This window comes from Peromyscus eremicus, chromosome 7, assembly GCF_949786415.1.
Source record: "Peromyscus eremicus chromosome 7, PerEre_H2_v1, whole genome shotgun sequence".
NCBI lineage: Eukaryota > Metazoa > Chordata > Mammalia > Rodentia > Cricetidae > Peromyscus > Peromyscus eremicus.
In genome coordinates, this window is record NC_081422.1 from 66,890,815 (window position 1) to 66,962,903 (window position 72,089).

A 72,089-nucleotide genomic window follows, 5' to 3' on the forward strand; every position below is an offset into this window, starting at 1 on the left:
GGAGGAAGCGGAGCAGAAGCTGCGGAAGCAGAGGGAGATGAAGCAAGACTTTGAGGACCAAATGGCACTGAAGGAAATAATACTCCAGGCTGCCAAAGAGGAGGAAGAGACCTTTAGAAAGGCCATGCTGGCTAAGTTTGCTGAGGATGACCGCATAGAGCTCATGAATGCCCAGAAACAACGGATGAAGCAGCTGGAGCACAGACGGGCGGTGGAGAAACTCATTGAAGAACGGCGCAGCCAGTTCCTTGCAGACAAAGTAAGGAAAGCCTTGGGGTCTGTGGGTCTCACTGAACAGCAACCAGCTCTTCTAGTCCTCAGTAAACGTTTGCTGAGCACAGCCTCCTTTGTGGCCCTCCCCTTCAGGTGAAGCAGGTCTCAGCAGTTCCACTGTAGGTGTCCTGGAGGCTGGCCCACCCGCAGCTTCCGGGGATTCTTTGATTGCTGCAGAACCGTTTTGTCAGAACCTGGAATTACACACACCTGACTTCACCTGAGCACTGGGGATATGAACTCAGGTCCTCGTGCTCGTGTGGCAAGCACTTTATCCACCGAGCCATTTACGTGTCATATAATGCTAGGTATTTGTTTACTAGTCTTACATGATCTGTAAGTTTACTGAGTGATCATTTATTAAGGCATCTAGAAACTGGTTATTGAGGCTTTTATATGCTGGTGCTGAGAACCAACATCTGTGCCATCCATGAATTTACAGTCTTGGTTGAGAAAAATTAAAAATCAAGTATATTTCATGTGTGATGACAAAGGTATGGAGGTGTTGGTATAGCGGGGAGGAATCACACATTGTGCTACTTTCGTACATTAAGAGGGTTTCCCCCGAGAGAAGTCACTGGAGAATCAGGAAGATTTCGTGTCAAGGTTGGCATGCAGAAGGATGACTCACGTGGCAGCATTGAGAGGAGATGTAGCAGGGCTGATACCGGATCCGGGGAGAGCAGTCAGCAATGTACTGGGTCTCAGTGAGAAGCGGTAGTATATGCAAACAGAGAAGGGTCCCACAGATGCCAGCCCCGCAGAACTGATGAGGAGGAGACCAGTTAGACCTGGAGAGGTGAGGACTGAAGGTGACTACTGATGACAAGTCCGGTCACTTCCCTCTTCAGTGAGAAGGGTGTGTCCTACAGATTATGTAGAGGGAAGAGCAGATTTTGAAGGAGTATGTATTCACATTGATTTTTGTGGCCAGAGGAGGTTGATTGTTAGAAATGTAGACTTAGAAGTTGTACAGGGAACAGAATGTAAGTTTGACATACTGACTTAAATATTTATGTTCCATTGACAAAATTGAGAGACTCCTCAGATGGTATGTGTCACTGAACGGATATGTTTGAGGAACCTAACATAGTCATGTGTGCATACTTTAAGAGATGAAGCTTCCTAGGCATACAGTCAGAGCTGTGCGTACCAGAAGTGGCAGTCCTAACCTACGGACTGTGAACAGCAGCAGTAGGAGGTGACAGAGAGAATGTGAATATTCTTTTTTTAAAAAAGTAAATAAAACTGTGTGGTCATTTCCCCTTTGCATATAGGGTGGAAAGAAGGAGTCAAAATAATCCAAAGGTTTCAAGTATGACGAACTCAAGGACACCTGTGCAGTTCCCTTTTAGAGGGAAGCTTGGGTTGTTTTGGTTTGTTTGTTGAAGAAGTGCTTACCTGGGATTAAGCAGCAGGAAGAGGTTTATGTGAGATGTTGGTCTAATAACGAGAAAGCATCCGGGGGTTTAGGATTGAGTTCTGGAGAGCACTGTAGCTTAAGATGAGGAGGAAGAAAAAACCAAAAACACGTTCCAAAAGCTAAAAGACTGGAAATGGCATAATCACAGAAAACCAAGAGCCCAGCAGGCTCTCCTGCTTCCTGCCATTTCTGCTTGGTCTCCTTGTAACTGGTCAGTCTGCCAGTCAGTGATTTTTATAACTCTCCTGTCCCTTTCACACTTAAGCCTCAGTGGACTCTTAATCAGATAAAAGCCTCCATTGCTTAGGCTTGGTGTAAATCAGTCTTGGCCTGGATGTAGCCTTGAAGGGAGATCATGACCTAGTGCAGTTTGCCTGACACGTGGTAAATATTTATAGATGTTGAGTTAATGAAGGCAATAGCTGTTAGCACAGTAATTAAGAAGGCAGACAAGGAAAACGCTTTGGAATTGCCTGGAAGGCCTTGAGTTCCCTCCTGTAAAAGGGTAGGACCAGTGATGGACCGGCATATCAAGGGTTACAGAAGCTGATCAGAACACTCATAGATAACCCAGCCAGACATGTCCGCATGGAAATCACTAAAGCCACCCAGTGACACACATATACAACTTAGGTTTGGAAACAGCAACAATTTTGTTTTGGCCCAGGGGCAGATGTAGATGTCTTAACTACAGAACTTAATAATTTATGACACTGTGTAGCCCTAAAAGCAGTAAACTGCTCATTTGTATTTTAGAGAGAGGCCTAAGTAGGTGTCTATAATCCTGTCTCCTCTAAGAATGTGTGTGTGGTTTAGACAACATCCTAACTACTCCCTAAGGCGTTTCTTACCACAATCTATTCAGACCTTGTCCCACACCTTTCTAAACCTCACGCACTAACTTACTGTAGAATTATTCAACAGAAGGATGAGCACTTAGTGTGGGGTAGCACACAAGAAAGGAAATCCTGTATTGTGCCGAAGTTAGAGAGGTTACACGGTCTGATAAAAATGTAGTAAGAGGGGCTGGGCTGGGCTCTGGGGAGAGTTCTTAGGTAGCCTGTGTGAAACCCAGGCTCCGTTCCCACCACCGCAGATCCCGCTCAGTAGTCCTTATTTGGGAAAGGCTTGTGTGTCCCGAAGGGCCCTAAGACTGTGCAGACAGCATCCCATCTGCATTGTATGGCTCAGGGTGTTCAAAGGTTCAGAATTCTCCAGAAAAGCACCAGAGCTCCTGTGCTGGGACTCTGACCTCTGCAGTGTGCTGCCCACCTGAATTCACAAAACTAGATCCTCAGACAACCCTGGTCTCTTTTGTGCATTAGGATTTTTTTATTTTTTTGTCTTACACTGTAAACTATTTTGAGTATCCTGGGTACCTGGTATATGGTGGGAACTCCATAAATGTTTGCTGAATTTATTAGGAAATTGCTCCTTTGAATACATTTTTTTCTTGAGATTGAAAGTTTTCCTAAAAATACATACTTGCCTCTTTAAAATTTGCTGTCATAAGGGCTAGGACTGTAGCTCAGTGGTAGAGTCTTGCCCAGCAGGTGCAGGGCCCTGGGCACGAACACCCGTTCTACTGAGTAAAGAAGAACAAAAATGTGGGCGGGACAATGATGATGACAATACAGGTGTGTTGTCCTTTCCTAAACAGAAATGGAGGAGGAGTGGATAGGGGTGGGAACAGAGGGTTGAGGGAGAGAGACTGGGAAGTGGGGGGGCAGGGACTGCAGCCAGGATGTAAAATAAATAAACATAAAAATAAAAGAATTCAATCTTTTTATTAAAAAACTACAGGTATGTATATTTATCTATGTAAAAGACATACACTCTTGTCTTCTAAACTTACAATTAGCCCATCAAGATTATCATTTAGTTCCCTGCAAGAACAGTTTCATGTGTAAACTTCCTAAGAGATTAATGTGTTTTGTGACAGTAAAGACACTTTGCTTTCTTTTCCAGCAACGCGAGCTGGAGGAATTGCAGCTCCAGCAGAGACGGCAGGGCTGCATCAATCAGATCATTGAAGAAGAAAGGCTGAGACTCCTCAAAGAGCATGCTACGAAACTGCTAGGCTACCTCCCCAAAGTGAGTGAGACTCCGTTAGTGTGTGATCCTCATGATGTATAATAATGGATGCTAGAATGTCAGAGGGTGTGCCTTCCTGTGCTTTCGTGCTGTTCTGAAGGAGCAGTGGGGTCCTGGCCAGTGCTGAAGCCCCGTAGTCCTTTGAAACACCTCTATAATAAGGGTTGGTCTTGGAACGTTATTAGCTATCTAAGCCAGAGTTATGGAACTTCTTTTGTTTCTTACTTACTTACTTGCTTACTTTTTGAGACAAGGTCTTTTGCAGCCTGGCCTGGAACTCCCTATGTAGCTGAGGATGACCTTGAACTTTTGGTCCTCCTGCTTCTACCTTCCGAGGGCTGGGACTACAGGCTTGTGCTACTTTGCTGAGCTTATTCGGTGCTGGGGATCTAGCCCAGAGCCTGCACACACTAGGGCTTTATCCAGTGAGCTGCATCCTCAGTCCCTGAGTGAACACTTTTACGGCCCTTTGTTCTCCTGGTGCATGGGGCATCTAAAAACAAACTACCCTAGAACGACTATATAAGGGCAAGCATGGGAGCCTGGGCATCGGGGATACGCATGCGTGTGTATAGACCTGAGTCAGAGATGAGCCCGCTCTGTTAGAGATCGTGCTGTAAGTAGGTACTGGGCAGCCTCCACTTTTGAGAGTAAGTCCGAAAAGCAGTGGATTTTCATGTGTATCTGAGACACAGTGACTGCCAATAATGAGCTTTCTAGTCCGTATAAACATGAAGATTCATAAAGCCATAGTCCTTCAAATATACAAGTCATTTTGTTTGAGGTCATTATTGACTGTGTAGAATCAAGTATGTGTTTTGTCTTCAGTCCCTAACCAATAAAAGGAGAAGAAAAATTACTCAAAGTTCTTGGCCACAGGGTCTTGCAGTCTAATTAGCTAGGTAGATTTAATACAAAATGATAAATTGATGTTAAAACCCACCATGACTGCTATATTTAATAAAACAGGCTGAATGCTAAGAGGACTTTTGGATTTCAACCTTTTAGTGAGAGAATACTTCTGTAGGGCAGACAGGACCTATTAGAGTTAAACTTAATGTCCCAAAATGAGCTTCGAACTGAAGCAAGAAGCATGTAGCCATGCAGTAATGTAGCCTAGGTCAGCCTGATCACGCTTCCCACCCCTCCGCATATACTACGACAGCTTGTCGGCTCGTTTAGACGAGGGTGGAGCAGAGCGGCCCTAAGCTCCCTCCTTCCAGGAAGTGTAGGCAGTCATAGTTGTGGATCTGTGCCCTTGCGCCCCCTCCACTCTGAAGGTGACAGTCAGGAGCTGAGGCAGCTCAGTGGAGCCATAGTCTTGGGAAACTAAGTTTCATTCACCTGTTGGATGGATTTCATTTATTAGCTTTGTGTCCATGCATGCTATCCCTAACACATTCAAAAGTAACCAACAAAATGCTTTTTTGCAGGGAGTGTTTAAAAGAGAGGACGATGTCGACATGCTTGGTGAAGAGTTTAGGAAAGCGTATCAGAAGAGGAATGAAGTTGGAGAGAAGTGATGATTGATCAGCAGGAGCTGATGGGACCTGGATTTTTCAGAGGCTACCACTAGATGTCAGTGTAACTGCTGTTTATAATTGGTGACAGGTCCCGGTGTCTGTCTGCATGTTCTACCTCCTGTTTCACCATTTATACACAGTTAGACAACAATTAAACACATCAGTACTCTAACTGCAGAATCAGTCACTTGTATTCATTGTGCATTCTTCGAGGCTGTCATGTTGCAGAATTCCATCGAACCACAGCAGCCAAACAGAAGTAACTGGTCAATGCTTCCAGTATTGTTCAGAGATTTTTCTGTATATTCATCCTTATGACAGTACAGATATCTCTTCAATACACTGCTTTTTTAAAATTTATATATTCCTGATAATGATTATTCTCATGAGAAACCCACATACTGGCTGTTTGCTATGACGTGTGTATACTCATTCCATTCCCACCAAGAGCCTGTAGTGGTTCCTTTTTCTCCATAGCCTCTCAAACAGCTGTTATCCTTTATTTTTATTTCGTGTTTATGGGGATTTGTCTGTATGTTTGTATGTACATCACATGTATGCAGTGCTTGAGGGAGGCCGGAAGAGGGTGTCAGATCTCCTAGAACTGGAGTTAGAGACAGCTGTGAGCTGCCACGTGGGTGTAGAGGATCTTCAAGAGCAGCCAGTGTTCAGAACTGCTGAGCCATCTCTCCGGTTCCTATCTCATATATGTGTGTGATATCATATATGTGATGTTATGTACTATACATGCATATATATGCTTATACACACACATTTAAAGCTGTTTTAATCTGGCTGAGGTGTTTGCTCATTGTAGTTTTACTGTTTATTTCCCTGAAAGGAATGTTAGTGGTTGGTTGTACGTCTTCAAGAAATGTCTATTTAGGTCTTTTTGCTCTCTTGATCTCTCTCCCTCTCCCTTGTCTTTGTCCCCCTCTCCCATGGTTCCCCTCTCCCTCTCTCCTTGCTATTGAGTTAGAATCCATACATGGTTGGTTTTCTGGGTTTTGTTTTGTTTTTCAGAGACAAGGTCTCTGTGTAGCTCTGGCCACCCTGGAACTCCCAAAGATCAGCCTGCCTCTGCCTCCCAGGTACTGGGATTAAAGGCATGCGCCACCATGCTAGGCTCACGCATGTTTTGGATTTTAACATTTTTAACCTATTCTGTGGTCTGTTCCCTCTCTCTCTCTTTCTCTCTCTCTCTGTTGTTTCCCTTGCTGTGCAGCTTTGTGATAACTGCTTTTGTGTGTCATATCTTAAAAAAACCAAACCAAACCAAAAAAACCCTGCCTGGTTCCACATGGTGGCGGGCGCTTCCTGCCCTTTTCTACCTCCATGGCTAACACCTCGTTAGTGCAGCGTCTTGTAGCTGGCTTTGAATTAGCTGGGGTTTGCCTATTGCTCGTATTCTCAAGGTCACTTTGGTGATGTGTGCTCTTGTAGTTCTGTGTGGCTTACATAATTGTTTTTCCTGTTTCTGAAGAAGGCTCTGGGTGTTGCCACAGGGACTGCATTAATTATAGACCTCTCTGGGCAGTCTGTATAAAGACTATTTATTGTCTCTAGTTTCCTTCATCAATATTTTATAGTTTTCAATACAGACATCTTCAATCTCATTGGTTAAATTTAGTCTTAAATGTTTTTGTTAGATATTACAAATGGGATTACTGTAAATTTTCTTTCACACTTGGCCATCTGGGCATGAAAATGCCACGTCTTTCCCTTGTGTGTGTTATGCTAGGGCTTGAGCCTGGGGTCTCTTATGTGCTCTGTATGTGCTCTACCACTGAGCTATAGCTCAAGCTGTGATTTTTGCTACTGTTGCTTCTGAGTCTTATGTGTTGGTTTTATATCGTGTAACTTTACTCAGTTGATTTGATCTGAAAGATTTTTTTTTTTTTTTTTTTTTTTTTTTTTTTTGGTTTTTTGAGACAGGGTCTCTCTGTGTAGCTTTGCGCCTTTCCTGGAACTCGCTTTGGAGACCAGGCTGGCCTCGAACTCACAGAAATCCGCCTGGCTCTGCCTCCCGAGTGCTGGGATTAAAGGCGTGCGCCACCACCGCCCGGCTGAAAGATTTTTGATAATGGACAGTTCAACTTTTTCTTCTCAGTCATATTTTTTCTTTCTCTTGCTTGTTATCTCCTGTTGGCACTTCTGCTATGATTAAAAAAAAAAAAACATTTTACATGTTTTTGCCTACATGTATATGTACTACATGTATGCAGTGCTCAAGAAGGCCAGAAGAGGGCATCATATCCACTGGAACTGGAGTTACATATGATTGTGAGCCACCATATGGGTGTTGGAAACCAAACTTGAGTCCTCTGCAAGAGCAAGCAGCCAGTGCTCTTCACTGTCTGATTTCAGGACTTGCAGGTGTGGCCAACCTGGCCTGTGGTCAGGACAGCTATGAATACAGCCCAACACAAAGAGCAAATTTACAATACTATGAAAATATTTGTGTTTATTTGTAATTCTGTGGCACAGTTCTCCAGGGTGAACTTTGTAGATACACAAATATGCGAGGATAAGCTTCAACTTTTCCTGCTCGGGATGTTCGCCAGCCTTTTGTCATCTGTTGAAATATATTCCTTCTGTAACCTACTCTGTGGACAGTGTTTGTTGTGAATGGTGTTCAGTCTTGGGCTTTTCTGCTCTACTGAATTTGCAAACTTTCTTCATTCTCTCATTGTGACATATCTTTATTGATTTGAATGTTGAATCAACTAGGATGAAACCCACTTCATCATGGTGAGTTCATTTTTATTCACTGTTGGAAGTTGTTTGCTAGGGTCATGGTGAGCATTTCTGCATCCGAGTTGATCAGGGATATCAGACTGTGGGAGTTGGTTTGGTTTTGTTTACTTGTTTGTTGCCCTTGCGTGGTTTTGGAATCAGGGAGATCATACTTGAATTTGGAAAAGTCTTTTTTTTTTTTTTCCAGAGCTGAGGACCGAACCCAGGGCCTTGGCTTGGTAGGCAAGCGCTCTACCACTGAGCTAAATCCGCAACCCCTGGAAAAGTCTTTATGTCAGTGTTTTAGAATAGTCTTCTAAATGTTTGGTAGAAGTTAGCAGTGAAGCCATCAGGTCCTGGGTTTTTCTTTGAGGAGTTTTTTTTAAGTGTTTATTTTTATTTTATGTGTTTGTATATCCCTGTGTGCATGTATGTGCCCCGTGTCTGTGCAGGAGTCCATGGAGGTCAGAAAAGGGCCTCGAGTCCCTGGAATTGGTGGTTGTGACCTGCCATGTGGGTGCTGGGAACTGAGCTTGGGTCCTCTGCAGTAGCAGCACCGTTCTTAACCACTGAGCCACCTCTCTGGCTCCCAATGGGACTTTTTTATTATGGATTTGATCATCTTGACCTCCTTCTCACTGTGGGTCTGTTCAGATTTTCTGTCTCCTTATAGTTAACACTTGGTAGATTAAATATTTCCAGAAATTAATTCTTTCTGTTACCTGAATTATTCAAGATAATAATTTATATTACTCTTATGATCCTTTGTATACAGTACAATGGGTATGTCCCTTTTTTCATCTCTAACTGGGTATTTCCTCTCTGTTGGCTAATGGTTACTGATACTGTGTTTCGACAACCAGCCATTTCATGTGGGTTGAGTACATACTGTATCTGCAATTGCTTGGGATAGAAGTTGGGATTTTTTTGTTGTGGTTGTTGATTTTTGATCTTGGAATATTTAAAATATACATAATATGATGCATTGAGAATGAGACCTAACGCTAAAGTGAAATTCATTGGTCTGTCTGAGACAGTGACTCACATCCCCACACTGGCATGGGGCGCCTTGTTGAGCAGCACACTGCTGACCCTCTCCTTCCTCTGCCTCCTGCACACTGGGGTTCCGGGCACGCACCACCGTGCCCAGTTAGCATTGTTCCTTTTATTTCTCTATTTTTTTTTTTTTAATTTATTTATTATGTATCCAGTGTTCTGTCTGCATGTGTCCCTGCAGGCCAGAAGAGGGCACCAGATCTCATTACAAGTGGTTGTGAGCCACCACGTGGTTGCTGGGAATTGAACTCAGGACCTCTGGAGGAGCAGCCAGTGCTCTTAACCGCTGAGCCATCTCTCCAGCCCCCTCTCTATTCATTCTTAACCCTTTATTATTTGTGAGTGTGGATGTGACCTGTGCTTGTCCTGTTGCATTTGCGAGTCAGAGGACAGCTTGCAGGAGTTGGTTCTCTTTCCACCGTGGGACCCATCCCAGGGATCAGGGACCCTTGTATCAAGGCAGCAGGTCTGGGGCAGGTGCCCTTTCTACTGACCTATTTCACTGGCCTTTGTTTAATAATGAGCCTTATTCTCCTAGCCTGGAGGTAATTTTACACATTACTTTTGGTGAACCTGTTTTGCCTGCAACCTGCCACATGAAGTCAGATTTGGTATTTTACACCTAGAGTGTCAAACTAGTGACAAAAACAACTAGATTCTGCAATATTTGGGATCTGACTTTTGACCTGTTATTTTTGTAATTTATTTCTTCTTCGATCTTTCCTGTTTTTCTTGTACTGATCAGATTGGATTTGGTTTCAGTACATTACTTGGACATTTCTGCAGTGCTAAGATGACACTTTCTTCAATGCATTTGGTTGCAGTCTCGTTTTGTGTAAAACATTTTAAATTTGCTGTATTCTCATGAGCTCACTGGTTATTTGGGAACATGGTGTGTAATTTGCATTTGTTTGTAAAGTTTTGAAGTTCCTCTTGTTGGTCTGTTTTATATACCATCATAGTCCAGAAAGACACATGGTACATGTGTCTTCTTAAATCTGTTAAGACATGTGATCTGATCTGGAGGATGTTCTGTACATTGGAGAAGGGATGTATTATGCTGTTGGAGAGAGTGTTCTATGTCTTTTTAGGCTTTAGGCTAAAGTGTAAATTAAATCCAGTGTGTATGTTTCTTTGTGGTTTTTGGACACCAAGTGTGCTATATGTCCCAGGCTGGCCTTGAACTTGCTATTTGCCTGAAGATGATCTGAACATCTTACCCTCTTGTGTCTGCCCTTGTTGATGGGCTCACGGGTGGGGACCACCAAACTAGATGATGAGATGCTGGAGATGAATTCCGGGCTTTGTGCATCCAGGCAAGCACTCTGAGCCACGGCCAAGTCCAGGGTTTCTTGGGTTCCTCTGTCTGCCCTGCCCTGAGCGTGGGTAATAGCTGTCTTCTACCATTGTAACACTGCTGTGGGTCTCTCCTTTTTGCAGATGTCTAGGTCTTTTAGCTCTGTTGTTGGTAGATGCATGCTCACCACTGTTACTTGTTGATGACTTAATCCTTTTGCCATTATGTAAGGTTTTCTTTGCCTCTTTTTATAGCTTTTGACTTAATATCTATTTTAAGTACCCAGTCTCTCTTGGTTCCTCTTTTTTTTTTTTTTTTTTTTTTTTTTTTTTTTTTGAGACAGCTTTTCTGAATAGCCCTGGCTGTCCTTGAACTCACTTAGTAGACCAGGCTGACCTCGAACTCTTGAGATCTATCTGCCCCTGCCTCCTGAGCACAGGGATTGACAGCCATTCAGACTATCTTTTTTGCCATCTCTTCACATTCAGTCTCTGTTCTGTGAAATGAGTCTTTCAGAGGCATCATATGAATTTTAGTCACTCTATACACTGGCTGGGTTTGTGTGTCAATCTGACACAGGCTAGAACCATCAGAGAGGAAGGAGCCTCAGTTGAGAAAATGCCTCCATGAGACTCAACAGTAGGGCACTTCCTTAATTAGTAATTGATGGAGAGTGGGGCCACCCCTAGGCTGTTGGTCTTGGGCGCTATAAGAAAGCAGACTTAGAAAATCACGATGAGCAAGCCAGTAGGTAGCACTCCTCCAAGGCCTCTATATCAGCTCCTGCCTCCAGGCTCCTGCCCTGTTTGAGTTCCTGTCCTGACTTCCTTCAGTTAGAACAGCAATGAGGAAGTGTAAGCTGAATAAACCCTTCCCTCCCCAGCTTGCTTTCTGGTCCTGGTGTTTTGTCTCAGCAATAGCAACCTTGACTAACCCCAGCTCCGTCACTGGAGAACGTCATCCACTCAGACCGAAGGTAGTGCTGGAGTTTCTGCTGCTTTTGCTGCTCTTTGGTTGTCCACCTGCTTCGCTGACTCTCTTCTTCCTCTTGCTTTCTTCAGAGTTTACAGATTTTTCTCTGATATGTTAAGTTTATTGCTTTTCACCCATGTATATCCCTTACAAGTTCTTGTTATTTTGTGCTGGTAACTTTAATTACAAAAAAGCACCATGTATTTCTTCTGTTCTCTTTGTCTGTGGTTCAGTCACATCTTTTATATTGTATACCCTTACCAGACTGTCGCCACTTTTTTTTCAACACTTCCAACTTATTAAAGATGAGAGTGATTTCAGGCCTCCATCAGCGTTAGCATGCTCTCAGTTTGACTGAATTGAACTACAAGTGGGCTCTGTCTCATCCATGCTGCTCATTAGCATCCCTTTCTTTCAGCTTGAAGAACCTCTTCATGTTTCTTATAAGGCAGGTCTGGTGGTGATGGACTCACATGGGCTAGTTTGAGAAGATGTTACCTGTCTATCTCTGAAGGGTGGCTTAGCTGGGTTCACTATTCTCGGCAGGTTTTGTCCTTCAGAGCTTTGGATATCTCACTCCACCCTCTTACTGCCTTCCAGGGTTCTGAGAGACATGAGCTGCCAGGTGTCCAACTCCTTCAAATGGGATCCAGTCTCTTTGCTCTTGGTGCTTTTAAGATGTGTTGTCTGTCTTTGACAGGCTGAGACTACGCCATGGGCTAGTCCTACGTGGATGAAATCATTATCAGCCTTTGATCTTCCTGTACCTGAATAGTTTATCTTCCAGTCTAGAAAGCGTTGTCTCTTAAATCGTTCACCCTTATTTCCCCATCCTTTTCATGTGCCAGCTTCTCCTATGTTTACTGGTGAAGCTGTAGTCTTCTTTCCTCTTCCGACTCTTCCATATTGCCCGTCTCCAGGGTGACAGATCCTTCTGGTGACAATTGATGCTCTACTGCATTTTCATTTTGTTCACTGAATTTTCATTTTTAGAGAAAAAGCTCATTTGAATCATCAGACAGTTTGTGTATGTTCATCACCTTGGGGTCAGTCACTGGCACCTTAGTTTATATGGTGCCATTTTTAAACCCTGTGGGTAGACATCACCGTCCATGCGTTGAGAAAGCAGGCACTTACTCAGGCTTTGCAGCCTGGCTTGGGCCTAGAATGTCCAGGTGCTCTTGTCACCGTCTCCATTCCCTGCAGCCAGTGCAGCACCAGCGTGCCTCAAGCCCAAGGTCCCCGCAGCTAGTTCAGTGTGGACTACAATGCCATGGCCATCTTCACTGGTGCAGCACCCAGGATGGGATTGGGAACTGGATGGCACACAGCTGAGGCCCGCCAGTCATGGAGGTTCTAAGTTCATATACAATGCAAGGCTGCTGCAGTCGGCCACAGTGATGTGGGCTGGAACTTCAGTCTGTCTTGCAGGAACCATGGGTTCCATTTTAGCACCAGGGCAGGCATATTTACTGGTCTAGGGCCAAGAGCTGGCTGGGTTTTACTGCTGTCATGGCCCAGGGCTGGAGACCAATGAAGTCTCTTTCCCCTGTCTGTCCCTCTGTGTCTCTCTCCCTGCTGTGCTAGAGGAAGGGAAAACTGCCCTTGTCCTCCTCAATAAAGTTTCTTTTGCTGTCACTAGGTGCTGTCACTTCTCACCTAGCTGTTATTCACCCCTCTTTTCAAGGTGTCTCTGTGTGTCATGATTACTGAAAATGAGAACACAGGGCCCTCAAGACAGACATGAGTTCCAGCCTGTTTGAATGCTGTTAGAATGCAGCAGCCTTGGGTAACAGGCAGACCTCAGTAGCCGAGGTGGGGATTCTCTGGGGTCTTGTCCTGCCATCTTGCTCTGTCCTCTGTCAGGTCTGGTAGGTTGTAAAAAAGAATTAAGAGTCAAAGTCTTGCTTCTTCTTCTTCTTTTTTTTTTTTATTATTTTTTTTTTTATTTTTCAAGACAAAATCTTGTTTCTTTATGTTACAACAATTAAAGAAAAAGGAAGTAAAGTTAGTGTTACAGTCTGGCTTTGCCTCAGAATGTCCTTCCAAACTGTTTAGTTCAGCAAGTCCATACCTGGACTTTTTATTTCACAAATATTTTCATTACTTATAAACGGTAAATTTCATGCTGAATAAACTGTCACAAACAAGCATCAAAGTAAAATCACTCCCTCATGAGCTGCCCCACTCAAGAGCTTTCATGAACTCCTCCTCACTGAAAGACAGCATCTTCGCAGCTTCAATATGCATCTGTTAAAAAAATTCATATTGTCTGATTCAGAGAGAGCCACACCACAGCAAATTTGTGTTAACGTGCTATCAGTAAACAAGCCCCATTATTGGAACACATACTCTAATTATGCAAGTATATTTTTGTTTTGTTTTGGTTTTTCGAGACAGAGTTTCTCTGTGTAACAGCTCTGGCTGTCCTGGAACTCACTCTGTAGACCAGGCTGTCCTCGAACTCACAGAGATCCACCTGCCTCTGCCTCCCGAGTGCTGGGATTACAGGCGTGCTCCACCATACCCAGCGCAAGTGTAACATTTTAAATGGGCATTACACTCAAGACCAAACTACTGTTGAAAGAATAATTCAATTATTATTTTATCTGATCTTTTTTTTTTTTAAAAAAAGTTACAACAATTAAAGAAAAAGGAAGTAAAGTCAGTGTTACAGTCTGGCTTTGCCTCAGAATGTCCTTCCAAACTGTTTAGTTCAGCAAGTCCATACCTGAACTTTTTTTTTTTTTTTTAAAAAAGGTTTATTTATTTATTATGTATACAGTGTTCTGCCTGCATGCCAGAAGAGGGCACCAGATCTCATTATAGACGGTTGTAAGCCGCCATGTGGTTGCTGGACCTCTAGAAGATCAGCTTCTGTTGTTAGACTCACCTTCTGCCTTTTCAAAATGTCAATTAACTTCAATTGTTTCTTGAACCCTATCATTAATTCTCCTTTTTGTCTTTCTAGCTTCTTGTTTTCTGATTTTAACACTTCAATTTTTTGGTGGTCTTCATTTGCAATATCCTACAAAAGAAAAAAAATAGTTGAAATATAAGATTGTTCTTTACTAAATAACTTAATCACAGCTCCCTTATTAAAAGATTTTTCAAGCTAGAGAGATGGCTCAGTGGTTAAGAGCACTTCACTGTTCTTCCAGAGGTCCTGAGTTCAATTCCCAGCAACCATATGGTGGCTCACAACCATCTGTAAATGAGATCAGATTCCTTCTTCTGGTGTATACATAAAATACATGAATAAATAAATCTTTTAAAAAAAAGATTTTTCAAAATGTATTTTAAAAATAACTTTGAATTCTAAGAAATATAAACTTGACAGAACTTAAAATACATAAGGATTTTTAGTAGCAGAATCTGCATATGATCTGATCCTTTGAGGTAAGAGCTACATATTAAACCAGCTTTCTGACAGGACTTTCCAGTGTATGGTGTACAGTGGAGTCCTAAGGGGCTGAAGACGGAGATCAGAACCAACAAGATACTGCAGACTTCCAGATGCGAAATCCAAGAGTGAGCCTCAAAATCTGCACACACACTTTCCTTAAACCACCAGCAGACAAATATGTCCAGGGTGAGAGTTCCAGGAGCCTGTGAAAGACTTATTCTAAAGAGCTGAGCAGAGAACTTATCCCCCGCAATGGCAAGGGCAGCACACCTATAATCTCAGTAGAGATAGGTCAGTAGAAGTTACCAGGTCCAGGAAGATCTGTACCTGCAGTACTGAAGAAAAGCTTTCACAAAAGGAGTAAGATGCCAGAGGGCTAGGATTCTACACACATGTTTTTTAAAAAGGAGAAAACAAGGGACACTAAAAAACAGAATGGTGAATGTAAGTAGCTTTAGAGAGATCCCTCTTCCTAAAGAAAAAGTCTAAGAGTGATGTTATCAATATGGCCACTGAGGAAGCTCCAGGCCCACCTTCTAGCACTCAAATAGCATAGACAGAGTCACTTGGTGAACTCTAGAAACCAAGGAGGCAGCAAGAGTGTTGTTACCCATCAATCAAAAGCCACACTCCACCAAGTAGCAACTCCATGGGTACAATCCCCAGTACCCCAGATGAGTGAGTGCTGTAGATCTGAGCATCAGCATAAGAGACAGATGTAAAGGGTGTAGTTTGCAAATGATGAGGTTAATTTACCGCTTCAAGTGGATTCCTTTAACTTTATGGCTAGATCATAAAGCATACCAGTGATAAAATAGCCATAGAACATAAATGAGAGACGAAGGAAAACTAGTTAAAGGACGTGAGACAAAAACAAGACATACCGAAAACAGCAAAATGTCAGTGAGAAGCCTGTCCTTATCAGTAATTAACTATAGGGGCTAAGCGACTGAAAATGTGCGAGTTGGAAAAGATGGATTAAAATAGAACATGATCCAACTATATTCTGCCCGTAGGTAACTAATTTTAGCTCTACAGACACGTACGGTGGATGGAAGAAGATCATCCACAGAAACAGTGGCCCAAATCAGCCTGTTTTTGTCTGGTGTTTGTAGAGCCCTCCCCAGTCAGAATTATGAAGAGGCAGAAGGGTCCATTCTCTAAGCTGTGACAGATGTCGCATGTGCATCAGTTATCAGCATGCCTAAACCTGAGATGCAAACACCAACAGGGAGACCCACAGGGAGAGGTCACCACAGCAAAAGTAGACGCTTCACCATCTTTCTTTAGGTCATGCATAGTCACTAGACCGATCAGTAAGGAAATGCGCTGCAAATGAACTGGAACCAAGCTACTCCTCCTATTAATAACGGAATAGTTTTCTCAAATGCAACCAGGTCATTTTCCAGAACAAATCATGGTAGACCATAAATCTTTTTTTTTTTTTTTAAGATTTATTTATTATGTATACAGTGTTCTGGCGTGGAGGGCACCAAATCTCATTACAGATGGTTGTGAGCTACCATGTGGTTGCTAGGAATTGAACTCAGGACCTCTGGAAGAGGTCTGAGCCATGTCTCCAGTCCCAGTAGACCATAAATCTTACCAAGTTCAAGAAGACTGAAACCATACAGTGTCTTCTGTAAGAGTGGACTGAAGGTAGACAGGAAACATGTATAAACTAAGCACACACTGAGTCGCTTCCCGGCACTGGAACAAAATGCCAGAACAACCTGAGGGAGGCTCGCATTCCTCAGGGTCAGCAGTTTCAGTCCACATCCCCTGGGCCCAGCTGCCCTGGGCCTGTGGAGTACGTATGCAAGGCGAAAGCACACAGCAGAAGACAGCAGTGGACTTTAAAGAAGCTGGAAATCAAAGAGAGGAAAGGGCTCAGTTCCCAATATTCCCTTCAAAAGCACACCCGGTGACCGACGCCCTTCCACCAGGGACCATCTCCTAAAGGTTTTACCACCTCCCAGTAGTGTGGACACAGGACCAGGCAAGCCTTCATCATAAACTTTCAGGGACATTCAAGAACCAAAATATAGGGGCTGGAGAGACAGCTCAGCAGTTAGGAGCACTGGCTGCTCTCCCCTCCCTCCCCCGAGGAACTGAGTTCAATTCCCGGCACCCACATGGTGGCTCACAACCATCTGTAATGGGATCTGGTGCCCTCTTCTGGCCTGCAAGTGTATAGGCGGACAGAGCACACACATACAAAATACATAATTAAAAATAAAACCAAAATATAATAAATTCAAACTACCCAATTTTCAAAGATTATTAGAAAATCTATTCAAGCACCAACATATACAGGAGAGAGTATGACATTCCTATGTGGGATGGTCACAGCCATGACACATTGAAGAATGATCTCAAATCAACCTAACTCTTCATAGTAGGGAAAGAAAGAAACAGAAGCTGGCAGAAATGGACATGATAAACATGAGAGCATACATAAGCGAATTAATAGACCAGAGAAACAGATTACAAACAGTTTGCTCCTTGTGCCTATCAACAAACCTTCAGGTACACCGTCAAAAAAAGAGGGCAAATTAAAGTGAGAGAACCAGAAATCACAGAGTGGCCACTGCAGCCGACTTTACAGGAATAAAAAGGACTGTGTGAGTAGAACACTGTATGACCTAGATGAAATTAATCCCTATAATCACAATTCACCAAAATTCAATAAATACAAATTTCAGAGAGTTAGGAGTTTGGATCACCAATCAAACTCCCAACAAAGGAAAGTAGAGAAGCAGATGGCTTCATTGATGAGTTCTATCACATCCTTAAGTAACTGACACCATTCACTCACAAACACCCAGAACTGAAAAAGACAGACTATTTTTCCATTAGTGTTTTGTTACAACAAAATTTTTTTTGTTTTTTTGGTTTTTTTTTTTGGTTTTTTGAGACAGGGTTTCTCTGTGTAGCTTTGCGCCTTTTCCTGGAACTCACTTGGTAGCCCAGGCTGGCCTCGAACTCACAGAGATCCGCCTGGCTCTGCCTCCCGAGTGCTGGGATTAAAGGCGTGCGCCACCACCGCCCGGCTTGTTTCAACAAAATTCTTAAGGCTGGGTAACTCTGTAGAGAAAAGCTGTTTCATTTTTAGTTTAAAATATTTTTATATCAATTAGTTACACAATACCAAATAGCCAGTCTGGTCCTGAAAACATACCTACAAGTAACATTATACAGACTGAGAAGGTTTAGGAATATATATGTATAAGCATATATGTATGTAACAACAATTTAAAAAAGAGGCCGTGAATTTGAAAGAGCAAGAAGGGGTACATAGGAGGACTTGGAGGGAGGAAAGGGAAGGGAGAAATAATGTAATAATCTCATAAATTTTTTAACTTTTATTTTTTGAATAAAAATATTCAAATGCCTGTGTATCTGCACCACATGTGTGCCTAGTACATGTGGAGGCCAGAAGAGTATGTCCTATTGCCTGGAACTGGAGCTGTGAAGAGTTGTGAGCCATCACATGGGTGTTGGAAAACAAACCTAGAGCAACCAGTATTCTAAACTGCTGGGTCATCTCTCCAGCCCCCAAAAGTGGTTTATTAACTCACAGTTATACAGATTCAAGGGCATGGAGCCAGCAACAGCCTAGCTCTGGTGAGGGCCTCATAGCACACAGCACAACAGAGGCAGGAATGTGTTGAGAGAGAACCAGATAGACACGATGGTCTCTCAGTCCCTTCCGAGGGCACAGCCCCAAATACCCTAAGGACCTCCCAGGTCACACCTCTTAAATGTTCCATACCACCTCCTAACACCACCAAGACTGGGACCCAGCTTCTAATGATACTCAAGCCACTGAAGAACAAAACCGAGCTCTATCTAAAGCAACATCTAAAGCCTTTCTCAGGAAAACCAAAGCCAGACTTAAGGCATCACATGAAAACCTCAGATCTGTTCACTGATGAAATCTTATGCAAAACAAAGTTAATAACACATTAAGAGGATTATAGATGATGACCAAGTGAATGAAATCTATTGCAGAACAGAAGGATGGTTCAGTACACAAAATTCAATGTTCATATGCTAATATTCCACATTCACAGAATAAAGGAGAAACACCGCATGATTATCTCTGATGATACTGAAAAAGTATTTGACGAGTCAATATTTTTTTGTGAGAAAAATAAAGTATCAGATAGAAGAAAACTTCCCCCAGATACTAAAGGCCATACATGAAAAGTCACCAGCTCACAAACTGAGTGACTGAAAGCTTTCCCCGTGGTCAGGATCAAGATAAAGGCACTAGCTTTTGTCACTTCGGTAGCACACAGCACTGGACCCTGTAGCCCAAGCAACTGGGACAGAACATTGACACCCACACTGGAGAGGAAGAAAAGATCTCAGACGTGGGAATCCCTAAGGATTTCTAAGAAAATCAGGATAACCAAGAACCGGATTCAGCAAAGCTGCAACCTGCAAAAGCAACAGATAAGAGTCTTCTACGGACGAACAGGGAGCACCTCAGAAACAGAACTAAGAAAACGATTCCACTGTGACAGCATCACAACGAATGAGTAAATGAGTACATGAAAAAATAATGCTTCCAGGGGGCTGGAGAGATGGCTCAGAGGTTAAGAGCACTGGCTGTTCTTCCAGAGGTCATGAGTTCAATTCCCAGCAACCACATGGTGGCTCACAACCATCTGTAATGAGATCTGGTGCCCTCTTCTGGCCTGCAGGCATACATGCAGGCAGAATACTGTATACATAATAAATAAATCTTTAAAAAAAAAAATAAAAAAATAATGCTTCCTGACATCAAATCGTAATATTCTAGAATAATCAGAACAGTGTATCACTGGTGCGCGCATACACTCTCTCTCTCTCTCTCTCTCTCTCTCTCTCTCTCTCTCTCTCTCTCTCTCTCTCTCTCTCGCACGGGGGTAGGTTGCACAGTTTCCTAGCACCATTTTTCAAGAGAGTGTCCTTTCCTGATTTTTTAACACCTGTGTAAGAAAAAAACCATTTGATCATGTATGTGAGGGTTTCTTTCTGAGGTCCATGATATTTACTTGTATTTATTTTCCTTTTTTTCAAGTTTTATTTATGTGTATGAATGTTTTGCCTGCATGTAGGTAGTCTGTGTACCTTATACAGAAGAAGGTGTCAGATCCCCTGAACTGGAGTTACAGCCGGCTGTAAGCTGCCGTGTGGGTGCTGGAAACAGAATCTGGGTCCTCTGCAAAGACAGCAAGTGCTCCAGATGCACGTGTATATGTGTGTGTGTGTGTGTGTGTGTGTGCGTGCGCGCACGCATATAAATGGACTTAAGTAAAAGGGCTGAAACTAAAAAACTTCATGACACTGGATTTAGCAAAGATTTACTGGACGGCCCAGAAGCACAGGCAACTGTATCAAACAGAGGACACAAAATGGTGAAAAGGCAGTCTGCTGAGTGGGAGAGTATTTGCAAGCCATACATCTGCACAAGGCTTAACGTCCAGAATACACAATACAATGTAAAATTTAACAAGGGACTTGACTGGACATTTCTCTAAAGAAGAGGACAGACAAATGGTTACTAAATACAAGATGCTGAACACATTACTTACAATTAGAAATGTGCAAATTAAAACCTCAACAAAACAATCAAACCATTAGGATGACTGGTATCAATAAAAATCAAAACAACAAATGTTGATGATATGGGAACACTTGGTCCTTTCCACATTGCAAGTGGATATGTAAAGTGATACAGCTGCCATGGAAACCAAACTGAAGAGCATCACCTCTGATCCTGCATTTCCACTTCAGAATACATACTCCAAACAAAAGCAAGACCTCATTCAGAGCTGGGCTTCTCCATCCCCAGGGGCACTCCTGAGGGTAGCCAACAGTACAAAATCCAAGCATCCTCCAGGAGATGAACAAGCACACAGTGGCATGGAAATACGATGGGTTGTCATTGAGCCTTCCCAGGAATCAAATTTGAAAAGATGGAACAACCCTGAGAACATTATATTGAACTAAATAAGCCAATCAAAAAGATAAATATGTGATTCTACCCATAGGAGTAAAGTAAGAGACCTACATAAGTCAGATTAACAGAGTCAGAAATAGAATGGTGCTGCCAGGGCCAGGAATGTGGGGCTACTAAGTTTCCTTTCTCCATGATGAAAAGTGTGAAGACTGATTCCAAAACCATAATAATCATTTTATACTTAAAAATGTTTAAGAAGGCAAATTTTGCTGGGCAGCAGTGGCACAGCACTCAGGAGACAGAGGCAGGCGGATCTCTGTGAGTTCGAGGCCAGCCTGGCCTACAGAGCGAGATCCAGGACAGGCACCAAAACTACACAGAGAAACCCTGTCTCAGAAAAAAAAAAAAAAAAAAAAGAAAAAGAAAAGAAGGTAAATTTTACATGTGCTTTACCATAAAAATTAATGCAGTTGTAAAGAGCATAAGATAACTGCTTATGGTTTGTAGGTTATCTCTGAACTTCTGTGTTACCTGAATATAGTTAAAGATGTGCAATAAATACTGAATGCACACAAAGAAGTGAAAACGAGCCAGTGAAAGGAACACAGTTGTTGATAACAGACAAGCTGTCCTAGAAATGATATTAAATGTCATATAAACACTCTCAATTAAAAAGAGACTGCTAGGCTGGATTGTAAAAAGCCAAGCTCGGCTACATCGTCTATAAGACGTAACGCAGTAAAGAAGGACAAGAACAGAAAACACGCAGTGGTAACAGTAACTGAGCAGAGCTCAAGCTTCTTTAATACCAAGGTTATATCAGGGCGCAGGCTACAACCAGGAATAACACAGCCATTTTCCAAGTGGCCAATTCATCAAGAAGACACAACACTGCTGAATGTTCTGTCTAGTAAGAGCATTGACAAACAGGATGCAGATGTGGATAAAGCTGCAGAGGAAACAGAGACAGATCCAGCTTCATTTACACTCCTTTATTCGTTGATAGAAATACACAGAAAATATGTGAAGTGCCAAACACATGAGCAACTGTCAAGTGACTTGACATGGCTGACAACTGAGGACTTCTCCATCAACAAAGGCAGAAGGTGCTGGAACATTTACCATCTTAAGCCGTATCGGGATCATAAAACAAGCCTGCACAAAGCTAAAAAGATCCAAACATATCATGTATGCCGTAGCCATGATGGGATTAACTTGAAACCCTTAAGAAAGGTATCTGGGCCGGGCGGTGGTGGCGCACGCCTTTAATCCCAGCACTTGGGAGGCAGAGGCAGGAGGATCTCTGTGAGTTCGAGGCCAGCCTGGGCTACCAAGTGAGTTCCAGGGAAAAGGCGCAAAGCTACACAGAGAAACCCTGTCTCGAAAAACCAAAAAAAAAAAAAAAAAAAGAAAGGTATCTGGGGGGTACCCTAATGTGTGGAAACAGAGTGTCAAACTTCTAACTAATGTATGGGTCCAAGGAGAAAACAGAAGGAAAACTGGTGTTTTAAATAGAATGATGAAAAGTTTAAAAATAATCAAAATCAAAATTTGTGGGAATTAACCAACAGAATACATACTGTAAAATTCTCAGGTGAAGTTCTTGAAATTTCAATGCAGCAGTTTCCATGTCCATATAAAAACTAGCAAAAGAAAAGAATTTAAAAAAAGAAACTGAACCCAACACAGAGACTGAAGGAACTAAAAAGAGAAGATTGCATATCACTTAAAGAAATACTTTTTATAACTACAGGAAATGGAGTTGGAGAGATTGCTCAGAGGTTAAGAACTCTTGCTACTCTTGCAGAGGACCTGGGTTCAGTTCCCAGCTCCCATATGTCAGCCCACAATCACCTATAACTCCAGACCCATGGGATCTGAAACCCCTTTCTGGTCTCCTGGTCTCCATGGGAATCTGTACACACATGGGGTGTATGTGTGTGTATTCAGGGGAACATACATAAAGTAAGTAACTTTAATTTTTCTCACATCTAGCCATCTGATGTCTGAAAAGGGATTCATATCTAGAATCCATAAAGAACTCAAAAGCTTAAAGACCAAAACCTAAAATCATATAATTAATAAATTGGTCAAATTAACTGAATAGACAAATCTCAAAAGAACCAATACAAATGCAACATATATAAGAAAAAGTCAGTCAGCCTGGGAAATGCAACTGAAAACTCTACTGAGATCCGTGTCAGCAGTCAGAATGGCCACCATCAAGATAGCGCTGAGAAGGGTGTGGGGAGAGAGGCCTTCCTTCCTCACTAGCTGGTGGGAATGTAAACTCGGAAGTCAATAGGAGGGTTTCTAAAAAATGAAAATAGAATTACCATGTAACCCAGATGTACCACCCTGGGGATATCTTAAGTCAGCATGCCACAGAGATCCTTGCACATCCATGTTAATGCAGAATGGTTCACGATCGCCAGGTTCCAGAACCTCCAGAGAGACCCATTAACAGATGTGTGGATAAAGGAAATGTGGAGTACAGTATAGAAGAATGGGACCATGTCATTTGTAGGAAAATGGACGCAACTGGAGGTCATCGCAGTAAGTGAACCAAGCCAGATTCAGATAGGAATGCTTGTTTCCTCTCATGCAGTCCAGATTGACACATAAATCTACATGACATTAAAACAAAGGGGAAGAAGAGGAGGAAGAGGGAGGGCAGTAGGAAGGTGACTAAGTAAACTATGTATGATACATGTGAAAATACATAGTGAAGCATCGTTTTGTGTGCTACTAAGAAAGAACATATCACCTGAACATGGTAACTCAAGCCTCAATCCCAAGCTGTAATTGTCAGAACTCAACCACATTTTACACCAGGCATGTACAGGCTTATTACATCATATACTGGTTATGTCTTCATAGTGTGTGTGTGTGTCTGTGTGTATTTATATATATAAATATATATATATACATATATATTTAAAACAGGCCAAAAATTGCTGTGTGTGGTAGCACACACCTTTAGTCCTAGAACTCAGGAGGCAGAGGCTGGTGGATCTCTTGTGAGTTTGAGGCCAGCCTGATCTACAAAGAGAGTTCCAGGCAGCTAGGGCTGTTACATAGAGAAACCCTGTCTTGAAAAACAAACCAAACAAAAAAATAGGCCAAAAATTGTAGGACATATGGAGAGTATCACTTTAAGGACAGGTGTAGCTTTAAAGGCTTCAGAAAACAAAGTTCAAAATCAGTGATCTAAGGTTCAACTTCAGCCAGAGACAAAAGAGCAAATTAAAACCCAAACAAGAAATCCCAAGTGAAAGGGAGTTGTCAGGGAAACAGAAAACAGACTGAAGTAAAATCAAAAGCTGATTCTTCGACAAAGGTGACTGATAGATAACTCACTGATAAGAGGCGTGGAGGGAAAAACCCAGCACAGGTCAGTCCTGACTCCCTGCACAGTGCAAGGATCCAGTACCAAGCGTCCACCCTGGGAGTCCACCTGTGTTGAACTCAGGAAAGGAAGTCGGTGCAGCTGCACCTCTGGGAAGGGCCTAGACAGGACACAAGGATCTCTCTGAGCAGTGAGAATATTCTAGATGGGAACTGAGCTGTGGTCATGGGAATGTCTAAGAGCCAAGACTCAAGCTATACACATACAATCTTTACTTTATCATATTTAAATGACCTCATTTAAAAGTTCAGTCAACTCTGTGTTTCCCTCCGAGTCTACACTTCACATACATTCACTCCATTTCCTCATCTTACTCCTTTTTAATCCCATACAGAACTCAGCCTCCTCACCACCCTGCAGAAACATTTCTAAGGTGATCTGCTATTCACTTAGCACACATGCTCAGTTCTCACAGAGCTGCACCTTATTGACACTCACCAGCAGTGGCCTCTCCAACACACCCTTGCTTCTCTCCCTCTTACTCATCTGCTCTGTGCAGACTTTGTTTCTTTGTTTGTTTTTCGAGACAGGGTTTCTCTGTGTAGCCCTGGCTGTCCTGGATCTCGCTCTGTAGACCAGGCTGACCTCGAACTCAGAGATCCCCCTGGCTCTGCCTCCCAAGTGCTGGGATCAAAGGCATGCACCACCACCACTGGCTACCAACCCTTTACTACTTGAATTTTCAATACTGCTGGATAGAATGAATGCCACGTGTTGCCAAGAAAATAGTTTTCCTTTCTATTTTTCTAATGTGTGTGGCAAACCAGACCTCAGATCAACAACCAGAACAGCAAATCCCGATACACAGTTACTCTTCCTTTACTTTCTTGAGTCTTAACAACATGCTGAGTGTTGGTGTGTGAAGATGACTTATTTCAGTTAGGTCATCGTTGGTGGCCTTTAAACATGGGACAGCTGGCCATGCAGCATAAGGTGCCTCAGATGGAATCATTAAAATGCTGTAGTTAAGGTGTCACGTGTTGGCTTCTGCTAATTGTTTCAGAGGACTAGTCAAGGTCTCTGTTTCCACCAGTGTTACGGAGAAAATTCCGAATGTACCATCACTTATGAAATCAGGTGGTTCCAAAGTCATTGTTAAGATACTAAATTTGTCATAAGGAAGCCTTCCCATCAGGCTGATGCAGAATAATTTTATAGAACATATGAAAGGTTCTCACAATATTCACCTCCATTCACTCCACAGATACTCAAGGCATCAACTGAACACTGTGCTGACACCGGAGGTATGGGAGTGGTCACTACACATCTGTAACAGGTGTTACCACCAACAGTGAGACTGATTTTCAGGCCTCACCTTGACTACTGAGGAGACTAGCTCTAAGGCTAGTAGGGCCCAGTGGTCTGTACTTAACAAAGCCTCCCAGTGCTCGAGGCTCAGAACTGTGGCCCTGTCATACAACCCCTCCCTACGCATAGCAGAAGCCTGAGGTTCAGAGAAGAAGGTAGCAGGGGACATACAAAAGATGCTTATTTTTCATCACTATCCACAGGGTTCAGGAAGAATCTGACATATAACAAAGGCCCCTCTAAAGATTATGTGAAGAAATGAGTGAATACTCCAGTCACCCAGTTATAACAGTGAAAACAAAATCCTAATTAGTGGAAAATGTACATATTATTAAAATTTTTATTCTGAAAAGAGAGCATTCATCATGACACAAGAAAAAAAATTTTTTGGTTTTTTGAGACAGGGTTTCTCTGTGTAGCCCTGGCTGTCCTGGAACTCACTCTGTAGACCAGGCTGGCCTTGAACTCAGGGATCCACCAGCCTTTGCCTCCTGAGTGCTGGGGTTAGAGGTATGAGCCACTACCACTCAGCACATGAGAAATTTTAATTTCAAAAGAGGCAGTAGGTGTCTTCCGGGCTGGTGAGATGGCTCAGTGAGTAAAGACAACAGGTGAGCTTCCCACCTGAGTTAGATCTCCACTGCACATAAAGGTGGAAAGAGACAACCAGCTCCATGATGCTGACCTTTGACCTCCACAGGAGCACCATGGCATGTGTGCCCCACCCACCCCACAAGGAGTCAATAAACGTGGTTTCCAATGCTTGCAGGGGAGGGGATTCCCAGGGGTGAGCACACTGCAGTTATTCAGGTTTGTGTGGGATAATGCTCTTGTACTCTGTAAAGATTTGTTACTCCTATTGGTTTAATAAAACGCTGATTGGCCAGTAGCCAGGCAGGAAGTGTAGGCGGGTTGACCAGACTAGGAGAAGGTGGGAAGAGGAAAGGCAGAGCTGGAGTCACCAGCTAGATGCAGAGGAGGTAAGATGAGAACGTTGGACTGAGAAAAGGTACCAAGCCCCATGGCTAAACATAGATAAGAATTCTGGGTTAATTTAAGTGTAAGAGCTAGTTAGTTATAAACCTGAGCAATAGGCCAAACAGTTTATAATTAATATAAGTCTCTGTGTGATTATTTGAGACTGAAGGGCTGCAGGACCAGGCGGGACAGAGGTTTGCATACCTTGTTACTCTGCCTCAGTTTACTCAGCTCCACTTTATACTTTTCTGCTTCCTCTAGAGCTCGGTTCAGGCGGACTTCTGTGGCACTTTGACTTGTGGCAGCCTGCTTCTGTAATCTTCTTTTGTTTTCTAATTCCTGTGTAGGTAAAACACATGGAGTCCTGAAATCAGCTCCCTCTTATAGTCCACACTTTTTCCATTTCCATGCTTCTTTCTGTGACTCACACGGGGCTGCAGGCCAAGCATCAAAAGACACAGTTCTCCAGGATTCTCACCCAAAACTGGTACTAGAAAAAGACACCTAAAAATGTAGTTGTGAATGCTTTTGAAATTTCTTATTTTTATCCTTTAGTTTTGTTTTGTTTTTTTTTTGGGGGGGGGGTCTGCATGTATTATGTCTCTGCACCACTTGTGTGGTTGGTGCCTTCAGAGCCCAGAAGAGGCCATCAGATCCCCTGGAGCTGGAGCTACAGGTGGTTGTGAGCTACTATGTGGGTGCTGGGAATTGAACCTGGGTCCTCTGGAAGAGCAGCCAGTGTTCTTAACCACTGAGCCATCTCTCTAGCCACAATGAATGTTGCTCTTTTGTTTAGTATTTTCTGCCTTGTGTTGATTCAAAACACTGTGTAATTATTCTCCATATTTATTTTAGGAGCAAATATTTTAAAACTGAGCTGTTGTGGAGACAGGACCTTGCTGTATGTGTAGCCCAGGCTGGGCTGACACTCTCAACCCTACCGTGTTTCCCTCCTGAGTGCTGAGTTCATAGGCATATGCCTCCAAGTCCAGCTCACTCAAGGTCTTCTGGAAACCTCCCAAAAGCCCCTGTAAGACATCACCTGCCCATGAATCCTGCTCCTGTGGAGAACTGATGAAGAAACAAGGATAGACAGAGGGCTCTACATTAGCCCCACTGGGAATTAGCCAACCTGAGCAGAAATAAATCTTGCAAAATATGGGGGCCTTGTATTTGTGCAAATATTCTACAATATTCTGCTGCTGAAAGTGGACAGTTAACATTTGAAGAAACAATAATCCATCTCATAAACTGTCTCTGTGGTAACCAGCCCCCTCCTCTGTCACACGTGCTCTACCAGGGGCTTCACCAACATTGCTGGTATCTCTCCCTGGACATGGGGTCTTCTGCCTCCAGTCCCCAGTTACCTAATTAGCACCTACTCATGGTGCCCAGACTCTGCCTTCCTGGTATTGTCCTAGTCCTCACCTGACATGGGCTGGATTTGGTATCTTTTTCTTCAGGGCTTCTAGAGCATCCTGATACAGGCTAGCACACCGTTTGCTGCGGGTACTGAAACCATTGACTTGCTTGTTTCTCCCACTGAAACGTAAACTTTTAAAGTTATCCACTGTTTTCGTTTCAATGTCCCAGCATTGTAGCTGCATGTGAAAGGCACCAAAACTACCTTTATAAAGGCTGGAGAGATGGATCAGTGGTCACAGCGTCTGCTGCTCTTGCAGAGGAACCAAGTTTGGTTCCCAACACCTGTGTTGGGACTCACAACTACCTGTAACTCTAGTTCCAAGAATCTGATGCCCTTCTCTGACCTTGGACACCACATGCACATGGTGCACATACAGGTAAGCAGGCATTTGCATACACATAAACAATTAAAAATTAAAAATGACTCGGGCTTGTCTTATAATATTGAATGCCTCCATTGTATCCCATACAACACACAGCCTGGCTGGCCCAGAGCCCCCAAAGAGCACTCAGAAAACCCAGTAATCAGTGGGGAGCTGGAGCTCTCTTTAATGCGACACTTGTCTTTTTAAATATTTCTTCGTTGGCTAGATCACATCATCTTTGAAACTCATCTCTGTGGTTTTGAGTAATTAAAGGGAAAAACAAAACAAAACACATGCTGCTCCTTATGTAGGTCTCTAAACAAATCAAGCTGCGCCTGGCGGCCATCTGCCGTCACAGTTTGCCGCACAGCTTTGTGGGAGGCAGCTACGAGGGGAGCTTGTGGGCTCTCTCACTGCTCACATGGGAAAGGCAAAAAAGGCCTACTGGGTTTCAAACCCGCAGAGCTCACCACCTCACCCCAGCCTCGATAAGGAGGATGCAATGAACCTTGGCCCTCCTCTGCTGCTGGGGACTTTGTAACTTCCTCCTCAGAAAACTGAAAACCATTGTTTGTCTCCTTCTTGAGAGCATGAAAAGGACAGCAAGGAGAGGAACAGCAGAGAAACAAACGAAGCTTCTCCACAAGTAGATCCACTAGAGAAAGGGAAAACCAACTTGGAAAACATTAGTTTTCAATCACACTGCTAACTTTTTTTTTTTTTTTTGAGACACAGTCTCCTATGTAGACCAGGCTAGCCTCAAACTCATAGAGATACATCTACCTCTGTTTTCCAAGTGCTGAGATAAAAGGTTGGACCATCAAGCCTAACACTACATCCTGGTAACTTTTACAGCATGCAGAGAAGACACACTGCATCCTGCAAACAGAAAAAGCTGCTGCTACCAAAACAAACAAATAAAAACAAACAACAACAACAAACTTCACATATTGCCCAACAAAACTTTTATGGAAAATCCCAAGTCTTCAATTTTGTTTTAAAAGTCTTGCACTGGGCCCCATAGCCAATGGCATGGTAATAAAATGGGGGGAAAATCAGTATTTCCCACAACATTATTACCTACATAAAAAAAATTTATTTCATACTACACACAAAATTACCTTGAAATGGATCACACATATATGATTCATAGGATACTGATATACACATACTACACGAAATGCTTAGAAGAAAAATCGCCATGGCTTGGGAGCAGGCAGAAGTTTCGGGACAGAATGAAAAACCAGAAATTCCAGGAAAACAATAATATATAGAATTCACCAAAAACTTAAAACTTCTGCCTTTGGAAACACATGGTTAAAAAAAAAAAAAAGAAGCAAAGTAAAATGACACAAGATGACACACAATCCCCAGGCTTCCAGTGAGGGGATTACATTGGACGCAGGAAGAGCCCTGAAGCCAGGTCTTGTCACACGTGCAGACGGACCACAGAGAAGCCCATGGCATGGCACGTGACAAGATCAGCAGTCAGGAGAAGGAAAAGTGGCAATGCAAAGACACACACTTCCTCTCTGAGCTGAGGCAGTGGTGGGGACACGGTCAGGACACTGGTGGAATTCCAGGTGGGACAAGCATTTTGGAACACAGGTTAATAGTTTCCCTACATGTATATTTTTTTTGTTTGACTTGGGTGTTTCTTTCTTTTTTGGGGGTGGGGCGGGTTTTCGAGACAGGGTTTCTCTGTGTAACAGAACTTGCTTTGTAGACCAGTCTGGCCTCGAACTCAGAGATCTGCCTGCCTCTACCTCCCAAGTGCCTCCCATCATGCCCAGCTTCTTTTTTTTTTTTTTTTTTCATTTTTCCAGACAAATTCATTAGGCAGCCCTGGATGGCCTGGAACACACTGCAGGACTCATGCCTCCCTCAAACTTCTGTTAATCCTCCTGACTTTACTTTCTGAGTAATGGGATTAACTAGAGGTACCACCATACCTGGCAGTTTCTTAAAAAGTTTTAACATGGACTTTTTCATAAAATCCAGAAATTCTGCTCATTGGTATTTATCCAACATCATAATAACAGATATGTACTCACAAAGACTTGTGTCCATGACAAATGGAAACACAGTGATATCATTTGTAATTAGCAATTTTAAAATGTAGTGTATTTGTGAATAAATACAGAGCAACAAACGAAAACATGTAATATGTAAAAACAAAAATAATAAAACTGCTCAACAAAAGTGACCAGACATAAAAAGTGCATTTATGATTACATCAATATGAAATTTTAGAGCATTATAAAACAAAACCAAAAAACCAGTGTGCAGTAGAAAATGTGGCTCACTGTCTGCCTGGGACAGTGCCCAGGGGCTGGTGACATACAGGAAAGAATGTAAAGGACACTGGCAGGGGACAGAAATTTTCTTTACATTAGCTGAATCGGTTGTTAATGTCGCGTCCATCGTATCCAGTGGATTAGCTTGTCAGAGGACAACATTGCTTAGATCAGTCCTTTGTGTGGGAACAAAGGCCATCTTTTCAGTGGTATGTGCCGGGCAAAACATACTATAGAAAGGAACGCTGAGCGAATGGCTAAGCAAACTGCCAATAGAAGGTAGTAGCAGGGCAGGAATCCAACTATGTGTTTGACTCCAAAGTCTGTGCCCTCCACTTTGACAAACTAACTCACTAAAGTGTGTATTTAGAACAAATACATTTCACTGTTTTTAAAACATTCCTAAATCAAGTTGGTTTTCTGTTGTTTTTTTTTTTGTTTTTTTTTGGTTTTTTTTTTTTGGTTTTTCGAGACAGGGTTTCTCTGTGTAGCTTTGCGCCTTTCCTGGAACTCACTTGGTAGCCCAGGCTGGCCTCGAACTCACAGAGATCCGCCTGGCTCTGCCTCCCGAGTGCTGGGATTAAAGGCGTGCGCCACCACCGCCCGGCTGTTTTGTTTTTTGAGATAGGGTCTCTATATGTAGCCCTGGCTGTCCAGGAATTTGTTATGTAGAATTGACTGTCCTTGAATTCAGAGATCCACCTGCCTCTGAATCCCAAGTGCTGAGATTAAAGGCAGAGGTCACCACACCCAGCCAATAAAGATGATTTTTATTAAATTTCTTTACTGCATGTGTGCAAGTGTGTGTTTATATTAGGGGTACATACACATGGGCCACAGAACTCATGTCCATGTGCGTGTGCGTGCGTGCGTACGTGCGTGCGTGCGTGCGTGCGTGCGTCTCAAAGGACAACATTTCTCCAAAGAAGGTACATAAATGGAAAATGAGTAACATCATCAGTTACTATGGAGACCCAACCGTAGCCATTCATGCCAGTGGGATGCTGTAACCAAAAGGATAACTTAGGGTATGCAGGTGAGAGTGTGCAGAGACTGGGCCATCACGCTGCTGAAGGAGCAGAGCTCTGTAACAGCATTAAGAAACAATTGGCAGCTGTCCCTGTGAAAGGCATTGGCTTCAACGCCAGCATTTCAAGGTAAGTAAACAAATACATAAACAAACAATAAATTAAAAAATGTGTTATATTCATGTAATGGAATATACTTGACAATTAAAGAAGAATAAAACAATTAGTGTTGCAACAAGGATGGACAGAAAAAAAACAAATCAAACAAATTTTTTTTTCCAATAAGAAGTCAATCACAAAGACTGCATATTATTTGAGTCTATGTACAAGGAAATTTCCAGAACAGACAGATCTACTGAGACAGAAAACAGAGTAGTAGTAACCCAATGCTAGCATGGATGAGATGGGGGTTGTGGAAACTGAAAGGTAAGAGTCATCTTTTGGAGGCTATGAATATGTTCTACATTGGAGATCATGGCTACATGAATTCATGAATATACTAAAAGCCACTGAAGTTCATACTTTACTAGGAGGTGAAATACAGTATATGTACCTCAAAGAGTTGTCAAATACTCTGTTTAAGGGGGATGTTTTCAGTAAATATTAATAACTGAACAACTACCAAGACTGTAGTTCTAATAGTTTCAGTGTGTCAGGAGATGTAAAATTTACCCTCTCTACGGATGAGAGCTGTTGCTGTAGTCCATCACATTTTTTGTTTGCTTCTTCAAAAAGATTCTTATATTTTTCCACTTGAGACTGCTGTGACGTAATTGTTTGCTGCTGTCTCACACAGTCTTCTTCAAAATTTTTCACCTTGGACTTCAAATCCTGAATTTCATCCTCCTACAATCAATGACATTGTCAATTATGTAAAAAATATACAAGAACTGACATCAAAACACATAGCAGAAAACAAAAGAGCCTCAGATGGTCTTTGATGAGATATTTACATGAATTCCTGAGAAAAATAAAGCTCATTCCATATTCACTGTCAGAAATGGAAATCAGATATTTTATACTGAATAGCTTATTATCTGGCAAGTCTAAAATAGTAAATTCTAATTTCAACAGTTTTGGTACATTCTTAAGCTTTGTGGTAACTCATCATTTCAGAATAAAGTTTGGTATTTAGATACAATTTTTGAATCTGATGTTTAACTGTGGATTATAATCTCAATAAGGCTATCTAAAAATATAATTAAGACTGTCCCTCGGGTCTTCAGTAGAGCACTCTTGTGAGCAGGCCTTCCCAGCTTACCTTCTTACTGCACTCACACACCACACTGTCCAGTTCCTCCTGCATCACATTGAGCTTGGCCTTTAGAAATCTGATCTGGGCTTCTGTGGAGTCAAATCATCACATGACTGCTTTTTACCAAGTCTAAGACATTATCAACTGGGAGACATCATATTTTAAGAGTAACAGTCAAAGTAGGCAATCTAACAGGAGACTGTGGTGGGAACACTGTAAACATTAAACACTCCCCAGGTCAGACAACAGAAAAGGACTGCAACAGGTGCTCACACAGACCACGGAGAGTGAGTAAAGACAGGGGCAAGGACAAAACCCCTCCTCCTAAAAACCAGACCTACAAGCCGGGGCTCGTATACATTTAAAGACGGCACTCACACCTACCACAGTGATCCAAACAATATCAACCAGAGTTTATAGTGGTCTCAGGCTGACAACATCCAAGAATTTGACAGAAACAAACAAATCCTCTCTAGCAAAAATAAAGCTTCATATCTTACCATTTGTGCTTCCAAACTAACTCCAGATTATTCTATTCCACCCATAACCCAGCCATTCCAAGCAAGCATCTGGAGCACAAGAATATTCTCCCTGGAATAAGACACCCAGGTCAGCACACTGAAGAGGAAAAATACTGAGACGGTGGCCACAGGAAGGTGCAGTGTTCATGGTAAAGCCTGCAGCTGGTCCTGTATTTCTCCATCTCTGTACTGTAGCAGGGCAGCGGGTGACTGGCTCCAGGAACAAACATCTGCCCAGCATGTCCTAGAAGGTATCTGAAGAGTGACAGCCAACTTTCTAATTCGCTTACTGCCCTTGTCCTTCCCTCTAATGGTCCCAGAGGATTGATTAGGTCAATAAATGCTGCAAAGGCATAAATGAATTGCTTCCCACTGTGACTGACTAGGGTGTAGCCCAATCATCAGCACACACAATGTGTAGGATTCTTCAGAGAATCAGAATTTCAGAGATAAACTTTATGACCATCTGTAGTGAACACTTAGAACTACAAAGAGGAAAATAAGATGGAGACACTCCCGCTAAACATCCCGACAGCCAGACCATGCTGAGGACAGAAGTGAGCACCTGAGTGTATCAGCCACGCCCTGGGAGCAGGCAGCCCACAGCAATCAGGAGCAGGGGCCAAAAAGTCTGCAAGGAGAGGACAAGCCACAGAAGGACCAGGCAGCTGGACAGAGGCTGGTCTCCAACGTACCTCAATGTACACAAGCCACTGTGCTAGCAATAAGTGACTATTCAGTGACCTTGGTGACCACTCACTGTCTGGCACCCTGTCTGAATGGCTAAGCACAACTGAAGCATGACTCTTTGGTCTCTACTGAGCTCAAGCAATGCCACTTTGAAGGACCATCTGCCTCAGAGTCAGCACCCACTCACTGCCCTTCCCACCAGTGCCTGAAGTCATGGTGGTTTGCTGTGCACTGGGCTAGCAGACTTGCTACCTGTCCTGTGCTCTGACTATCACTGTCCTGAGTGAATCCCACCTCCAGACACTGGTGACATCACTCAGAGCTAGGCTGTTAAGACGCATTTTCTGTGAGTTGTCCGCCCCCCACTTTGAATGTGTGAACAGTAAACTGTGTATTTGAAAAAGACACACTGTCAGCCTCTTGCGATGCATAAGCTGTGTTCAAGACATCATTTAACCAACTCTAATCCTCAAATGGAGACACTTATCACAGAGGGGCTAGGTAGCCAGATTGGAGTCACAGCTAACCATACTGCACACCCAAATTCATTACACAGCCAAACGACAGTTCACAGTAACAGTGCTCACACATTCCAATTGTTCTGGATTGTTGTTCCAACAGCACAGGTGGCTCCTCATAATTTCAGTAATTTTAGAGGCACTGCTGCTAACAAATACAATTCTTTTAGATGATTAAAACTCAGTGTTTTTTCTAGTTATATGCAGAATGTAAGTCAACCAGAAAGAAAATTATATTCATTGAAAAACTCATTTGATTGCTTATCTGTTGCTATATCAATTCATTTATCCTTTTCAAATATATTGATTTAACATACAATAAACAGAATATAATAAAAATAAATGGAAGGTACTCAGAGAAACTTTATTTCAGTGATAAGCTATGGAACATTTGATTTCAGTTGAAAACTTCAATAAACTCAAAACAGTACTATAGTCATGACTTTTTACAATACAAAATATCAAACATATGAAAGTGGAGGCAAGTTCAGGGAACTCACACCACCGCCCTGGGTCAACAATTACTTGGCCAATTGACTTCATCTAGAATCTTCCTTCCATCTACTACAACTCCCTAGATTATTATTATCTAGACATAAATCCATATTCATAATAAAATTTTAAAGAATAGTTCTCCCAAATCTCTTTTTCTAAATAGCTGTAACGTTAAAAGAAAAACTAGGAACAAAAGCAAACCTACCTGTCCCAATGTCCTTACTAACGCCATAGAAAATGTCGTCATCTGCGCACTCTGGCAAGTTGTCCCCTTCCAGCTGCCCTTCAATTCTGCTAATTGTCTTGGCAAGGGAAAAGTCTGAAAAATCATCTGGGATGGCCACATCATTGGCAGTCTGCACACTGGGATATTTCAGTTTTACACTAAGAAGTAAAGCATGTAAGGACACACGTGAGCAGAATGGGATGATGGGGGAGGGGATGGAGCTTTGCCCAAACACAACGCTGATAAACCTGTTATAAAATTAAACTTAAGATGAAATCTACAATGGCTACTCTGAGGACTTTGCTCTAAGAGTCCTAGTAGGCATTCAATCTTTATGAGGGGGATCCAGGCCTGCTGGGCAGATCCAGCCTACAGTTTCAGTTTTGCATGCTGGTGGAGAACTGTCCAAGGTGAGGCTGCCCTCTCCTGAGACTGAAAACTGGGAGGGATTTCACCACTTAAGGAAGAATTACCAGGTCTTCAGTGCCATCAGACGCAACATTCATTTTCAATGTGAGGAAACACATTCTGACAAGAATCAAAGTTGACCAAAATGTTGAATTTAACTTTTTAACATTAAGTGGAGGAAGAATTAGGAAATAAAACTCACTTCCAAAGGCACAGAGGACTGGACCAGGCCAAATGCATTGGGATGTCACCAAGACTGATTCTGAAAGCTTACTGTTAACATGAAGGCAAATGCTTGTGAATTCTTGCAATAACCACCTTTTATTTAAATAGTGACTGTGAAGACTGAATAAGAGACTTCTGCAGTGATACATGCAATTTAGCCAATGATCTCTTCAGGCTGTCTTTGTTAATTTTATCTTCTATCCCTTCAATTCTATTTTTTTTTTCTTTTTAAGTAATTAAAAGACACAAGAGTTAAGAAAGATTTCCCCATTATTATATATGTAATTACCAGCTTGGGCAGGCCATAGACATAAAGATTAAACAGCTTACTGGTTGTTACAACCAAACTCTTTTCCTTTTATTAAAAAAAAAAGTTCATCATATCCAGTCTCATGAAGACATGCTTATGATCCTAAGGGTAGTTTTGTACTCGTTCAAAACAAACAAACAAAAACAATAAAAAAACATCCAGCAGAATGTAAATAACAATTATGACATAACCTAATTTATATCTTATCAAACCATTCCCACAATAATGTGTGGCATTCTGTCAAGCTGTCAAGAACTAGAAGACAGTTTGCAAGAACCTAACCCAGGCTCCGGGGCCAGAAAGAGAGCTTAACATTTAAGAGCACTTGTTCTTGCAGAGGACCCAAGTTTGGTCCCCAGGACCTACATGGTCGCTCACAACCATTTATAACCCCAGCTCTGGGGAGTCTGACACCCTTTTCTGGCCTTGAAGGGCACTTGCACATAAGTGACACACATTCACACAAATACACATACATACTTATACACTTTTTAAAAATCTTTAAACAAAATAAAACCCAGATCTCAGTCCCAGTTTCAATAATGTCTCATTAAAAACAACAGTAAAAATTATGGAAAGGTAGTGATTTTGTTTTAGAGAACAAAAAAATGTTTATTAACTGCTGTAAACAGTTCCAAGCTGCAAATGCTTTAAATTACTGGCAATGTTGGGAGACATGCAGTCACTTTATATTGGAGGCTTTATAAAAATCAGCAGAAACAGAAAATTTATAGCTAAGAATGCTGAATCTGTTGACTGTAAAACTGAAAAGGAAAGTCATGCTTGCAAACTATACTGTACCTTGAATTTGTTTTCCTTTCTTTATCTGCAGAGTGGAGTCTGTTTTGAACCTTGTTTACAGAACCAGTGTTTTTGGTCTTTGGCTAGAGAAAAAGAATTGAAACTACCAATTAATTAAGAGTTTACTCGTTTCTTCTTTTAAAAAATGATTTTTTTTCCTGTGCACTGTTGTGTCTGTTTGAGGGTGTCAGATCCCCCAGAACTGGAGTTACAGAAAATTACGAGCTGCCATGTGGGTACTGGGAATTGAACCCGGGTCCTCTGGAAGACTAGCCAGCACTCTTAACTGCTGAGCCATCTCTCCAGTGCCCAACTCTAACCATTTCTAACAACAGAAATTTTGTTTGGTTTAGCTTTGGTTTTGGGTTTTGTGTATGAGTGTTTTGCCTGCATGTATGTCTGTGCACCACATGTGTGCCTGGTACCCTTGGAGGCCAGAAGAGGATGTCAGATACCCTGAGACTGGAGTTACAGACAGTTGTGAACTGCCATGTGGGTGCACCAGGGTCTTCTGGACAAGCAGCCAGTGCTCTTAACCACTGAGCCATTTCTCTAGCCCCCAAAATTTTGTAACATACGGAATTGTTATTTTGCTACAAATAAAAATTGGCACTTTTATATAATTAATTCAATTGCATTTTCAGGAATCCCAGAACTGTGCAGGAAAGACCTAGACATCACCCGGACCAACGGAATCAGGAGTACAGAAAATGAGTCCCAAGGATGCATGTATATTCAGCTAGCTAGTGAATGTTAAATCAGGATGTTTTGAGTCACAGAATTCAGTTCTCCTTATTAGCCAACCCTGTGCCAAGCAGCCTTTCCTGGCTTTGAGGTGTACAGTTCCCTTAACTTAGAAGAGCTTCGCATAGAAACTTAGAGATCCCAGGGTGCCCAGTTTCCACCCCATGCTTTTTAGATGAGGACCTGTCTTAGTTAGGGTTTCTACTGCTGTGCACCATGACCACAGCAACTCTTATAAAGAGAACATTTAATTGGGGTGGCTTGTTTAAAGTTTCAGAAATTCAGTCCATTATCATCACAGTGAGGAGCATGGTGGCACGCGGGCAGATGTGGTGCTGGAGCTGAGACTGCTGCATCTTGCAGGCAACACGAAGTTGACTGAAAGTCACACTGGGAGAAGCTTGAGCAAAAGAGACCTCAAAGCCTGCCCCCACAGTGACGCACTTCCTCCAACAAGGCCACGCCTCCTAATAGTGTCACTCCTTTTGGGGGCCATTTTCTTTCAAACCACCACAAGATTATGATTCATAGAGAAGCAAAGAGCCTAATCCTACAAAGTCTTTTCTTTAGAACTTTGTTCACTACCCTCCAAATTATTCAGTGGAATTACAAGGAAGAAGTTATTCAAGATCTTTTATAAGCAACGCTGAATGAGCGTATCACATCTGAGTTTTACATTCTATCTATTGAGTCACATTCTTTCCCTATTTTTCTTTAAAAACAAAAAACAACCCTAGGGCCCAGGAAGATGGTTAAAAAGGTAAGGTGCTTGCTGCCAAGTATGATGACCTGAGTTCAATTCCCAGAGTCTACATTGTGGATGGGGAGAACCGACCCCACAAGTTGTCCTCTGACCCCCACATGCATGCTGTGGCACAAATAAATGTGTGGGGTTGTTTTTTTTTTTTCATTGAAGTCCTAAATTCTACAGAATGTAATTGCATTTACAGAAAGTTTGATTTCATACCTTGGTTTCTGACCATGGATGGGCCATCCCTTCAGATGACAACAGATCTCTACAAACCAAAAGTAAGCACTACATTAAAATAGATGACATTATGCTGAGACACCATGAAAGTCAACAGTAATTATATTCTAAAAGGAAATATTGCTCTATTTCCACTTAGCAATACATTAGCTTGAATGTGAATTATAAAGTTGATTTCCATATAAATTATATCTAGACATAGTATATATTTAATAATATATATGCACGAAGAATTATATTTTACTTTGATTCTAGTTCCTAGACATTAATTTATTTTGAATGAAGGCCATTAAAAAGTGCTTAGGTTAAATATTTTGCTACAGAGAAGGTATAGCAGTATTTTTTTAGGAAAATATAGTATAAATTTTTATTAGTATAAATCATAAGTGATGATTGGCTATACAAAGAGCTATCCATTTCATTCATACATATATATATGAATATATGTAATATATATATATATATATGAATGAATGTAATTCTTTATTGATTCTTTGAGAATTTCACATCATGCACCCAACTCTGCTCACCTCCCAGTCTCTCCATATCTGTCCCTCACCCCTGAAGCATCCTACCCCCCAAAAGAATATCCAAAAAAATTAATTTAAAAAAAATATCACCTCACTCCTCCATCTTTCTTGCCTCTTTAACACCTGTTTATTCATCCTAGTGGCACTGGGCACTGCAGTGCACCACCCAGTATACTTTTGTCCAGTCGGCCCTTCCCACAAGTGTTCATCGCAATGAGTCATTGGTCTGGCACACCATCATCACTGGACCCTCACTGAAACTCCTCTCAGATATCCTGCTGTTGCCCCAGTCATGGGGATCCTGTGGCGATCATTCTGCAGGACCAGTCCCTTCACGCACTCCAGCAGGTCATAGATGGGGTAGATGTTAGAATAGGCCAATCAATACAAGGTCTAGGATGTGGGTCTGGATGAGCTATCCATTTCTTAAAGGAATTAGAGCTGGCAAGATGTCTCAGCATGCAAATGCACCAAGCCTGACCATCTGAGTTTGATCCACAGGACCCACGTGGCAGAAGGAGACTAATCCCAGCATGTTGTCCTCTAATCTCCATATATACATGGTGGCACACATGAGCATGCGCTCTCGTGCGCTCACGCTCTCCTCCCCTCCTCTCTCAATAATAAAACAAACAACCCACTGCAGCACTTTTACTCATAAGCATGTTCAACACCACCATTCCAATGCACTTGAACAGCATCAGGTTCTCTTTTCATAACATCATGAACTCATGAGAGTAGAGTCCAACCTGCCTTTCGTATTGCTTAATGCTATGAATTTGGCATAGCACTTCACATGTAAATTTTAATGTAAGTAAATAGGCATCTAATGAGTGAATGTATAAATCTAAATTCCTTTTATTCCCTGAACCTTTTATCTTAGGTTTACAGAGTATATCTGTAGTTTAAAACAAGGCAGATCTGTTAGTGTATGCATACACTGGCTCACCAACAGGCTGGATCTACCCTCACCCACTCACTCTACAACAGCAGAGTTGAGTGGTTGTGATGGAGACTATCTAAGCCCACAAATCCTCAAACATTTGCTATCTGTCCCTTTCCACAGAAAGCTCCTGCCGCAGATCCACTGTCTAAAGCATCTGTATTAATATCACGGACTATACCATGTTATTATCTATGGCTGCTATAGGGACAGTACCATCATATGCCCTAGGAATGACTGGCCACAGTGGAGGACACACAAAATAAAACCACTTTCTATCAGATGTCACCTACTGCCCTGGCCATGCATAAGGTTTTTTGCTACTTAACTTGAAGATATACTTAGGTCATATCTACCAGAAATATCTCTGCAAAAGAAAATAAGCTTTCAAAATATCTTAAGTTTATTGAAAATAGCCTTTTTCATACACGACACAAAAATGTTTCCAAAATTGCACATGAGCATCTTGAACTTTCCTATTTCAAGCTAATGTCTGACGTTTCATTAGCCATTAGCACGTTTCCTGAACTTTTCGTCCCCTTCCACCTACCACCTACCTCTCCCACACACATCTATACAGTTAAAAAACATCTACCAGGAGGGAAGGCTCAGCAGCTAAGAGCACCAGACTAGAGTTCAGTTCTTAGCATCCAAGTTGGACAGCTCACAATATCCTGCAACATCAGTTCCAGGGGACCCAATACCTCTGACTTCCACAAGCAGTGACATTCACATGCACAGACACCCATACCCACACCCACACCCACACCCATAATCAAAAATAATAAACATCAAAATAAAGAATTCTTTAAGACACCTGCCAGCTGCCCATCACCGTGAAGTGTGCATGCCACCTCTGCTGGTGCGCTCACACCAAGACACACTGCAGCACAATGCTCTGATTCACGTTAAACCTCATGAAAGGTTTGTGTGAAGTATGACTGAGATGGTCTGGGTGGTAAACATTGCTTTCAGCACACTAGAGAACTTGGATGTGATACGAAAGGAAAGTAAATTCTAGTTTCCTTACTGCTTTTCTGACAGAGTAACCATAGGTGTTAAAGACTTATCACAGAATACACTGCTTGAGTCTTAAGATTATCACTGAAAAGGATAATGGTCTCTTTATAGAATTATCTCTCATCTTTAATAATCCCAATAAATCATCAAATGCCATGTTTCGTATGATAAAAAGCCACCTGTTGAAACAGCTGCATTAAGAAAATATTCCAGGAGCCGGGTGGTGGTGGTGGCACACGCCTTTAACCCCAGCACTTGGGAAGCAGAGGCAGGTGGATCTCTGATTTTGAGGTCAGCCTGGTCAAGAAAGGAAGAAAGAAAGAGGGAAGGATGGAGGGAGGGAGGGGGAGAGATGGTGTGGGGAGAAAGAAAGGAAGGAAGGAAAGAAAGAAAATAGTCCAGGTTTGACAAGCGGCACCTGCTGTCACCCCTGACGACTTGAGTTCAATCCCTGGTACTCGCATGGTGGAAAGAGAGGGCCAAGTGTCACAGGTGGTCCTGACTTCCACACCGCATGCACGTGTGCACACGGACATGTGGGCACACGGAGACACACACACAAAATAAGTAAGTGTAACAAAAAAATCCAATTGTACCAGGTGTACAGAGGCCTCATCACCACTTTGGACATGAGAAAAACTTAGTAAAAGAAGATCACCAAGTTTATGTTTATACTTGTAAACTCAGTCTTCTGTTGGCTTCAGCAGGAACTAAGATCAGCTGCTGATACATCATCTCAGTTCTTTTATTTACTGGATAAAAGCCAGACCCAATTTTATCTATAATCCAAACTTTGGAATGTGGGTAGCTATTGAGTATCTTTCTTCATTAAACGCCAGATAGAATTATATACGATGCAGATAAGTGATTTATCGTTATATGAACACATGCACATACCAAATAATGATACAAAATACTTTTATATATCATATATAATATATATATATATATTTCTAGAAAAAAAAACGCAAAGTAACAGTGACAGTCCTCAAACAGCCCATGTCCTGAAGCTGTCTTCTGAGAACTCACAGTTGTGTTGAGAGTCACACAGTGCAATTCTAGCCACACCCAGTTTCTGTGCTGTATGATTCTCTCTTCCCTGGTTCCAGTGAGTACCACACACTAGAGTGTCTTCTTCCCTGTCGAAGGCACAACACTTGCTCTTTACCGTACAGAGGACCCCAGTCACAACAGCTGTGCTGCAGTGTCTTGCATGGGAGAGCACCAGCAGTTAGTACTGCCTACCTCACGGTGATGGACAGCTGGCAGATGTTCTTAAAGAGATTTTTATTTTGATGTTTATTATGTTTAAGAGAGCGTGTGTGTGTGTGTGTGTGTGTGTGTGTGTGTGTGTGTGTGTGAATGTTACTGCTCATGGAGGCCAGACGCGTTGGATTCCTTGGAGCTGGAGTTGCAGATGTTGTGAGATGTTGGGGACTGAGAACTGAACCAGGGTCCTTTGCAAGAGCAGCTGGTGCTCTTAACAGAAAGGTGTTCAGGTGTTAGCTTCTGGAGAGCAGAGTCAGGCCCATTTAGTCGCCACAGTGCCTGGGTCTTCTGCATGTTGAAGAACAGGCTTCAGAAAGAACTGGAGACTCCACTGTGAAATGTGGCACTCATTGGAAACAGGAAGAGACTCCCACTGAAGAGAAGCTGTGGGTGTGGCTACAACCTTGTTTTCTAGTGCTTGAAACAGCTGTGAGTTGTCAGAAGCCAAAGCCGCAGCCTGGGCTGTTTGGGGCCATCACTGTCCCTGCTGAGTAAAACAATTCCACTCACAGAGAGCCTACACTTTTGTTAAATGTGTAGCTAATGTTTTATGGGGCCATCACTGTCCCTGCTGAGTAAAACAATTCCACTCACAGAGAGCCCACACTTTTGTTAAATGTACAGCTACTGTTTTATGGTTGCCTAAATTCTTGATGTGCCAGAATGTACAAGAATTCAAAAAATAACATATGTGTCTATACAATTTCTCACTACCTCATCTTCACACACGACTCTAAAGGAGCGGTGATAGTGTATGAGAAAGGCCTAGAAATCTCTCAAAATGCTGTAGTGTCAACTCCAGGGGAACTACTTTGTTTGACCTTTGCCCAGCACTGACCTTCCCTGAGCTACAGTTTTCCAAATGAAGACAAGAATATCTCTTTTCAAACAACACCTGGAGAGCTACACAAGATAAAACAGGCAAGAACTCGTCTTGTATCTGACTAGTAAAGCCCCAATTACAATTTTACATGTTATACTCTTCCCTGAATTACACTTTAACATTTTCAAAAAGACTTTATCCATTCAAGTTTTACAAGGATCACGGAATGAAAGCCATGTTGGAGAACTGAAGTCCCGTACCTCGTGCTGTAGCCATCTTCGTCTCTGCATGATGTAGTTACTGCTGAAAAGGGCCTGGCTCGCACTTCCTGCTGGTCTCTCTGGTTAAACAGGAAACGCCGTGAATATTCAAGACAACATCACTCAGAGAGTCCAGTTTAACACCTCTCTAAACACTCATCATTTCAGAGCTGTCCAAGGTCTCTATGACATTAGAAATGCTACACAGTAACAAATAAATCCTGTTCCAGTGTAAGGAAATCACCTCAAAGATTAAAATATGAAGAGCATTAAGGCCCTCACATTCTTTACACCCTTAGGCTCTGTGAAGCATGGAGAGTCAAGGCTTCTGGTGAGGAGCCATCACACAACAAAAGAGAGCAAATGCAAATTGGAAAATGGCAAAAGCACATTCCACTAGCTTCTAGGGAAAGAAAGGTGCCTTCCCCTTCCAAATCCCCTCGGTTTTTTACTCTGTGCTTTCTAGGGTGGAAATAAAGGTTCTCTTTAGGGGACTCCTTAAGCATATACAAAATGTACCTCTCATTCTACTATGACATGCTGTCCTTCTGGACAAATATTTTCCTTCTCTTCAGATATTGGCAAAACTGTAAAATATTTCCAGTAAAATATTTAATTGCAAATACAACTAGCAGATCTGTAATTATTAGGTATTAAGTGAAATGTTATAGATGCTGCATTTCTTAATCCTCAACTAAGAAATAATTATGGATTTATATGGCGCATCAAAATAAAATACTGAGTGAAGAAATGGCTCAGTGAAGAATCAACAGCACCTACTACTCTTGCGGAGAAGCCAAGTTTGGGTGCCAGCACCCACGTCAGGAAGCTCACAGTTAATCACCTGTAACTCCAGTTCCAGGGGATCTGACATCTCTGGTCTCTGTGGGTCTCACACACACACACACACACACACACACACACACACACAGTCACACACATAATTAAAATAAAAACAAATTATAAAAAAATAATAAAATATTAGAGTTTCTTCCCTGCCTCCATCAACTCCATTTTGGGGAGCAATGGGATTTTTTTTTAATTACTTATGAATGCCTGGCCTTAGCTTAGCTTATTTCTAGCCAGCTTTCCTTAACTTCAATTACCCTGCAAACCTTTTGCCTCTGGACTTTTCCCGTTCTCTTACCTCTGTAAATCTTACTCTTACTCCATAGCTTGCTGTGTAGCTGGGTGGCTGGCCCCTGGAGTCCTCCTCCTCCTCTGGCTGCTAGCTAGCTCTCCTCTTTTTCCAGATTTCTCCTTCTATTAATTCTCTCTGCCTGCCAGCCCCACCCATCCTTTCTCCTGCCTTGCCATTGGCTGTTCAGCTCTTTATTAGACCATCAGGTGTTTTAGACAGGCACAGTAACACAGCTTCACAGAGTTAAACAAATGCAACAGAAACAAAAGTAACACCCCTTAGGATAATAGTCTACTACACCTGAGTCCATGTAGCGTTGCTCCTGTGTGCACAGTCTAAGCTGAACACACGGGTTGGACAACCTATGTAGGACCTTGTTCCTGGAGGAAACAGACTCCCCACCCACCCTCAGCAGCCACGCATGGTTCTCCATCCATGGAAGGACCATGTTGAATTTTCCCCATCAATGTTGGCATGCCAGCTGGTATTGTCACTGTGCTTGTCTGATTCAAACGACCATATTATTGAGAGTGTCAGGTTTGGGGGATGCCATCCAGTCGCAGGCACCCTAGTCTCCTGGCTCTGACGGTCTTCCCCCCCCCCCGCCCCCCAGCCCCCGCAATGGGATTTTTAAAGAAAGAATCAGCGAAGTCAGGACAAGAAGTATGAAGTGAGAAAACAGTCACTTGACTCCTCTAGGAAGGCTGTACATCTGGTAAATTACCATTGGGAATGCCGGTGCTTATGGGGCAATGCTTAAAGAATGAATACCCAAGCTGATACCAGAATGGAGGCTGATGCTTAGATCCGTGGGCTGGTGAGATGCCCTCACATTTTTCCTGCCTATGTGATTGATTCTAGCACTAAGAATCTCAGGTATATGCAACTACAGAGCATAGGAAGCAGCTTAGCATGAGAATCTCAATGTCTGCTCTCACTACTCAGCTTTCACCTTTGATCCCTGTTACTTTCAACTCTACGGAATTTTTGGTGTTAATTTAACTATATAGCCAATCTCAAATATTTTGATACTAGAAAAGATTACTCACATTAATGTTCTTACTGATTACATGTTTGGAGCATCTAAACAGAAACTACTTTTATCATACACATTGGAACTACACCTATGCACACACATTCATATTTAGCTTGTCACTCATCAAGCTGATCATTGATGCTTTGGGTATTTTTTATATGCATGTTATGTATTAAATTTAAAGTTAAAAAATTAGCACTTACATGGAAAAACTACATCTACTTACTATTGCTTCGTCAGCTTGTCTAACCAGATCAGCAGTTTTTGCCTCCAATTCTGCATTTAAACGTCTAAAAGCAGAAAATAAAATAATACTTGAGTTATACCCAAATTATACAAAAATAAAATAATTAAACTTTGGCAATTACATCATAATCAATGTATGTCAAAGCACACACAACATTTTTAGTCTACAATGAACACAGATATTAGAACTCCCGCCTCTTCCCACCTCTGGCAGGAATGTAATCACTGCCCTGCCTTTCTATGGCCCTTTACTCATATCTTCCACGAAGTAAGTCATCTGACTAGTAAATTAGGCAAGAGAAAACTGGGTGAGTTCAACTCAGTTCCAGGATTATCCTACCTGTAGAGAACACAAGTTCCAACTGTGCATCTTTAGAGGTCAGGTGGATCCTGCCTCCTGATGACTAGAGCGGCCAGGGTCAGGGAGGCCTGCCTGGGCTGTGTGTTACTATCTTTGCGGAGCCAGCTCACAACTCAGCCATACAATACACTCAGTACCAATATCATCAGAAATATGGGATTTATTTGGCCTCCATTTGTAATCTAGCAAAAAGCATGACTATTACTTGATACAAGTAAGCCCACGTAAGCCCCCAAGAATGATTATAAGGAAAATGTTTTAAAAGGGAAAAATTAAGTTTACTATCATCATTCGACCTTTTTATTTTTAATATTCCCTTCCATTGTCATCTGCAGCGCGCGCGCGTGCGCGCGCACACACACACACACACACACACACGTTTGTATTCTCCCAGAAACAGGAAATAAATACATTTCTCTCCATATGGTCAACATCTTAACTGGCTTCACAACAGTCCACAGAGCACAGTTAACCTAGTGCACTGAAGTCCAGTCCTGTCTACATTTCCCTTATAAAGACTCACACTATGAGACACATCTTTTTCTCCTATTGAAAGGTCCCATTTCCAAACAACAGTGGCTTTTTTGAAGTTCTATCAAAGAGTTCTCAAGGAGACTCACTGAGGGATTTCCCCTGCCCCTTTGGTACATGATTCAGAAATAACATGAACACCTACATCCCTACCCTAAGGAGGACTGGGTGGAGGAGGGGAAGGACAGACAGCACCACATCCTTTCTTAAAAAGGCCTTACTTTTAAGAAATACTTTCATATTTTAAGATTATTTGGTTAAGAGAAAAGTATCTAAGAAATACATTTACTATATTTAAAGTGATTTTTAAATTTTTCTTAAATTAATCAGGAGGACTTCAACTGAAACTTCAAATCAATGCAGGTCAACCAAGAGTATTTTTCTACTCTAAATCCATTAAAATGAGAAATAAAATGTAAGTATGGAAATAATCACTACGCTCAAACTCGAGGGAAATGCCCTAGCACTAAGAATGACTCGAAACTCTTAAGTGAGAGCCACAAAGAGGAAATGAAACCAAAACAGCCTAGCAGCTACAGGTGGATGGGCATGTGAGTCATGACCTACAGAACACAGGCTGTAAAGACTCCACCCACAGTCTCAGGTGAGGGGCCACGGTGGGGTGGAGAGACTACCTTGTAATTCACACACACAGAGGAAGAGTCCAGATTCATTTCATCCAGATGGTTCAGAGACACTCTGCCAACTTTCACAGTGTAGAAGGTAAGCTAAGCTAGCAGAGGGAAATGTAAAGCCAGGTGACAGGGATATTGTCTCATCTAGAAAATAAGGGCTCTGAAAACAAACCCTGCTGGAGACAACGTTAAAATAATAACAAATCACGGAAGCCACCAAGGAAGAGTAGGAAGGCACAAAAATGGGGAGATTGACACCGTAAAGACAATAAAAATTTTTAATCAGAATTCTAATTTGAAAGAGAAGGAAAGAGCAGGAACAGAGACAGTTAAGGTCTGAAAATGAACTGTTGCCCACACTTGGGTGCCAGCTAGTGGGGCTGCTTTGGGAAGTGCAGCTACTGCCTTTGAGGTTTATAGTCCAGCATCACTTTCTGCCTCAACTCTCTGGTTTTTGATCCACCAATGTGACCTGCCTGCCATAAATTCCTCTGCCACATACATCACAGAGTGAGTTCCAGGACAGCCAGGGCTATGTAAAGAGACCCTGTCTCAGTTTAAGAACAAAAACAAAACAACCTATCAGTGAGTTTAACAGAATATGCTAATTACAAAAAAAACATTTATTAAACAACTGGGGCCCTGTTTAGCATGGTCAAAGGCCTCTCTGGGCTTTACAATCCAAAGGCAGATGTAATTTCCCTCAAGAAAAGAGAAGTACCCTCGTGGCTGCAGAGTTCCACACTGGATATGCGAGAGAAGGGCAGAAAGTTAAAGGAGAGAAGGCCGAGCTGTCAAAGCTTTGCAAGCGCAGCAGCAACAACAAAACGCAGTTTTAAGCCGTGCAACGAAAAGATTAACTGAAAATGAAAGAGTTGCTCTGTCTGCTGCAGGCAACCTGGGGAAGGGGTGGGGTGGGTGGCTGAGAACTGAAGCCGGTGTTCTCAGGAGCATGGTAACTGCCAGAGAACGGGACAAGGCAGAGAAATCATCCTTTCTCCCTCCCGCCGTAGCCAGGACCTGATTCATTTAGAAGACAAGCCTTTCAGAAATTTGCACAAAGTAAATTCCAGTAATTTGAGGATCTTCAAAATCTTGTACTCTAGGAACTCCACTCACGGGACTGGGGGGTGGGGAGGTGGAATTCGTGTGTTCCAAGCCACTTCCAAGAGAACCCTCCTGCTGCCCAACACAGTTTTTGTACTACATTTTTTGCCCTTACAAACACCTTCTCAGACTGCTCTGGTGAAACAGCCAAGGCTAAGGGCAGATGTGGAGGGAGGGGGTCCCCAGATGCAGCCACCTTGCAGGAAAGGCATCCCAGTAACCTCTCTGGGACTTGAGGGATGCTCACTTGTACTCTTGCTCGCGGGCGAGGAGGTCTCGTCCAGCTGCAAGCTGCCCGCGCGACTGAGTATCTGCAGCACCGCGTCTCTGCAGACAGAATGGCAGAGCTCAAGTTTAAGGGAGTTTGGGCTCGGTCCCGCCTGCGCGCCCGCAGCCCAGCCACCGGTCAGGAGTCTGGGGCTGAACTCACCGGCACTCCCACACTTCGCCCGGCCATCTTTCTAAACCGCGATGCGGTTGCCGTGGTAACAACGTCTTCTCGCGAGAGTTCTCAGGTCTCGGGCAGCCTCCCGCCAGAAGGCAGGCTCCTTTCTGTCTCCACCTAGAGCTGTCCCGGTGTGGGCTGTGATCAGCAGTTCCGAGTCCCCCAGGGAACCCACCGACACTAGCGCTTTGACTCAGGTTAGTTAACTCAGGACAGGAACTCCAGCCCTCAGCCTGGAGGTGAAAAAGGTTTCTGACCCCACCACGCAGAGACAGCAAGCACGTAGAAGCCTCTATCGGAGGTGGTAGTTTTTGTTTCAATGGATTTTTCAGTACAGTTCTGGTGGCTAACATTTATTTGCGCTACGACTGAGAGCTCAGGCTGGCAGTGTCAGCGCGAGTTTGCGTCCAGACAGACCATCCACGATCTCAGCTAGCTACTTCCTCTGCAAGGCGAGACTTAAGAACAGCGTCAACATCACCGAGTAATCGAGAAGTAAAGGGTCTCATGCTCGGAGTCCTGCCTGCAACACAGGTCAACGATTCCGACCGTTTGCGGGATAAAACCGAGAGTCCAGAAATAAGCCTGCCCATGTACAATCACCTGGCCGAAGCATGTCAAGGTCATTCAAGGAGAAGAGAGTGTTCTGCAGCAATAGAAGGCAACTGCATGTCCACACGCAGAGAGTAACTCCGGCCGGTATTTCACACTAGATACAAAAAGGAATTCAAGATCATAGCTAAATGAAAAACTGTCCATAAGCACCATGTGTGTGAACTGTCGAGACTGAATGAAGGGAGTTTTTGCTGTGCCCCCAGAACGATAAGCAACAAAAGAAAAATGACATCATCAAAACAAGATACCATAAAACAAAAACCCAAACCACAGTAGAACATTTGGAAATTTCACCAAACAGACCTGTGTCCACAACATGTAAAGAACTATAATACAAAAAGGAGAAAACCAAAGGGCCTTTTATAGGTGTTTACTAATACTCAAATAACTAAAATATATAAAAAGATGCTCAGTAGTGTTGGTCTTCAGGGAAATGGAAACCAAAACCAAAATGAGACACCCTCTTATACCCACTAAGGCCACTGTAAGAAAAAGGAGACAGGGACGAGTAAGGGGGTATGTGGAGATATTTGAGCCTTATACTTTTGGTGGTAATGTAAAGATCATGCAGTAGCTGGGCAACCCAAACAGTCTGGCAGTTCCTTTATACAGTTATCCCATAATCTAGCAATGCACACCTCGATGTGGCAGTTTGGAAGAGAAATGCCACACACTCCCCCATAGGCTCACTATTTGTATACCTGGTCCCTAGTTGGAGTTGTTTGGGGGGATGTTAGGAACCTTCACGAGGTGTGGCCTTGCTGGAGGAAGTGTGTCACTGGGGGTAGGCTTTGATAGTTCCTACCCTCACCACACTTCAAGTTCCTTGTCTAGACTTCACGGTTGCAGTTCAGGATGTGATCTCTCAGCTTCCTGCTCTGGCTGCCTGCTGCCATGCCCCTGCTGTGCCCCCTGCCAGTAAAGCTTCTCTTTCTGGACCCAGGAGTCAAAATAAACTCTTGCCTAAGTTGTTTTTGGTCGTGGTATTTCCTCACAGTAACAGAAAGGTAACTAATGCAATATGTATATACCAAATAATTATAACAAATAATAATAACTACCCAAAAGTTATATATAGAAGTGTATAGAAACTCTATTCATGATAACCAAAAAGTGAAAAATATCCAAATTATCATAAGCTGATGAAAAGATAAATAAAACCATCTATTTATATAATGGATTATTATTAATCAACAAACATGAACAAAATGTCTGATACATGCTGCAATATAGAGGAATCTTGACAACATTAAGCTAAGCAAAAGAAACTCCTAAAAAGTCAACCATATCTTGTAATTCCATTTACAAAAGACCACAAGTATATGATTTCATCGCAACGTGACAATATGACTATAAAGTGGCCAGAATAGCCAAATCTGCCTAGACCTGGCAGATGACACAGGCGTTGAAGGGTTTTTGTAGAATACAAAAGTACTTTAAAGTATATTATAGTGGCCAGGTATAGTGCTGCAGGCCTTGGATCCCAGCACTTGGGAGATAGAGGCAGTCAGATCTCTTCAAGTTCAAGGCCAGCCTGGTCTACAAAGTAAGTTCCAGGCCAGGCTCCAAAGCTACACAGAGAAACCTTGTCTAAAAAAAAAAAGAAAAAGAAAAAAAACAATCTGTCTGTCTGTCTGTCTGTCTACCATCTATCTACCTAGATAAAGCTCAATTCTTCAAGGAGATGTATTAATCCTTAGCCTGCATTTGCCTAACACAGAAGTGTCGAGGTACAGTTAGCATGATTGCAAACTGCAAGGGGGAACAGTCACACCAGTATTGCAGATTGCAACTTCAACACGCCTCTTTCAGTGACTGACAGGTCACATGGCAGAACACCAAGAAGGACACGGGTATCTTAATCGGCACTAGCCAACAGCTTAAGCTAATCAACATTTATTGAAAACTCCATCCCAAGTCAGCAGAATAATCCCTCTTTACAAAGCCATAGGGATTCACTGAGATAGATACATTCTGGGCCACAAAACACACTTCAAAAGAATAGAAATTCTGGGCTACTTTAACAAGTACTACTAATTGGTGGCTGAATACAACACAAATGTCTCATGGTCCTAAGGGTAAGACATTGGAAAATCCTGGTGTTGGCAGGGCCATGTTCCTTTCAAAGCCTGTAATGGGGGAGGAACCTTCTTTGCTTCCTTCTGGTTTCTAATGGTGGCTCTCGCTGATTGGCTTTCCTTGACTTGATCTCTCCATGCCTCTCTCTTCTGCTAGAGACACCTTAGTCCACGTCCCTAATCCCCACTAAGTTTCTTTGAGTAGATGGTTGATTTTTAGAAAGCTAGGGCAGATGTCCCACTGCTTGTTTGCATGGCCTTGCAACCATTTTCAAGCCAGGTATGTTAATCAGGTGTCTTAGTTAGGATTTCTACTTCTGTGAAGACACACCATGACCATGACAACTCTTTAAAAAAAATACTTTAGTATATATACATATATATCTTTTTTTTTTAAGTTTCTCAAGACAAGGTTTCTCTGTGTTCTCCCTTAGCTGTCCTGGAACTTTGTAGACCAGCCTGGCCTCAAACTAATGGAGATCCACCTGCCTCTGCCTCCCAAGAGCTGGGATTATAGGCATGTGCTAAAACAGCCAGGTGACCATGACAACTCTTTTGTTGTTGTTGTTGTTGTTGTTGCTGTTGTTTTTTGGTTTTTTGAGACAGGGTTTCTCTGTGTAGTTTTGGTGCCTTGTCCTGGATCTCACTCTGTAGACCAGGCTGGCCTCGAACTCACAGAGATCCGCCTGACTCTGCCTCCTGAGCACTTAGATTAAAGGCATGTGCCACCACCGCCCAGCCCTGACCATGACAACACTTATAAAGAAAAAAATAAAAAATAAATAAAAATAAAAACATTTAATTGGGGGCTCACTTACAGTTTCAGAGGTTCAGTCCATTATCACCATGATGGGGAGCATGACAGCATGCAGGCAGACATGGTGCTGAGGTAGCAGCTGAGAGTCCTACATCTTGCAGGCAATGGGAAGTCCACTGTCACACTGGGTGGAATCCTGAGCATAGGAAACCTCAAAGCCTGCCCCCACAGTGACACATTTCTTCCAACAACACCATACCCACTCCAACAAAGCCACCTCCTAAAAGTGACACTCCCTATCAGATTATGGGAGCCAAATACATTCAAACTACCACATTCCACTCCCTTGCTCCCAATAGCTTGTAACAATATCATAATGCAAAATGCATTCAGTTCAACTTCAAAAGTCCCCATAGTCTATCAGAGTCTCAACAACGTTTTAAAGTTCAAAGTTCCAAGGCTCTTCTGAGATCTGTGCAAAATCTTAATTGTAATCACCTATAAAAACCAAACTCAAAAAGTAGATCACATACTTCCAACATATAATGGCACAGGATATACATTACCATTCTAAAACACAGGGAAGGGAGCATAGTGAGGAAATATTCGACAAAAGCATGATGGAAAACCAGCTGGGCAAACTCCAAACTCTGCCTTTCCATGTCTGATGTCAAAACACTCTTCAGATCTCCAACTCCATTCAGCTTCGTTGACTAGAACACACTTCTTTCTCTTGGGCTGGTTCCATTCCCTGTTAGCAGTTCTCCTCAGTAGTTATCCCATGACTCTGGCATCTCTAACATCTTGGGGTCCCCAAGGCAATCCCACAGCTTCACAAAATGGCCTCTTTAGGCTGCCATTCAGGGACCTGCTGACATATGCCTAGCCTCGGCGGCTTTCCTTAGGTACAGAGGCAAATTCCATAACCCATTTCTTTTACCCTTAACTCTAAAGCAGAACCACATGTCCAAAGCTGCCAAGTTCTACTGCTTGCAGGAGCTGGAACATGGCCCCCTAATTCAATTACATCTTTCCCAGCTTTCTGTCCTTCACTACCTACGCTTGGTTGTCCTAAAACTTGCTCGGTAGACCAGCCTGGCCTCAAACTCAGAGATCCACCAGCCTCTGCCTTCCCAGTGCTGGAATTAAAGGTATGCACCACAACACCCAGTTTTAAGCTTTTCTTTAATTCCTTCTCACAAGTTGGAAACTTAGCCAAGTGCGATGCTACCCTGAGGTCATCACTCTCTTTATTTCCATTTTTTAATCCATTTATCTCCTTGAACACAGATTCACCTCTATTCCACTTCCTGATGCTCTTTTTCTCCTCAAAATTTTACATTTGTAATTTACTTTGCTCAGCTTGCTCCTTTTCATTATAAATCTTCATTAGAGTTACCACTAATACCCACACAACAGAGTCTACACTAGGCTGTTTTGAGACTTCTGCCAATGGAATTAATCCAAAACTTTAGCCTCAGACAAACTTTTCGGACAAGGGCAAAAAGAGACCACTTTCTTCACCAAAATATCAGAAGAATGATCTCTAGGCAACATACTAAAATTCTTCTCCTCTGTAACCTCTTGAGCAAGCCCCCATAGTTCATCTACTCATTCAACACCACTGTTTTCCATGGTCCTACTAGTGTGGCCCATTAAGCAGAACTTAAAGTATTCAACTGCTTTTCTAATCCACAGTCCCAAAGTCCATATTCCTTCAAACAAAAACATGCTTGGGCCTATCACAACAGTACCCAATTCCTGGTACCAACTCTGTCTTAGTTAGGGTTTTTATTTCTCTGAAGAGACACCATGACCACAGCAACCCTTATAAAGAAAACATTTAATTGGGGTGGCTCACTTATAGTTTCAGAGGTTCAGTCCGTTATCATCATGATGAGGAGCATGACAGCATGCAGGCAGACGTGGTGCTGGGGCAGTAGCTGAGAGTCCTACATCTTGCAGGCAATGGGAAGTTGACTGTCACACGGGGCAGTTCCTGAGCATAGGAAACCTCAAAGCCTGCCCCCACACTGATACACTTCCTTCAACAAGGCCATACCCACTCCAACAAAGCCACACCTCCTAATAGTACCACTCCCTATCAGATTATGGGGGCCAATTACATTCAAACTACCACATCAGGGTTCTCTCTTTCCCTGTTTTTCCCCCATTCCCCCCAATTTTTTTTTTTTTTTTTTTTTTTTTTTTTTTTGGTTTTTCGAGACAGGGTTTCTCTGTGTAGCTTTGCGCCTTTCCTGGAACTCGCTTTGGAGACCAGGCTGGCCTTGAACTCACAGAGATCCGCCTGCCTCTGCCTCCCGAGTGCTGGGATTAAAGGCGTGCGCCACCACCGCCCGGCTTATCCCCCCAATTTTTTGCATGTATATGTGGTATGCACATGTTTTTATACATTTCCATGTGTATAGGCACACATGTGGGTGTCTGTGCATATGAGTACACATGTATGTAGAGGCCCAAGGCTGTCAGGAATCATCCTCTTTCAGCATATTTACTGAAGCAGGGACTCCCATCAAACCCGGGGCTTGCTAGTCAGCTTGCCCTGGGTATCCTGTCTCTGCTTCTTGAGGCTTTGAGGTTTCCTATGCTCAGGATACCTACCATCCAGTGTGACAGTCGACTTCCTGTTACCTCCAAGATATAGGACTCTCAGGTACTACTCCAGCACCATGTCTTCCTGCATGTGCCATGGTCCCTGTCATGATGATTATGGACCAAACCTCTGAAACTGTAAGCGAGGCACCCCAATTAAATAGGCTACCACATCCACCTAGCATGTATATGGGTTCTGAGGATCTGTACTTTGGTCTTCAAGTTTCTGGCAAGTGCTTTAACCATTGAACTATATCCCCAGCCCCTAGGGCTCTCTAGAGAAAAAGATATAATGGGTAAGGAGATAGAGATGGGGGGCGGGGAAAGGGAAATGGAGAAAGAGATGAGATTGGCTTACTCCATCAGATTCTGGATGGTTCCATGGTGGCCATCTACAGGCTAGAGAGCTAGAGAAGCCAGACACTCCTGAGACACTGGTGTGAGTTCACATTCAGAGGTGATGAAGCTGATCCACCAGTGATGCCAGCAATCAAGTCCAGGTTCACTCAGAGGGAATCAAGCTTGCACTCATTCACTGGCCAGCTAACTCCTGCTTTATTTTTTTTTTTTTAAGATTTATTTATTTATTATGTATACAGCATGTATGACTGAAGGCCAGAAGAGGGCACCAGATCTCATTACAGATGGCTGTGAGCCACCATGTGGTTGCTGGGAATTGAACTCAGGACCTCTGAAAGAGCAGTCAGTGCTCTTAACCTCTGAGCCATCTCTCCAGCCCCTTTATTTTTATTTTTTAATTTCATCCCTACTGCCAGACTACTCCACAGTGTCACCCCAACTCAGAGTGGATTTTAACCCTCCATTTGCTGACTTATTTGCCAGATGCCTTTGGAAACACCCTCATGAACTCAATGTGAAAAACTACCTGATTCTCTCTAGGGAGTGTTTTCCTTATTTACAGAAACATTTCAAATGGATTTTTATTTTATGCATATGCATGTTTGCCTGCGTGTGTGTATGTGCCCCAGATGTATGTACGAGCAGTGCCTACAGAAGCCATGTGAGCTTCCTGATGTGGATGCCGGGACCAGGCTGAGTGCAGTGAAAGAGCAGTAAGTGCTCGTCAACTGCTGAGCCGTCTTTCTAGCCCCACACTATGAAACTTTCAACAGAAATGCTTCTAGAAGGAAGAAAGGAGGAGAAAGAGGAGAAGAAAGCAGAGTGGCTCAGCTACTGTAATAATTTTGGTGCCATATCAAATAATCTTTTGTAAAGACGCAATACAAATAAAGTAAACCACAATTAATCATAATTACTGCATATAGTTCACACAATCAACATGAAGGAAGCAAGTTGGTAAAGCCTTAAAATGGCTGAGAGGATCAGACAATATGTGCTTAGTATTCAGGACATCAAAATGACCTAGAGACATGCATACATTTGCATTAATATACTCTATTCATTCAAAAATGGACTAATATGTGCCAAATGTTTTTCTAAATATGAAGGTCTATAGCACAGTAACTAGTCTCAGGGCATGTGCATTCTAGTTAGAGAAAGTAAACAAGGCATTGATGAATAAGTCTTTCATTTTCAAGTTTTATGGAAAACTAAATTAGATGGATGGAATGTTACAGTTAGAAAAATCATTCATTACTATAGTCACCGTGTGGATGCTGGGAATCAAACCCAGGTCTTTTGAAAGGGCAGTTAGTTCGCTTAACTGCTGAACCATCTCTCCAGCTCCAAAACATGATATATTTTTATTTTTATTTTACTTTTTTTTCCTTTGGTTTTTTGAGACAGGGTTTCTCTGTGTAGTTTTTGTGCCTGTCCTGAATCTCCCTCTGTAGACCAGACCGGCCTCAAACTCACAGAGATCCGCCTGGCTCTGCCTCCCGAGTGCTGGGATTAAAGGCGTACGCCACCACCGCCTGGCTTTATTTTGATATTTACATCAACAGATGCCCTTCCATAAGAATTGAGCTAATTTTCAAAACTACTAGTTTTTACCTCAGTAGCTGATTACTGCCTCTTCACCTCCATCTTTACTTCTATCTCTATGGTCCATAGCATACAGAACTTGGCGGACATATTCCAATCCTGCCTAATTCTTGGGCAGTTTTGCCTCCCTGTTTTTGTTTTTTGTTTGTTTGTGTTTTGTTTTGTTTTGTTCTCCAAGACAGGGTTTCTCTGTGTAACAGCTCTGGCTGTCCTGGAACTCGCTCTGTAGACCAGTCTGGCCTTGAACTGGCAGAGATCCCCCTCCCCCTGCCTCCCAAGTGCTAGGATTAAAGGCGTGTGCCACCATTGCCCAGCTACCTCCCTGTTCTTGCTACAGAATTCTGCAATGTTTTTCTAAATATTTTTTTCCTGGTATAATTTCTTTGTTTCCTACATTTCTTCTTTTTATTCTCTTCCTTTACCTTTACCAGATACAATTAAGATCTAAAATTTCCTATTTTAACAGCTTTTTACTCTGCTATTGAAGTCCTCCCAGACCAATAACTCAACTTCTGCACATCTGTGTTCAACACACAAATCTACTGAAGACAATTTAGGCTTTTTTTCTCAACCCAGGAAAGCAACAAAAGGGGGGAGGGAAATCTCCTGATTTGATATCTTTATAACACAGCTTCATTATTTTGATATGAATTCCCTAGACATCAGACTCAGACATATTCAAATTTAAGAGCGACTGCACTCCAAAGACAAATATAAATTACTTTGCAATTACTCACATTCTGCCTCTTCTAATATAGACAATTGCGTTGACATATTTTACACAGTGAATAGGGATACAAATTTTGGCTAGCAATTAACTTTTTATATAACTATGAGATATTGTAGCCCAAAGAGATAGGATATAGACTTATTAATAATTCTTTGTAAATGTTACATTTAAAATTGGGTCATAATTAGTGATTCTTGAAAAAAAAAATCCCCAGCTAATTTTAATGCCCTAGCTTAAATAATGCTGAAACACAATAGCTTCATCTTGAAAATTTGACAACCAAATTGATACTAATTAAAGCAACTTGAGCAATTTTCCTAGGGCGCTAAAACAAAAATGGAATCTGAAGCTCGGTAACAAATTAGTGTCTGTCATAAAATCAGGTGATTAGGAGATTTTAAAAGCACACATGTAATGCAGCACAGAGCAGAAGTTCTTCAGGGCATTAAATAGGAGGTCGCTTATGGAGCCAAGCTTGTAGGAGCTTTGTCCTGAGCTCTACAGGGAGCCAAGTCCCAGGTGGGTCAGGAGAGGAACTGACCCAGTTATAGGGTTGTGTCACAGGGTAGCAAGCCAAAGTTCATATGGCAAATTTACCAAGTCAGATTGGCACTGAATTTCTGCCAGTGAGCCTGGGTAGACAAAATAGGAGATCTGGAAAGGCCAGCAACTTGGGATTTCAGAAGCAGCAGCCTAACAAAAGCTTGAGTTTGTGGAGCACTGGATTCAGCCCCTCCAGAGCAGGCTGTTAGCATCCTCTTCCACATGCCTTTGATTCACTGTTCCCAATGGGGAACTCGAATTCTGAGCAATTGACTGAGGCAGAAATCCCATAAGCATGGCCTGGGATGATCTAGAGGGATAAGAAGGCACGTGAAAAGCCAGGTGTCTTAGTCCCCCTGCCCACCCCCCAAAAAGCAACTCAAGGGAGAAAGCGTTTCTTTTGGCTTCTACGTCAAGGGACAGTCCATCACCGTGGGGAAGTCAAGCAAGCAGGAGCTTGAGGCAGCTGGTCACGCGGGTGAACTGTCAAGAAACAGAGAGTGATGAGTACCTCTTAGTGCTCAGCCTGCTTTCTCCTTCTTAAACAGCCCAGGAGAATGGTCCTGCCAACAGTCATGATGGGTCTTGGAACATCAATTAATGTAATCAAGATAATCCCACACTGTCATGCCCAGAGGGCCATCTCCCTGGTGATTCTAGATTCTGTTAAGTTGACAATTAACTTAACTATCTCCCGAAGCACACAAAACACCCTTAGATCAGAAAAATTCATCTCACCTTTCAACACGTCTGGATTCAACTGATGAAACACTTCCAACTTAGGGAGAAAAACAAAAACCGTAGTGGTAAGATGATCAGAGAGAGAAAAGCTGAATGTCACATAGAGGGTGCCTTTAAATGAGCAGGACCAAGGAAAGTGGATACCAGTAAGCAGCTTGGAACTCAAGACATTATCCATGACATCAGGTGGATGGAGCACCCCAAATGGAGCAGTTTCTGTAGCTTAGCACATCCAAACAGAACACCAGAGAAGTGCCCCTTTAGGATACTCGATGAGTTAAATTTTCAAATCCAATTATGAAAGCTATTAGAATAGCTACATTTACTAAGCACTTCATTTGAGTTAAGAATTTTTTCATAGATTCTGTATGATACTCTCATAGCTCTAGAAGGTAGTAATAAACATATTTCTATTTTACACATAAGGAAACCAACCTTAAACGTAGTGAACTGTTCAGAGTTACTTGGCTACCAAAATCTACTTAATGTAGAGGGATGGCTAATCTGAGTTGTCAACATGACTCCATCTGGAATCAACTAAAACTCAAGAAGCTGCCACATCTGTGAGGGAGTTTCCTTGGTTGGATTATTTGAAGTGGGAGACCCCCCCAAATCTGGATCATTTGAGGTCAGAAGACACATACTAAATCACACCTTCTGGTGACAGCCCACGTAACAGGACATGGAAGAAGGAAGCTTGGGCATCCTGTCTGTTTACCGTCACTCTCCCTGGCAACTTTATCTACCCTGAGCCATTCCTTCCCTGGTGTGAGCCCTGCTTCTTCAGGACTCCAAACTGGACTGAAAACCGTCAACTCTCTAAGACAGTGGTTCCCAATCTGTGGATCATGACCCCTTTGGGGGTTGAACGACCCCTTCACAAGGGTCACCTACCAGATGGCCTATACATCAGATATTTACACTACAGTTTGTAACATTAGCAAAATTACAGTTACGGAGTAGCAACAAAAATAGTTTTATGGTTGGGGGTCACCACAACATGAGGAACTGTAGTAAAGGGTCGCGTGCAGCATTAGGAAGGTTGAGAACCGCAGCTCTAGGACCTCCCTGGGACTCCAGCACCAGATGGAACTGATGAGAAATCCAGTCTCCTGGACTTGTTCCCATCAGGAGACAGTCATTGTTGGATTACTTGAACCACGGCCTATAAGCCACTCTAGTGAGTCCCCCCCCCCTTTTTTTTAAGATTATTTGAAATACAACTTTATTCTGATTCTAAACAAAAAGAACGAGATTGACAGGAACAAACAAGATTCCACCACTGAATACTGTCATGTGCTATAGAATTCTTATTTTTGAAATTCAGGAAGGAAGCAACTGTGTTCCAAACAGCTGAATATGCAAGTCCAAAAAAAAAAAAATATGAAGGTATGTTTTAACCGCCACATTCACTCTGAAGCCCGTTCATCTCCTTCAGCATCCCAATGAAGTACACAATCTGCTTAGCTAAATAAGGTGGCTCACTCGCTGCGCCACTGACGTCACAGGACAGTTGCCTATAAAACTAGACTTCTGACTCAGGGCTCCAGCTCTACGTTCTCACAGGTCATCATCCTCGTCCGGGAGGGCAGTCGTCTGAGCAACCTCTAAATCATGCTCATACTGTGCTGCCAAAGCTGGGTCCAGGACCACCTCAGGCGGGGCAAGAGCACGCATGGCATCAAACTCCAAATTAGGGTCTCCAGTGAGCTCTCTGGTGAGCCCGAAGTAAGGCTTTTCAAAGTTGTAGTTACTTTTGGCAAGAATATCATAGTACTGAAGGGTCTTGTTTCGGTGGAAGACAATAGATTTTGCCTTCACTTTTCTGTCCTTAATATCCACTTTATTGCCACACAATACAATGCGGATGTTTTCACACACACGCACCAGATCTCTAGGCCAGTTAGATAGGTTCTTGTAGGTGACTCTTGATGCTCCATCAAACATTGGCACACCGGTCTTGGATGCAGTAGCCATCGCGCAGGCCCCCGAACTTCTAGCCAGCTGTGTCCCACACATTGAACTTGATGGGTCCTCTGTTGGTATGGAAGACGAGCGGGTGCACCTCCATGCCCAGGGTGGCTACAGACTTCTTCTCGAACTCGCCCTTCAAGTGGCGATTCTCAAACGTGAACGTTGTCTTCCGGTGCCACTGTTGCCCACCAAGACGAGCTTCCACTGGACCTGCAGCTCTGCCTGGGTAGCCATCGCAGCGATCCTTCAAGAAGAGCCTCCATGCCTGTCTGACTCCTAAGTCCCTTTTTAATATAAAGATATATGTTCATTCTATCAATTCTGTTCCTTACAGAGCTCTGACTAATACACATGGATTCTGGGGATTTGAACTTAGGTCCTCACACTTGCAAGGCCAGCACTTTTTCCCCTGTGCCACCTCTCCAGCCTATCTCAGTTTCTCGGTGTCTACATTTTTACTTTCCAGACCGGAATATACATTTCTCCGAAGTTTATATATATATACACATATGTGTATATATACAATATATTATATATGTGTCTGTATGTATGTTCATGTGTGTTCATGTGCAAATGTGTGTGCATGCCTATGACAGCCAGAGGACATCTTAGGTACCATCCTCGGGAATAAAATCCACCTTCTTTGAGACAGGGTCTCTCTCGGCCTAGAGTTTATCAGTTAGGGCAGACTGGCTGACCAGAGAGCCCCAGGGAACTTCCTGTCTCTGCCTCAGTAGTCCTGGGACTACAATGACATGCTTTTAAACAAACAAAACAAAACTTGGATGCTGGGACTCACACTCAGGTCCTCTTGCTTGGAAGACAAGCATCTCACCAATAGAGCCATCCTCTAAGTCCCTATCCATTTTCCTAGTTCTTAAGCTATACCTTACCGGTCTAGAACATGTGGTTTGAATTTTCTAGTATTCAAATTCCAAGTTATATTTCCTCTGAGCATTTGGGTCATACCCAAAGGTTACCATGGTGTTCCCTCCAAGCTACTCTCAAGCACTTGCACCTGACGCTTGGGCAAGATAAACTAACACATGAGGTGATGGGATTAACTAGGTTGATGAAAAACTCAGATAAAAATTACCAAAGACCTCATAAGCTAGTGACAAACACTCTTAGCTGATGCTGAGCCATCTCAATCGCCTATGTCTAGAGGTTTTTATATGGTTTGATCACATACAAAATGGCTAATAATTTTTCTCAAGTCCTTCTTGCAGGCAATATATGGCCCCAACCCCCATTATAAACCACTTCATTTCCCCTACCACTACATGGCCCAATCACCAAACATCATAAATCACTTCATTTCTCTACCACCTGGTAATGAAAGCACCAAGGTAAGTGAAGGCCCATCTAACAGACAGGACACCCCAAGGGCCTAGGGGTCAATCTCTTGTAGGTCAGGGGAAAGACCTCCCCTCTCCTTGAAAAAGGTTTATTCTTAGCTACATGCCAGCAAATTCATATTGTTCCCGGGCAGGTCCTTTTTTGTAAACGAGAATGGACCCAGAAGCGGGGCCTGACACAGGATTCTCCTACAAATGATGTGTTGGAGTGTTCTTAGGAGAAAGTGATCAGGATGGGGGACAGTAGGCAGGACAGCAATGTGGAAGAGGCTAAACAAAGAAATGTCAAACAAGAAATGTCTAAAAGCTGAAATCTAGCCACCGCCTTTTTCCACAGGAAGCTCTTAAGCATGCCTGAGCCTTGGAATTATCCTCTTGATGCAGAGGGCTTTGAACCCACCTATCTGTGAGCTACAAGCTGTGTGTCACCACAGGGTGTGAGTTAGGGATGGGCAGGAGACTGGATACACCTTCCAGGCATTTCTGGGTGAGGCAGCTAACAGCCCGATGTAATTTTCTGAAGTTGAATGCAGCTCTGAGCCAACATCAGCCACTTGGTGGCATCCTGAGAATAAATGCATTTTCTCCTACCACTCATTCCAAAATTATCTTCCTCCTGACAAGCATTCTCTGTGGCTTAGGTTTATCTGATAGAATATCTCAGGTCTCCCAGTCTGTGACTGCCATGTTTGTCTACATACTGTTAAAACTGGGCATAGGAATATTAAGAAATGTCCCAGTAGGTTCCCTGAATAGCAATCCCATTTCTTCATGCCCCTGTGTGTATCAGCATCCTACCTCTTCATGATGATCAAGGTCAATGATTCCTGCCGGTGTGTTCTTTAGCTCATTGCTCTTTTTATCTGCCAGCTGCTATAGAGGGAGAGAGTGTCTGCGTGAGCAAAAAAGCAGCTATAGTCTTAAGTTTAGAGGGCATCTACCTTCCCTTTTTAAAAGGAACTCATTCCCTAGAAGTATAGGCCTTTCAACCCTCAGATCATAAAAACTACAAAACTGGAATGCTTTCTCCAAGTGATTCACTTGGGGTGTGATGGTTAATAGTGTCAAGCTGACAGGATCTAGAAATATCTAGGAGACAAAATTCTGAGAACATCTGTGAGGGGTTATCTAGATTAGGTAAGCCTCTGGAAATGCCTTTGAGGGGTTATTTGGATTAGGTTAACTAAGGTGGGAAGCCCCATCATCTTAACAGCGGGCAACATCCTCCCACAGGCGGGGGTCCCAGACTGAATAAAACCTGAGCCTAGCCGAGCACCAGCTTCCCCACTTAGAGCTTCCTAACTGTGAGGTGACCAGCTGCTTCAAGTTTCTGCCCACGCCTTCCTCCCCTCGAACTGAGAGCCAAAACAAGCCCCTCCTTCCTTAAGTTTCTTTTGTCAGGGATTTCTGCCACTGCATAAGACAACTGCACACTGAGTTACGCTAAGCGGATACACTGTGATTCCCAGCCTTCGTTACCAAACCTAGTGCTCTAGTTAAAAGGGGCACAGCGCCATCCACTAATCACCGCCTGACGATGTATACAGCATGCTGAAAAACAGTCCTCTTTCTCTCCTGGGTAAGGGTTCCTGCCTCTTCACGCTTAGGTCGGCAGCCTCTTGGTGGGAGGTGGTACAAAAGGATCATTAGTTTGCATAGTCCATCTCCGAAGTGAGTCTTTTGTTCTAAGGAGACATCATCGGAGATCTCATGTCAATAAGTCAAAAATTCTGTGAACCCCACAGAGGGCAGAGCTTCCCAAGGCACTGTGAAAAATAAAAACTCATCCACACCCACAGCAGCCACATCAAGAAGGGATTTTTGCTCTAAGATGAAAGATTTGGGGGATTAGGAAGATGTTGTCAAAGGAGATAAAAAATTTCAGTTATACAGGAAGGAAATTCTAGAAACCTACTGTATATCATGTTGACAACAGTTAATAACAGTATACCACATTCTTTTAAATTGCTATAAGAACAGACTTTAAGCATTCTCTACAGATAAGTGTATGAGGTAATGCATTATTCATTAGCTTGATTAAGATATTTGTCCATATTTGCCAAAACATAAATCCACAGAAACTTTGCTTATTCACAAAGTGTGGTGGTACGTGCCTTTAATCCCAGCATTCGTGTGCATTCCAGACCAATCTAGTCAACACAACAAATTCCAGGCCTGCCAGGACTACATAGTCTCTGTTTCAAAAACTTTGTGTGTGAGCTTGTCAATTAAAAATACAAATAAAGAAAAGAAATGGTAGTATGGGTAGTCAACTTGCCACAAAATAATTTATTAATCTATTCAGGTAGCATAAAGACCCTCTTAGCTTTACTTTTTACATTTTAATTTATTTACTTAATTACTGCATGGCTTTAATCAATTTAATGTTTCTAAGAATCATTTACATACACTGAACTGTATTCTTTTACCAGTAGTCTTTCTCTTTACTCTAACTCATTTTGGTATGTTTAAAGTAAATGACTGACTGACATTACCATTGATAAATTTTATGGTCTCTTCAGAGGTTCTAGTCTTACACAATATCTTTGCTCTTTAGAGACAAAAAAATTCTCAGAGATAACTTGTATTTTCAGAAATCACTTTCTTTTCATGGGATCACACACAAAAGGTGACACATCATACTATTTTAACTACTACCATAATTTGATAGGGCTCTCTCCCTTACACTCTCACATAAAATTATTTCTATTCCCAAGAAACGTTGTTCTCTTTAAAGCTGTATGATCTGGGGCTGAAGAGATGGCTCTGGTTAAGAGCACGGCTGCTCTGTCAGAGGACCTAGTTTTTTTTTTTTTTTTAATGTGTATTTTGCCTGAATGTATGTATGTGCACCACATATGGAACTGAGTTACAGACGGCTGTGAAACATGTGAGTTCTGGGAATTGAACCTGAGTCCTCCCTGTATAAGCAACAGGTGCTCTTAACCAGTGAGCCAACTCTTCAGCCCCTAGAGGACCCAGTTCAATCCCCAGCACCTGCATGATAGCTCACAACTGTAACTCCAGCACCAGGGGATCTGATGACCTCTTCTGGTCTCTTTAGGTACTGCATACATGGGGTACACTTAAATCATGCAGGTAAAATACCCATACATACACAAAATTTTAAAAAGTAATTTTAAAATGTATAATATGTTCTGAAATTTTTTTCTTTTCCAGAATTTTTATGACATTCTCTAACTGAATACTATAAAATTCTAACCATATCAAAATACTCTGACATTCAAAGGTGATCTAAACTGGAGAGAAAATGGCTTTGTGTAAAGTAATTAAGTCATGGACACTTTATAATCTATCCACGGTTAAGGACTGAATGAAGAAACATCTCAGGAAAAGCAGAAGAACTGGAAAAACAGTGTGTTCAGGTAATTATGAGTGAACTTGTTTATCTGGAGGACTTGGAAAAAGATGTGTAAGGGTGAAATCTGGAATGGAAATATGGAAATAGCTAAACTGGGAGAAGACGCATTATGATGAAGTTAAAAGAAAGATTGGGATAGATTCTCACCCAAAACACTGATGTAGGTTTTATTTTAGAAGGTTTTGGAAAGGCGATGAATGAGAAAAACTTAGTGGTAGTGAAGAAATGTTAAAGTTATCCAAGCATGATGGGGGTGAGGTGGGGGGGTGGGGGGAGGAAATAACAGAGAGATGAGACCCATTCTCAAAACACTTGCTGTTTTTATCGGTTCTTCAAAAGGCTAAACATGGGCAATAGCCAGGTATGACTCAGCGATTCTACTCCTAGGTACACACCTAGAAGAACTGAAAACAGATGTTCAAACAAAAACTTGTCCATACATGTTTACAGCAACACTGTTCACAACAGCAGAAAGATGGAAACTGAGCTGTCCATCAACTGATGAGTCTAGAAATAAAATGTAGTAGATCCATACACACAAATAGTACGCCGTCAATGGGAATGGAATACTGATCCATAACACGGTACAATGTGGATGAACCTTAAAGACATTATGCTAAGTGAAATACAACAGACACAAAAAGCCAAATTTCCCTGCATCTCATTTATTTGAAATATCTAGGACAAGCAAATGCGTAGAAATAATGGGCAGATTTGTAGCTGTCAAATGAGGAAAAGAGATGATAAGAAGAAACTCCTCGGTGGGCATGGAGTTGATTTCCAAGGTAATTTGAAAATTGTGGAAGCAGACAGTGTGATGATTACACACTATTGTGAATATACTTAATGCTATTGATTACTATAAAATAGTTAACTACTTTAAAATGGTAAATTTGTATGTTATTTTTATGCTATAGTCTAAGTATTTGTGTCCTCTCAAAATTATATGTTGAAAGCTAATCCCACTGCAGTGTTACTGAGGGCCTGTGTGAAATGACTAGGTGAGAAGGGTCTGCCCTCATGAATGGTGTGTGAATTCCTACAAAATAGGTTGGGAGCACTTGTTCATTCCTTCCATGTAAGCACACATGTAAAGCACCATCTCTAAAACAGTCTTAGTCAGACACTGGATTTGTCTGTACCTAGATTTCAGCCCCCAGAATGGGTAGTGATGCAGCATTTCTAGTGTTTATAAACTACAGTCTAAGACATTTTGTTAAAGAAATATAAATTGATTTACTATGAAACAAAACAAAACGTTGAGTTAACTGTCAACTGGATGAAAATGTTAGGGGGAAGTGTTTGCGATGCTCATTCAAAGCTTAGTTAACTGGGACACTAATGGCACTGAGGCTATGTTGGCTAAAGGCTGGGATGAATTATAGTAGAACATCCTATGACCATATTGAACAAGGGAAAACAAGGAAGCCCAACCAGGGTTGGTATTGGTGACATCTAAGAAAATAGGTAAGATGATGGGATTTGGAGCCACATCATTCACCATAGCTTTGATAGAAAAGCCACTGTATCTGTCAGTGAGGGAAGCATCCAGCTTTGCAACCGTGAAACCTACCAGCTGTCAACAGAGATGACATATCAATGAAAATAAATATCACAGCTAGACTGATGTATCTGACAGTTCATGAGTTTCTATTGCTAATGCTAGCCTGGATTGGTGCTGTAGACGAGGATGAAAACTGAGAGCAACTAGCAAGCAGTTAAAAGATGGGGGGAAAGCCTCAGGGCCCCCTTAGCAGCATACTAAGTGGCTGTTTCCAATGGCAGGAGGGCAGAGGAAACTTACAACTAAGCCCAAAACTTAGCTGTTGCTGACAAGTCTCTCCAAAGACAACAGTTTCCAAACAAAAAAATCTGCAATCTACTACAGCTGAGTCCCTATGTGTACTGAATTGGACTGTGACACTTGGAATATCTGGGTTGATACCAATGGGAATCTTGAATTCTGAGATTTACCTAAAACACAGGAGTCTGCTGAAGTAGTCAAACCCTCCCTATTGAGAGCTACAACTCTCAACTGCTTTAAGAAAATGCAGCTTTCCTTTATAACATAGTATATGATCCAACACTTCCCAGAAGCATTGAGGTAAGTACTTCAGGGAGGAGTCCAATGAAGGTCAGAGAATAACCAGGTTGGGGACAGAAGGACTCAATAAGAAGAAAGTAACAAGCACAGCTCTTCTAGTGGTACTGAAAGAGCCAGGGCAGTCTGTGCAGGACTGACTCTACAGCCCAGTGAAGACAGCTCGAGAAAGAGATACTGTGTAAGGCAACATCAAACAAACCAGTTACAACCCACCTCATCATTACGTGTCATGGAAGACCTGAAGGATACACGAGGATAGCCATAAGGGATGTGCCGGTAAAAGCAACCAGCTCTGAGAAGAAGCTCTGTGCTGGTTCCTTTGCAGGTTGGAGCCACCGGCGGGAAAGACTACCATGATACTGGCTCACTCACTGGGGATGACTCTCGACTCTGTCACCCACGTGGACGAGCACTTAACAGAATAAAAGCTCAGACTGGCAGCAAAAGGTTCTGGCCTGCAGCCAGTTGTGGAGATGGTAATGTGGTGGCCTGGAGTTGTAAACGGTGAATGAATTCACCCAAGTCTGATCAGTGTAGCCAAAGACGGGTTATTAAGTACACTGGGGGGGGGGGGGGATAGGCTGTGGAGTCGTTTCTTGTGAGCTGCTCTCTTTTTTTCAGTTCCTGTCATTCACATGAGGGCAGATGGATGGGGAAGGTTTGACTCTGCATGGAGAAGGGTTGACAGGGGCAGCTCTATGGTATGAGGTCAGTAGGATTCATTTTGATTGGTGGAACTCAGCCCTACTATTCCTATAGTCTTTCGGCTTTGAGAGTTCAGGTCTGAAAACCTGGAGCCACTGGTCCAGGTTCCAGAGTCCAGGGATGGAAAAGAGAAGGAGGAGAGAGGAGAGGAGGGGATATGACTCTGTAATGGCTAGCTGCTGTAATTTGTCCCTAATGGCTGGCCACATGTTAAAGACTTTCCCTGTTGGTGCCATAGGGAAGCAGGCAGAAGAAGGTGAGGTGGGCCTAGTACTAAGTCTTTTTGTCACTGAGGTTTATCATCATTAAGAGGGAAAACAGGACCCCAACTCCCAATCTCTTATTCTCTTCTTTTGTGTCCCAGCCATGAGGAGTGCAACCCTATTCCACCACGGTCTCCGCCATGATGTGCTACATACACAACCAACTGAAAGCAATGGGGCCCACCAAACATGACCTAAAGCCTCCAGATCTAGGAGCTGATAATCCTTTCCCTTTCACAAGCTGAGTGTCTCAGGTACCCGCTATAGCAATGAAAAGGAACCAACAAGAGCCATCGGGGAATCTCAGGCAGGATCAATAGAAGTCACAAAAATAAAACCACCTGGAAGCATCATATCAAAAGTGCTAAAAATAAAAGACAAAGGCAGCCAGATAGAAGAAATTTTATGAACAGGGAAATGCAGATCAGAATTAGACAATTCATAGCAACGATGTGAGCTATAAACAGTGGAAAGAAAGCTGCAGAGTACTGGAAGGCAGGCTTTGGCCAAGTAGAATTTCATATCTCATGGAGCTGCTTTTCTGTGAGAAGAAGGAATAAGGACTTTTCGCCAGAAATAACCGAAGAAAAGATATTACCACTGAACCTGCACTGCAAAGATATTCAAGAAACTTCTTCAGGACTGGTAAATGGCTAGATGGTGAAGGCACTTGCTGGCAAACCAGATGACCTCACTAGATTCACTAGAACCCATACAAAAAGAGCCAGGCAAGATGGCACTCAAAGCCCCCGCACTGGGAAGACAGAGACAGGTGGATCTCTAAGGCTCACTGGCCAGTCAGTCTGGCCTACTTGGTGAGTTCCATAGCAATGAGAAACCCCAACTCAAAACAAAAAACAAAACAAAAACAAATAAGATAGAGCCAATGAGAGGACTTTGTGGGTAAAGGCACTTGACATCAAGCCTGACATTGACCCTGACAAGCTGAATTTGACCCCTGGGACTCATGTGGTAGAAACAGAGAACCAACACCTAAAGGCTGCCCTCTGATCATCATGCAAGTACATAAACGAACCAATGAAGTCATTTCAAAAGTAACAAATACTAGGTAGATAGTACCTGAGGAATGACAGCTGAGGTTAACCTCTGGCCTCGCGCAGGCACACACACACAAAACCGAAATAGAAATACTGTGTTTGAGTTTACAACACCTATAAGGGTAAAAGGCACAAAAACCACAGATTTGAGGGAATAATTGGGAGTACCCTGCCATGCAGCTCGATGCTACACATACCACAATGCAGTATGACATGGATGAAGATGATGAACTAAGATACAGAAAACAACTAAAAAATTAAAAAGAATAAACAAAAAGTGAGACAAAACTGAACTTCAGAAAACAATTTAATAGGCTGTAAAATGACAAATAACAACAACAAAATCACCAAAGAACCAATTAGATAGCAAACAACACGCAAGATGCTGGACTTAAATCAGGTATTGGTAATTTTATCATTGTAAACTGTCTAAAGAGATAAAGAAATTTTAGATTTTGTATCGAGTCAGAGTATGGAGAATGGAAAATGATGTGACCACTATAGAAAACAGTTTGTTGGTTCTTCAGAAAGTTAAAAATAGACTTACCACATGATATAACTGCTCCATTCTTGGGTGAACTTTACCAAGAGAATTGGAAATATATGTTCATATATTGAGCCAAGCGTGATGGCATATTATTTAATTCCAGCACTAGGTAAGCAGAGGCAGGAAGTATAAGTTCTAGGCCAGTCTGGGCAACACAACCAGAGCTACATAAAGAGATCCTGTCTCAAAACAACAACAACAACAATACATGTTTGTGGTAGTTTAAATGAGAATGGCCCCACAGTCTCTTGTATTTGAATTCTTGGTACCTAGTTGGTGGAACTGTTTGGGAAGGATTAGGAGGTGTGGCCTTGTTGGAGGAGGTGTATCATTGAGGTGGTGGGCACAAGGTTTCAAAAGCCCATGCCACTTCCAGTTAGCTCTCTCTGCCTTATGCTTGTGGATCAAGATAAAAGCTCTCAGCTACTGCTCCAGCACCATAACTGCCTGACTGCTGCCATGCTCCCTGCCATGATGGTCAGGAACTCTAACCCTCTGGAACTGTGACCCCCCAATAAATTCTATCTTCTATAAGTTGCTTGGTCATAGTGTCTTATCATAGCAACAGAAAAGTAACTAAGGCAATGTTTATACAAAAAGTTGTACATGAGCATGCTAGCAGCATTATTTATAACTGGGAAGTGAAAACAAGCCAAATACTTATCAACTAACAAATTTCAAAGCAAAATGTAGTATAACCATGCAACAGACTACTTAATTATTCAGCCATAAAAAGAAATGAAATAATAATACAGTCTACAGCATGCACATCAAAACATGATAACACAATAAACTACATATTATATGTTACATTTATATGAAATAAATAGAACATGCAAATTCATGGAAACAAGAAATAGATTAATAGCTATGGTAGGGCTAGAGAGAGGAAAGACAATATTGACTACTAAAAGGAAATGTTCTGGGGTTAAAAAGAGATGAAATCTTTATAACATTGTTAATGGTCTAAAAGCCACTAAATTTACATGGTTACAATGGTAAATTTTATATTATGTGAATAGCATCTCAATTTAAGAGACTGTATTTTCATAAATCTATAAATAAATCTGATAAAAGTCAATAAACTAAAAGCTACAAAATACTCCTGGGAATTTAAAGAAGATGTAAGTAAGTGAATAGGTAGACTATATTCATGGAGTTGGACACTTGATGCAAAAACGTCAATTCTGCCAGAAATAATTTTTTTCTTTCTTTAGACTTTGTGTGTGTGTGTGTGTTCTGGATATGTGCAGAGACCCGTACAGGCTGGAAGAGTGTGTTGTATCCCCTGGAACTGAAGTTGTAAGTGGTTGTGATCTGCCTGATGTGATGCTGAGAACTGAACTGAGGTCCTCTGGAAGAGCAGTAAACTCTCTTAGACAATGAGCCATCTCTCCAGCCCCCAGAAATAATTTCTTGATTCAATACAATCCCAATTGAGATATTAACAGATTTTTTTGTGGAAATTTATTAGGAAATTCTAAAATTTATATGGAAATGCAAATGATCTGTCATAGTGAAGACATGGTGTTGAGACTTATTGTGTCAGAGATAAGACTTACCACAAGGCCATAATATTTCTCAT

The 72,089-nt window shown here is 42.4% G+C and overlaps 2 protein-coding genes and 1 pseudogene across 2 annotated transcripts in view; 1 reads left to right on the forward strand and 2 right to left on the reverse strand.

Moving 5' to 3' along the window:
• The window catches only part of Mns1 (meiosis specific nuclear structural 1), a 17,439-nt gene extending 11,954 nt beyond the window's left edge, over window positions 1-5,485 (forward strand). Inside the window, exons 8-10 of the mRNA XM_059268219.1 lie at window positions 2-259; window positions 3,665-3,790; window positions 5,224-5,485. Coding sequence (XP_059124202.1) covers window positions 2-259; window positions 3,665-3,790; window positions 5,224-5,313 — 474 coding nt within the window. The 3' untranslated portion in view covers window positions 5,314-5,485. The remainder of the gene's footprint in view (window position 1; window positions 260-3,664; window positions 3,791-5,223) is intronic.
• Window positions 5,486-13,500: 8,015 nt separating this feature from the next.
• Tex9 (testis expressed 9) lies at window positions 13,501-49,098 on the reverse strand. Its single transcript, XM_059268220.1, has 11 exons — window positions 48,874-49,098; window positions 45,973-46,036; window positions 43,570-43,649; window positions 38,704-38,752; window positions 36,993-37,075; window positions 35,228-35,406; window positions 32,805-32,887; window positions 32,216-32,389; window positions 26,633-26,767; window positions 14,268-14,402; window positions 13,501-13,624 (listed from the first exon to the last, which is right to left on the reverse strand). Exons 4-11 carry the CDS (start codon window positions 38,728-38,730, stop codon window positions 13,547-13,549), a joined length of 894 nt encoding a protein of 297 aa, XP_059124203.1. The 5' UTR covers window positions 38,731-38,752; window positions 43,570-43,649; window positions 45,973-46,036; window positions 48,874-49,098; the 3' UTR covers window positions 13,501-13,546.
• An 11,422-nt stretch (window positions 49,099-60,520) lies between these two features.
• Window positions 60,521-61,321, reverse strand: LOC131914376 (GTP-binding nuclear protein Ran-like; annotated as a pseudogene).
• Window positions 61,322-72,089: the final 10,768 nt, after the last annotated feature.

Excerpts from the sequence above, each read along its gene's own strand:
- Tex9 (XM_059268220.1), bottom strand. The coding sequence starts at position 38,730 with ATGGCCCATCCATGGTCAGAAACCAAG. Across the intron at positions 37,076-38,703 it reads ATCCATGGTCAGAAACCAAG|CCAAAGACCAAAAACACTGG; the intron begins GTATGAAATCAA and ends CTTTTTCTCTAG. Across the intron at positions 14,403-26,632 it reads AACTGAGGCAGAGTAACAAG|GATATTGCAAATGAAGACCA; the intron begins GTATGCAAACCT and ends TTTCTTTTGTAG.